The sequence below is a fragment of the Lissotriton vulgaris genome, chromosome 1_1, assembly GCF_964263255.1.
Source record: "Lissotriton vulgaris chromosome 1_1, aLisVul1.2, whole genome shotgun sequence".
Lineage (NCBI taxonomy): Eukaryota > Metazoa > Chordata > Amphibia > Caudata > Salamandridae > Lissotriton > Lissotriton vulgaris.
Window position 1 is genome coordinate 247,629,562 of NC_141685.1, and position 71,111 is coordinate 247,700,672.

Genomic DNA, 71,111 nt, shown 5'->3' on the forward strand with positions numbered 1-71,111 from the left:
ATGAGACACGCATTAACAAGGCTACTAACATTCAGAGAGAGACCTTTCAAATACTGAAAGAGCTGAGTAAGAAGGAGGAAAAGGCAGATATCCAGATCGACTGTGATACCTTTCAAGGTTACTTCCTCGAAAAAGTAGCGACCATCTTGTCCGATATCAAGAAGGACAACCCAGTCTCTTATATCGATCAACCACCTCCTCCATGTTCTTTAATCCCTGTCTTCACCAGCTTTCCTGAAATTGACTCCACCATTCTGAGACAACTTGTATCATCCACTAAATCAGGCTCCCCCGCTGATCCCTGCCCGCCCGACATCCTTCGGCTAGCAATGCCGATCCTAGAAGACCAAATCTTAGATCTTCTAAACACCTCATTAGCCACTGGAACACTACCATCTACCTTTAAAGAGGCACGCGTCAGACCCCTGATAAAAAAGCCTGGAGCAGATCCAACTAGCCTGAAGAACTATAGGCCAATCTCCCAGCTGCCATTTCTGTCAAAAGTACTAGAACAGCATGTATTAAAATCTCTGTCATCCCTCCTGGAATCTCACCACCTCCTCCAGGAGCGGCAAGCTGGTTTCCGTGCCCACCACAGCACGGAACTAGTAATGCTGTCAGTACTAGATGAGCTAAGATGCATGGCTGACGGTAAAAAGCCAAGCGCCCTGATTTTATTAGATCTTTCAGCGGCGTTTGATACCGTCAGCCATGCACTGCTCCTGGACAGACTGGCTAGGTTTGGGATAGGAGAGCAAGCCCTCAAATGGTTAACAGCTTTCCTGACAGGCAGGACGCAGAAGATCCAGTTGGCAGACCAGGTCTCAGACGCGGGCATTTTAGCCTGTGGAGTCCCGCAGGGATCAGCACTCTCTCCGCTCTTATTCAACCTGTACTTACAACCATTGATAGAGTCCCTGGCAAACATGAATTTTAAAGTCTTTAACTATGCCGACGATACGCAGCTGCTGCTGAGTATCGATAATACATCATCGGCTCAGTCTTTGGCCCAAGACATACTACGATTTACAGTGAATTGGATGTCGTCCAATTTGCTGAAAATCAATCCAGATAAAACGGAAGTGCTCGTAGTCTCAACCTCTACTTCCCCCTGGAATGATTTATTTTGGCCACAAGAACTAGGACCCACCCCAAAACCGTGCCGTAGTGTCAAGAGTCTTGGGATGAAAATTGACCAGGAACTCTTGATGGTCAACCAAGTATCCGCTGTAGTTGGTTCCTGTACTAACCTGATCAGGCAACTACGCAAACTCGCCCCTCTGCTCTCGAGAAACATGCTGCGAACTATTGTCTCCGCCACCATAGTGTCTCGAATAGACTATGGCAACGCGCTGTACCTCGGCCTTCCAAAAAACTCCATCAACCGTCTTCAGGTTATCCTGAACGACGCAGCACGTTTGATCTTTGGACTGCCGAGGAGGACTCATGCCTCCCCCCTGCTCTATAGGCTACATTGGTTGCCTATGACGCAGAGAGTAGAATTTAAGAGCATGTGTATCTGCCACAAAGCAATTCACGGACAGGCGCCAGCCTACATAAAAGAAAGGCTTGAGATATACGAACCTAAGCGCGCCTTGCGATCATACAGATCTTTTCTGCTATCCTGTCCACGCTTCAAGTTAACAACAAAAGGAGGCAGATCTTTTTCAGTTCAGGCTCCGACTATCTGGAATAAGCTACCGGAGGCGCTTCGCAGAGAACCTAATCTCCTCCTTTTCAGGAAGTCCCTGAAAACCTTACTCTTCAAAGACGCATTCCCATCTCAATAGTCGGCTACCAGATCAGACACCTCTATATTCTCTTCTTCTTTGTTGCTGTACTTGTTCAGTAGCGCTTTGAGACCTGTAGGTGAGTTGGCGCGATACAAAACACAGTTACAAATTACAAATTATCCAAGGAAACCGAATGTCTTCAGCAAATGTTGAAAGGGTCGTCTGTTGTAAATAAAGCAGCGATAATGTTAAGCATTCGCCGAAGACATGCTATTGTGTCTTTAGTATAGTTTACCGCTCATATTTGAATGCACGGCCGGACTCCATTTTGTTTTCTGGCCTTCATCTTGTAGGCTACATTGTGCCATGTGCTCGCCACGAGGCCAGTCCGACCTCACTGACCATCACCCCTGGAGTTTGCCCATCAACAGGCTATAAATAGTTCCAGCTTATCTAGTGCATGCCCAGTACGTGTAACATCTGTTTCTGCTTAGAGGGGATTGGAATGTGCATTCGAGGGGCTTCATGAACCGTTAACTCCACCCATGTGTCGATCATGTTTGAGAAATGTCCATATAAGGCTATAAATCATGCTCTTTGAGCTGTAACCGCCCACTTATGAGCCCCTTCTTTGTGTATAAAAGGGGACCGCATGTCCAAGGTCTTCGTGCTACCTTGTACAATACTGTAGAGTGTTGTGTGAGCTGTAGTACCACCTTTAAAGGTTTATTAAACTATGTCTTTGTATTTCCAGTTTCTGTGCCAATTTCTTATGTAGTCTGTGGACTTATCGTACAGAAGGGCGAACCCTTTTCGCACTCGCAGGCCTTGCTGAGGCCTGAACTCATCACTCCTACCACGATTGAAGGAAGCATCCATTAATCTCAATGACATATCAGACCTCAACCCCCTACTGGAGATAGATACGGGTACTCATAACGTATGAATCTGTCTAGTTACCAAATACCTGCAGTCAAAAGTACATTCCACTCACATTGAAAAAAATATTCAGACAAGAAAGAGAGATCAGGGGATTCAGAACAAACATTATGGGCAGCGGCTAAAGCCTACCTTAGAGGAGAGACAATGAAAGAAATAGAGATTGCGAGAAAAAAAGATGAGGGAAGCCATTAAAAAGACATAAGCAAAAATTGGCAGAGAAACAATTGGTGTGGGCAAAATGTGTGTCATTTCCATTGCAAAAATTATTCAAAATTGTTTGAAATGCCAATCCAGCATCTTGCACTTTTATTTTAGCATAAAATGCATCATCACACGAATTTTAGATGTGAGGACGCATTTTGCTTTGAAAAAAGTAATACAGCATTGCCTGCCATGCAAACATCATGCACTTGCGTTATGTTAGATTGCGTTGTTCCGAAGCTGCCGCAACAGGATTTTTATCCAAACACAATCTCAATTATGTGATGCAGTTTAATTTTTTTATCTCATGCATTTCACTGTGCACAGCCGAAGCCTGTGTGAGGCGTGAGGTAGGCCTACTAAGGTATGGTAATAAAATATTATTTTAAACTACAAAACATTCTAGAAATTCCCTGAGAAAAACAAAGGTTAAAGTGATGTTATAGTTACGTGAAAATATCAGTTAAAAGCGCCCTGGCAACGCACTGTTAATGACCTCACATATTACATCACTCATGACAGGTTCTTTCACATCAGTGATGACATCACTGATGACATCTGAAATGACATCATAGACGTCAACACTGTGCAGGGCGGGTGTACGAGTTATAGGTCCTTGAGTGAACAATAACTGGTGAATTTCAGTGTCACTTTAACCTTTGTTTTTTCTGTGAATATATAAATCAATATATTACATGGGATTCTGTAATCCCTGTAGTAACGGCTGTCACTACTTTCTTTACAATCCACGACTTGTGATGCACAAATTCACAGAACATAAAGAGAAGATGACAGAACTCGACTATGCTATTAAAAGGTTATTAAGGTTGAGTTCTGACATCACAATGCCTGCTGCCAGAGCCAGCAGCCGAGGTGAAAGGCAGGTCAGGTCACGGTGCAATATTAAAGCAGCTGTTTAAAGCAACAAAAGGAATGTTATTGTTCTTTCTTCTGCTCTATTTGATAGCTTATGATGACAAACAGAGACAATATGTTTATTTTGTGCCCTCCTATGATAGGCAGAAGATATCTTTCTGCATGTTTCTTCTGAGCTACTGCACTTATTTTTTTTTAATAAACTGACTTGTATTGAACCACATCTAACATCTGTTTGCAACAAATATCTAACAGGTTTTTGGTGTGTTTCACTTTTCACTAGAGGTTTTCTTTTTATATTCTTCATGTTTGGAAACATGCACACTTTTTCATATGAAAGAGCTATGCACCAAGATTTTAAGTGGTATGTGGGAAAGGTGATGGTGTGACAATGTATTATATGGGATAAAGGACCCCCTGGCTGACATGATAAAGATATTGCACGGCACCTTGGAGTTCCATAACGTTATAAAGGAACTCAGCCTTCAGCCTCTTTCCTCTTTATCCTTATGAAACTTTTCGATGTACGGCATTTCTTTATCTCTTATAATTTACCCAGTGGCAGTTGCCCCTAGGTAGTTTTAGTTAGCTCTGCTTTTCCATAGGGTAAGACTTTTTGGTGTGCTTATTACTTTGAGGAATCTTCATGAAACTTAAATAAAAATTGCATTGAGCGTGGTTGGCTCCTGGTGTGCCCTCGTGGGATGTGCTTGAGGGTGTGTGGCTGTCACTCACTGGATGTGATTGTGTCTTCAGTCTGCGAGTCACGAGAGAGGGAGAAAGAGAGAGAGAGAGAGAGAAAAAAGCATTGTGCTGGAGGAGGTACACTGGTGAGAAAAGTCAATAATTAATATCCGGGATGAATGAAGGACAGGAAGGAGGGAGTGAAGTTATTGATGAAAGAGCAGAAAGAAGGACAGAAAAAGGACGAATTAATGAGGGATGGTGGAAAGACGGAAGCACAAGCAATGAAAAGCTGTAACACGAAGAAAAAATGGTCTATGTTCTTACAACAACTTTTTCTTTCCCATGTTTCTAAACGTGTAATGTGTGGCTTTTCAGTCAACAAAAGTATCTGCCAAAACCCGGGATCGAACCAGGGACCTTTAGATCTTCAGTCTAACGCTCTCCCAACTGAGCTATTTCGGCCACTTATGTACACTAACTGTGACTGTTGTGATTTTAGTGAATACAACAAGGAGGTCCAGTGCCTTATGGAAGAGTTTAAATGACTCATCGCCAGGTTCACAGGTATCATGGACAGGTTCAAGAGTCTCATCCCAGGTTCAGGGGTCTCATCCCAAGTTCACTGGTCTCATCCCAGGTTCACAGGTCTCGTCGCCAGATTCACAGGTCTCATCAAAAGGTTCAGAGGTCTCATCCCAGGCTCACGGGTCTCATCCCAGGTTCACGGGTCTCATCCCAGGTTCACTGGTCTCATCCCAGGTTCCTGGTCTCATACCAGGTCCAGGAGTCTCATCAACAGGTTCACAGGTCTCATCCCAGGTTCACGGGTCTCATCCCAGGTTCACTACTCTCATCTCAGGTTCACTGGTCTCATCTCCGGTTCACTGGTCTCATCTCAGGTTCACTGGTCTCATCGCTAGGTTCACAGGTCTCATCAACAGGTTCACAGGTCTCATCAACAGGTTCACAGGTCTCATCAACAGGTTCACGTGTCTCATCCCAGGTTCAGGGGTTTCATCGCTAGGTTCAGGGGTTTCTTTGCCAGGTTCACAGATCTCATCCCTAGGTTCACAAGTCTCATCGCCAGGTTCACAGGTCTCATCGCCAGGTTCACAGGTCTCATCGCCAGGTTCACAGGTCTCATCCCAGGTTCACAGGTCTCATCCCAGGTTCACAGGTCTCATCCCAGGTTCACAGGTCTCATCCCAGGTTCACAGGTCTCATCGCCAGGTTCAGGGGTCTCATCCCAGATTCACAGGTCTCATCGCCAGGTTCAAATGTCTCATCCCAGGTTCACGGGTCTCATCCCAGGTTCACAGGTCTCATCCCAGGTTCACAGGTCTCATCGCCAGGTTCACAGGTCTCATCGCCAGGTTCGCAGGTCTCATCCCAGGTTCACAGGTCTCTTCCCAGGTTCCCAGGTCTCATCGCCAGGTTCACAGGTCTCTTCCCAGGTTCACAGGTCCCATCGCCAGGTTCACAGGTCTTATTGCCAGGTTCACAGGTCTCAATGCCAGATTCACAGGCCTCATCGCCAGGTTCACAGGTCTCATCCCAGGTTCACAGGTCTCATAGCCAGGTTCACAGGTCTCATCCCAGGTTCACAGGTCTCTTCACAGGTTCAAAGGTCTCATCCCAGGTTCACAGGTCTCATCCCAGGTTCACAGGTCTCATCGCCAGGTTCAGAGGTCTCATCACCAGGTTCACAGGTCTCATCGCCAGGTTCACAGGTCTCACGCCAGGTTCACAGGTCTCATCGCCAGGTTCCCAGGTCTCATCACCAGGTTCACAGGCTCATCGCCAGGTTCACAGGTCTCATCGCCAGGTTCACAGGTCTCATCCCAGGTTCAGTGGTCTCATCCCAGGTTCACGGGTCCCACCCCAGGAGCACGGGTCTTATCCCCAGGTTCAGAGGTCTCATCCCAGGTTTGCAGGTCTCATCCCAGGTTCACAAGTCTCATCCCAGGTTCACGGGTCTCTACACTCTGGGCAGAATCTCCATAATGAAAATTCTCATTGCTGGGATTCCGCCCCTGGCGCAGAGACTCCCTCGTGACTGCGGGAACTCCACCACGAGTGCGGAGACTCCCCCACGACTGCAAGCCTCCGCCATGAGAGTGGGGCCTCGACCACAAGCGCAGAGACTCCCCCACGACTGCGGGCCTCTGCCACGAGTGCGAAGACTCTCCCACGACTGCGGGCCCTCCGCCACAAGTGCAGGGGTCCTTTGTGAATCAGGTCCTCCGTTTCTGAGATGTGTAGTTTGAGGCAATGATTGGATGTTGAAAGGTTGGGTTAGTAAATCAGTGATGCCAGATGGATAATAGAAGGCGAATGCAAAGAAAAGCATTGAGAGAGGAAATGTTAGCTGGAGTGGGATTGTTTCTTCTGATTGAAAAAAACATGGACAAATAATGAGAAAATTGAGACAAAAAAAGAGAAAGATGAATTAAATATGCTATAATTTAGGATAATTATAGTCCTAAACAGCACTTCATATCATGGGCAGTAAGTCTATAGCCCTTAATCAATTACAAACTTTATGGTTCTGTATTAAACGTACTCAATCGCCATACATATCCATAGTTCTGTACATCTTTGCTTTTCATTGTTGCATCACAACAATTTCTTCTGAATGTAATAATTCATAAGTCCCAATGTATTTCGGACAATCTGTTATTCATCAGGGGAAATTTTGTGTCAAGTCTATAATGTAAAACATGACTCCTCCTAAATTCAGTAAGCAGAAACCGCTAAGAGGTGAGAGTGAAGTTCAATCTCCCGAAAGTTATTAAAAATCTTCATGCATTAATCAAAATTGTGACCAGTGGCTTGTGGACCGTGATCTGGACCTGGCCAAAACATTGTGCTATTTCTATGTCTATGCTGTCCCAGGTTTTTCTTTCCTAAAATCTGGCCACTCTATTTTAATTGCTAAGAGACCTGAGGACAGAGGGCCAACCAAGTCAGAACATTTCAACGTTGCAACCGTATAAAAAGTATGTGCTTCAGGAACCTTCTATCTTCTTCATTTCTTTTTTTGAGCCTATATTCGAAAAATGTTTTTGGATGAGATTTCCCACCTTACAGAGCACTGCTGATGATGTCCCATATTACATCAATAATGACATGGTCAGTGACAGCACTGATGACATCTCAAATGACATCACTGATGACAGAATCCAGTAACTGAGTGTTTTTAAAATGTTTAAGAATTTTATATAGTATACGCCAAGGTATTTTGAAGAATGAGTGGGTGTATGAGTGTCTAAATGGATAATTTAGTGGGTGCATGACTGACTGTATAAGTGAGTTCTTAAACGTGTCTTAGTTAATGCATTGGTGAATTACTAAACTGTGTGAATGTCTGTATCAGCCTGTCAATTGGTGTGTAATTGGCTGTATGAGTTGGTGAGTAGCTACATGAGTGTCTATATGGGTTAAAGATAGGTTGTCTGAGTACCTGTATGGGTCCATGTATGTGTGGGTGGGTGGGGGGTGTGACACTCCATGCATGAATGTGTGAGTGGCTGATTCAATGGGTGTATGGGTTCATGAGTGCATCTGCAAGGGGCTGTATGGGTGAGTGAGTGTGAGTATGGCTTTGTTGGTGAGTGAATGGATGTCTTAGTGGTATATGTGTAAGTAACTACATATGTGAAAGGCAGTATATTTGTGTTTGGAGTATCTAAGTGACTAAATGTGAGTGATTGTGCAACTGTCTGTATAGATGAGTGTGTGCTTGTGTCAGTGATTGTAGAAGAAAGTGTAAAAGTATGTGTTACTATCTGTATAATTAAGTGAGGTGGTGTGTGTCTAACTGTGTAGGTGAGTAAATGGCAGTGTGATTTATTCTTTGGGTGACTGACTAGGTGTTTGAGTAACTCTGTGGGTGAGTGATGGTGTGTGAGTATCTGTATGGGTGTATGCATGCATATATCAGTGACTGCATTGATGAGTGAATGAGTGTATGAGAGTGACTCTATGGGTTAGTGAGTGGATGTGTGTGTAGACCTGTGAATCAGGAGCAGGTATGTACTAACTGGTATTGGTGCGTCTATGGTTTCGAGGATGGTAGTCTGTATTTAAGAGTGGATGTATCAAAGATTATATTATTTTGTGAGGAGGTGCATCAGATATTATGTGGAAGATGTCATCAGTGATGTAATTTGAGATGTCATCAGTTATGTCATCAGTGATGTCACTGGCCATCTCATGAGCGATGCAATATGTTACTTCATCAACAGTGCATTGCGGGGGCGCAAATTATAGTTGGCTCAGCTAACTATAACAGCCGAATTTCTCTGTTTTTATACGAGTGAAATGTCAGCCTAACTATAAAGCCCCAGAACCCTTTGTTTTTTTCTATGAATTTCTAAGGTTTTTTACATGCTAATCCCTAACTATCACGTACCTGAAACCTGTGGGTTTTTTAGTGAATTTTTAAGGTTTATTAAATGCTTACTTCTAACTATGCCTACATAGGTAGTACATGTACAGAAAGAGGAAGAAAGGTGCAGAAAGAAGCAAGAGAAGTACAGAAATAGGGATGAGAGGTACAGAAAGAGGAAGAAAAGTGTAGAAAGAAGCAAGACAAATGTAGAAAGAGGCAACAGAAGCCCAGAAAGAGGAAGAAAGATGCAAAAAGAAGCAATAGAAGTGCAGAAAGAAGCAACAGAGGTGCAGAAAGAGTCACTAATCCTTCTCTCAAGATGTCTTAAACCTCACTTTTCTCTTTAAGGTTCACTATTCATCGACTGTTCAGAATGTGAAGCCTACCACATGTAAAACAGCAATCCTAACCATATCACTGTTAAGTCTGAACAAGTTTGTGAAGGTATGCATGCGTGTGTCTCTGATTTGACCTGGTGACATGTTACAAAAAATTGAACATATAAATACTGGAATATCCGTGTTTCAAACAGCATACTCTGTAAATTTGTGTACAAGAAGGTGTATGTATTTTTTTCTGCTCATAATACAGGGCACATGCTTATTCAATAGTACATTTGAGGGCCTCTTTAACACCTATATACGTAAGACATGCCTGGCTCTGCAACCAAATGACAGAGCAGTACACAAAAGTTTCGACCACCTATACAAGAAGCTATCTGCTTTTTAAGCTACCATCATCTTCAGATCCTCAACACATGTGAAAATACATGTACAAGTAGACATATACCTCAGTCATGAGAGCACACAGACCTTTATGCTTGACAGCTTGCACTTCCCATTTCAATATAGAAAAGGTGAGAGAAGTACAGAAACAAGCAAGAGAATTGCAGAAAAAACTAAGAGAGGTGCAGAAGGAGTAAGAAATGAGCAGAAAGAGGCAAGAGAAGTGAAGAAAGAGGCAACAGAAGTACATATAGAGGGAAGAGAAGTATAGAAAGAGACATGAGAAGTGTTGAAAGAGGCAAGAGTGGAGCAGAAAGAGCCAAGAGAGGTACAGAAACAGGAAAGATAACTGCAGAAAGAGGCAATAGAGTTGCATAAACAGGCAAGGGAGGTGCAGGAAGAGGAAGCAGGGGTACAGGAAGAGGCGAGAGGTGCAGAAACAGACACCAGAGGTATAGAAAGAGGAAACAGGGGTACAGAAAGAGACAGAAGAGGTGCACAATGAGGCAAGAGAGGTGCAGAAAGAGGGAAGACGAGTCCAGAAAGAGAAACAGGGGTGCAAAAAGAAGCAAGAGAACTGCAGAAAAACCCAACATTGGTACAGACAGAGGCAAGAGGGTTGCTGAAAGAGGCAAGAGAAGTGCAGAAACAGGCAACTGAAATGCATAAATATGCAAGAGAACTATAGAAAGAGGCAAGAGAGGTGCAGGAGGAGGAAAGAGAGGTACAGATAGAGGGAAGAGGGGTGCAGAAAAAGACAAGAGGGGTACAGAAAGAAGCAAGAGAGGGGTAGAAAGAAGCCATAGAAGTGCAGAAAGAAGTAACAGAGGTGCAGAAATGCAAGTAGGGTGAAGAAAGAGGCAGGAGAAGTGCAGAAAGAGGGAAAAGAAAGATGCAAGAGAAGTACAGAAAGAGGCAAGAGGGGTGAAGAAACAGGCAAGAGAGGTGCAGAAAGTGGGAACAGGGATGCAGAAAGAGGGAAGAGAGGTAAAGAAAGAGGGAAAAGAGGTGCAGAAAGAGGCAAGGTGGGTGCAAAAGAAGCCAGAGAGTTGTAGAAAGAGGCAGGAGATGCGCAGAATAAATCAAGAGTGTGCAGAAAGAGGCAAGAGAACTGCAGAAAGAAACAACATTGATGCAGACAGAGGCAAGAGGGGTGCGGAAAGAGGCAAGAGAAGTACAGAATGAAGCAACAGAGGTTCAGAAAGAGGCAACAGAAATATAGAAAGAGGCAAAAAGGGAGCAGAAAGATGCAAGCGGGGTGAAAAAAGAGGCAACAGAGGTGCAGAAAGAGGCACGAGGGATGCAGAAGGAACCAACAGACATGCAGAAAGAGGATAGAGAACTGCAGAAAGAAGCAAGAGAAGCGCAGAAAGAAGCAAGAGAAGTGCAGAAAGAACCAAGAGAAGCGCAGAAAGAACCAAGAGAAGTGCAGAAAGGGGCAAGAGTGGCATAGAAAAAGGCAAGAGAGGTGCAGAAAGAGACGAGAACTGCATAAAGAACCAACATTGGTGCAGACAGAGGCAAGAGGGGTGCTGAGAGAGGCAAGAGACGTGCAGTAAGAAGCAACAGAGGTGCAGAAAGAGGCAAGACAACTATAGAAAAAGTCATGAAAGGGCAGCAGGAGGCATGAGATGTGCAGAAAGAAGCAAGAGAGGTACCTAAAGAAGCAAGAGAAGGGCAGAAAGAAGCAGCTGAGGTGCAGAAAGAGGCAAGAAGGGTACAGAAAGAGGCAAGGAAAGTGCTAAAGAAAGCAACAGAAGTGCAGAAAGAGGCAAGAGAAGTGCAGAAAGAACCCGCAAAGGTGCAGAAAGAGACAATAGAAGTACAGAAAAAGGCAAGAGATGTGCACAAAGAAACAAGAGAGGTGCACAAAGAGACGAGAGATGTGCAGAAAGAGGGAAGACAAGCGCAGAAAGAGGCAACAGGTGTGTAGAAAGAAGCAAAAGATGTGCAGAAAGAAGTAAGAGAAGTACAGAAAAACAACAGTGTTGCAGAAAAAGGCAAGAGAAGTGCCGAAAGAGAGAAGAGGAGTGCATAAAGAGGCAAGGGGGTGCAGACAGAACTAAGTGAGGTACAGAAAGAAACAGGATAGATGCAGAAAGTAGCAAAATGGGTGCAGAAAGAGGCAACATGGATGCAGAATGAGGCAACATGGATGCAGAATGAGCCAAGATAAGTGAACAAAGAATCAAGAGAGGTGCATAAAGATGCAAGAGAGGTGCAGAAAGAAGGGGGAAGCAGAAAGCGAAAAAGATGTGCAGAAAGAGGCAAGTGGAGTGCAGAAAAAGGAAGAAAGGTACCGAAAGAAGCAAGAGAAATGCATAAAGAGGCAAAGAGGTGCAGAAAGAATCAAGAGAGTGGTTTTCACACCATTAGTACCAATTTAATACCCACATTTAGCAATAAGTAACAGGTGACCATTCTATGTTTGCAAAGGGCCTTCCTCTACGCTGTAACATTTGTCGTTGCATTTTGGGAACATTTGAGGCGATTGAGCTAGAAACACATTTTATTTTGTTCAAATCTGCATATTATGCAGCAGATGATGGATTATGTGGTAATGCAGAAAATGTATGATTGTTCGAAAGATGGTGCAGCCAAACAGTCACATAATTCCAGTGCCCTTGCTCATACCTCTGACTAAGTCCAGAAGTGCTCCTCAGTTGTTCCTTCTTTTTTGTCTCATTGAGCTTATAGTTTAGCTTCTTTGGAAATGAGTAACACTAAACCTGAGGTTACCACTCCACAACACAGACTACCATACCACACATTTACTCTCCATAACACATAATCCCACTCAACATAATTCCTATATATTAAATATCACATACTTTTCTATCCACGTGATATCACTGCACAGCATGCCACATGATTCCACTACACACAACATACATCCACTCCACTCCAAAAAACCCTAGTAAAAAACTTTTACATTTACAACAACAATAGTTCTAACTCTAGCAAATGCGAGACCTATTATGTTGCAAATGCTTCTTTAACTAGTGGTCCCATTTGCAGAGTGGTGGAGAAAGGGGGCTGGGCCTCCGACCAGCGTTCAGGAATTAAGCTGCCTAGGACTTACAGGAGGTACTTGGAGGGCTTCTTGGCCTCTGAAGTCCCTCAGTAGTAAAGTGGACTTCGTGCTCCAAACAGTAGTTTGCCAGGAGGTGCATTTGCAAAGTGGAAGGGAAAGGGGGGCATGGCCTGCAAAGACCTCTTAGTAATACCACTGTGTGGGACTTACTGGAGGTAACAGGAGGGGTAGTTGGCCCCCAAGAATATCCTTGGGGCCAACTACTCCTCCTATTACCTCCGGTGAGTCCCACCCAGCAGGATTGGAAATTTCTCTTGCAGGTCACGCCCCCTTTGCCTACCACTCTGCAAACGCACTCCCTGGCACACTCTTGGATGGGATTAAAGTCCCCTTCACTTGTGGGGGTCATAAGGGGCCAACTAGCCTACCTGTTACCTCAAGTAGGCCCCACACAGGCCATGCCCCCTTTGTTCACCACTCTGCAAACGCTCCACCTGATGCGGTCTTGGTTGGTGGAATGAAGTCCGCTTGCCTCCTGACGGGTCCCTGGGGGCCAACTAGCCCTCTTGTTACCTCTAGTAAGCCCCACACAGCTGGATTGCTGAGAGTGGTCAGAGGCCACCCCCCCTTTTTAACACCACTCTGCAAATGCCCCTCCTGGTGCACTGCTGCTTGGGGGATGAAGTCCACATTAGTCTGGAGGTCCTCAGGACACAAGGGGACCTTATCACCAACCAGCAGTGAGTCAAGAGGTGTGTTTGCAGAGGTGTGTAAAAAGGGGCATGGCCTCGTACCACCTCTAAGCAATCCCACTGTGTGGGGCTTTGTGGAGGTCCCAGGTGGCTTGTTGACCCCCCTGAGACCCTCAGTAATGATGGGGACTTAATCCCCCCAATGCAGAGCGTACCAGAAGGTATGTTTGCAGAGTCATGCAGGGAGGGGGCGGGGCCTCCAGCGAGTTGCCGTTTTTATTTTTTATTTTAAGAAGGGGGCTGTGTGGTCCTCCTTCTCTTGAGCCTTTTGTGCCCCGGGTACCCAAACCCTCTTGACCTGAGCTATTTATTTTATTGAAAAGGAGGGGGGCAGAGGCCACCCTCCTGAGGCCGAGTAAGGCCCTGGGGACCTAATCCCCCGAGGCGCAGCAAACATTTATTTTTGGAAGGGGGGGCCACGTGGCCCCCCTTTCCTGTGCCTCTATTTGCCCTGGGAATCCCATACCCCGGGACCTGGCCAGCCTTTCTTTTTTTTAAACATTTTGGAGGAGGGCCACGAGGACCCCATTCCCTAGGCCACTTTTGGCCCTGGGGACCCATTTCCCAGGGCCTGGCCTCACATTGAGGACCATGGGGGGTGCCCCAATGCCCCTGTGGTCCGAGCCGGCTCCCCACGTACTGTGGGAGCCAGTATTTCTCTTGGACAAGGGGAGCAGCAAACATGCAACTCCCCTTGTCCAAAAGCAATTTTGCTTTGCTTCATGGAAGTGAAAGCAGTTTTCCTACTCTCACTTCCATGAAGTGTAGCAGAAGTTTGCTATGGCAGGGCAGGAGCACTGCTCCCGCCCTGCCTTAACAAAATGCAATGTCCAGGGCGTGGGCCCCCAAGGACATTGCTTGAGCCAGCCTGGGAGTGATAGTCCCCAGGGTCAAGGAGGGCTCCTGAAGGGGGTTTCGCGGTCCCCCTTCCTTAGTGTTCAAAGCCCCAGGAGGTGGTGGTCCCTGGGGCAGGGGTACTGCAACAAAACCCTGTATTTACATACTCAGTGCGCAGGAGAGGTGGCAGTCCCGCGGCAGTGTCCCGACACTTTTTAATTAAATTAAAGCCCCAAGGAGGTGGCGGTCCCTGAGGTTTGGGGAAACCCGTGAGGCCTCCCCACCTATAATAAAGGATCGCCCAAGGGATGTGGAGGTCCCTGTGGCTTGGGGGGGCCCGCAAGACCAACCTGCCCATAGTAAAGGATCGCTCTGCGGAGGTGGTGGTCCCCGGGGCTTTGGGGTCTGCAAGGCCCCCCACTATAAAGGATTGCCCCGGGGAGGTGGCAGTTCCCAGGGCTGGAGCTCCTCCCATGTAGTTTTAATCAAAATCCCAGGGGTGGTGGTGGTCCCCGGGCCACAGGGGGCCTGGAAGTCCTCCGCATATAATAAATCATGCCGCGGCCGGTGGCAGTCACCGGGGCTGTGGAGGCCCCCGCAGGCCTCCGCATGATAATTTTGCATTGCCCCCGGGACCTAGCCAACCTGGGGGCTTCTGGAAAACAAAGCGCGGGAGCTCTTGCTTCGATTTAAAAAAAAAAAATCTGTGGGATTCACGCTGGGTTTGCGAATCCAGCTGAAATGTTTTTAAAATTGCTTTTTTGCCCATAGGGGTCCCTGCAGGATCCCCTGAGCAGGCCTTGGGGGTCAGTGTGTTTCTAACCTACCCCCTTTTATTCATTTTTAACCTTTTTTCTTGTGACTCAGTTCTACCGAGTCACAGGACAGCTGTCAACACTTTCTGGTTTGAATTGTTGGCAACCAATCAGTATCAAGCTCGTGCTCTGGAGTATTCGCGGATCCACCACGGTCACTACAAATATATATATTTTAAATATGAATATTTCAGGAACTACTGAATGGATTTACACCATTAAAAAAAGGTCACTTTCTGAACCAAGAGGTACCTTTTTACCAAACTTTGTGTAATTCCAGTCAGTTGTTCGGGCTGTAGCTTTGGCTAAAGTTTCCAATGGAAATTAAGATGGAGATTACGGTTTTTGGAACCCCCCCTTTTTTCTCCGCTCCGGCTTGACAGATCAACCTGAAACTTGAAGACAGGAGCTGACCAGAGCAGGGCATTCATTTTGAAGATTCGACAAATGGCGCCAAAGATATTGGCAAATCAAAAAATGATTTTCCTATGGAAACTAGGTCATATCTATAACTATATATGTTACCTACTGGTGGTTGCCAGAAGGAAGTTATAGTTAGGATCATGTTTCCATAGGAAAATAATTTTTTTGACTTGCCGCCGGTTGACGAATCGTCATGAAATTTTCCCCAAAAGTGTTCCGGTTATTCTTGTTGTGCCTGGGGGTCAAAAAAGTGAATTTCCAATGTTAATTCCCATACAGATTTTAGTCACAACTACAGCTGCACCGCTGGGTGGAAACACACCAAATTTGGCAGAAAGGCAGTTCTTGGTCCAGCCTTTTTGTTATTTGGTGTAAATCTGTTCAGTAGTTTTAAGATATATAAAAAACAGATTTGTATATATCGGGACTCAGATCCTCTGAGAATCCGACTGTCCCCATACTGAAATCTAATTGGATGTCAACACTCCCACTAGGAAGTGTTGGCAGCCATTTTGAATGCAGAATGCAGCACACATAGAAAGAGGAAGTAACAAGGAGAAAGAAAGGGGCATTCCATGGGTGTTGCAGTGTGACTGTTCCCAATCAACACCCATGGTTTTTTACACTTCCGTAGATTTACAAAAGTGGAAAGCGTATTCGCAGACGCGGGTCCCGTGCTCGCTACATCACCAGATTCTAGCTAGCCTCACAGATGAGGGGTGTTACCCCGAAACTGATCCCGGGATGCTTGTTTTGGTCAAGGGACGACCTGGCCTGGCAGTTCGGTCTGGACTGTTTACATGGTGAACAGGGTCAAGACTGATTTGCATATGGCTGGGTCTAAACTGGAATGGTGTGGTGTGCCCAAAAACCATGGTTGTAACCAATATCTGTGACTGGGAGTGAATGTTTGATTTATTCAGCAGTCAGTGCACCATGTGTTCTTTTTGCATTTGCCACCCTAAGTGGGAAGGGTATGCCCAGATGTGGACCCCGTGCCTGCTACACCTACAGATTCAAGCTTGATTGACTGCTGAGGGGTGATGCCCTGAAATTGGTCCCAGTATTCTTATTTTTGGTCCAGGGAAGACCTGGCCTGGCAATTCAGGCTGGACTGTTCCCATGGGGAGAAGGGTCAAGAATGATTTGCATATGGCTGGGTCTAAACTAGAATGGTGTGGCACTCAAACAAATGATGGATTTAACCCAGATCTGTGACTGTGGGATGAATGGTTGATTGGTTCGGCATTCCGTTCATCATCTGTTCTTTTTACTTTTAGTGCCCTAAGTGGGAAGGTGTGGGAGGGCAGGTCGGATATACAGACGCGGAGGCTGAATATATTGGCGAACAGCACTTTTATTATCAGGAAACAAGGTTTTAGGTTTCACAACGGGTTCCGCACTTCCTCTCGCGGCACCAAGTTCTCCAGTGTTGAAAGGATTAGCCGTGGTACGCGGTGTTCCTCCCTCTTCTTCCAGTGGTTGTTGTTCCTGGGACGATAGGGTCTCCGTGGTGTTGTTTTACCGGAGGTACCGAGAGGGAAAAAGAGAAAGGGGCCGTCAGTGGTACTGTTGATTCAAAACCCTTGCTCCTACACCGGAAGGTAGTGCACGAAAAATGGGAACGGTGAAAGGCTGTGCATAAAGGTATTGGAAGTGGCAGATAAAGGGGTAGGTAGTGAATTGGTACGAGATTAGGATAAGAATTTAGCGGAGGTAAAGTCATAGACCAGTCACAACAACTCCCAAGATACGCAACCAAAAAGTGATACTGTTGGGTACGGTTTTCTCACAGGTGAACGTTTCGGTTTCCCGTTTACTAAATTCCACCCACCACCCACAGTTTACGCTCTACCTCCCACCTCCCACAACACACAACAATTCCCCAAAATGGGCTTCGGTTCAATGTCACTCACCGGCCCCGCCGTAACTCTCCTGAGTCACTGCACGCTCTCCAGCCTCCTCCGGGGGACACCACCACTCCTCCGTCCAGTGGTCTTCGGTTTCCCCCGCCTCTTCTCCACGCTCAGAAACGCTGTCTTGACTCTCGGCGTTCAGCTCCGGCTCCCGGCTCCGAGATTCGGCGTCCTCCTCGTGGTCCGTCTCTGGTCCCGCCTCCTCGACGTTCTGTGACCCCGCTTCCTGTGTGGCGTCTGTTTTTATTCGTCCATTTTCTGTAGCGCCTCCTCTAGCCGTTACCTCACACTGTGGAAAGAGAGGAGAGATACAGGTCTTCGTCCGTGTTTCTGGTGAAACGTGATGTAGCCTTGTACGTGCAGGGGCATCTGGGCTTTGTAGTCCAACCCTATTAGATGTTCCGCCAAGATCTTTCTCACATCCCCTTTCCCTTGGTGTCCTGTTACTAGGGTTTCTGTCCTGTGGATATCGGGACAGGAAATCTACATTCCCTTGCTCTGACCCCTTCCGATGCTGAGTGCGAAACCTATAGGGTTGTAGCGCCAAGAACCATCGTAACACACGATCGTTGTTTCCTTTGTTGCGGGATAACCATTCCAAAGGGGCATGGTCAGTAAATAAGGTAAATTCTCTTCCTTCTAAATAGTATCTCAAAGTTTCTATGGCCCACTTCACTGCCAATGCCTCTTTTTCAATGACTGCATAGTTTTGTTCTCTAGGAAATAATTTCCTACTGATGTATAAGATTGGCTGTTCTTGTCCCTGTCGTGATACTTGTGAGAGCACCGCCCCCAACCCCTGATCCGATGCATCCGTCTGTAGAACAAACGGTAAAGAATAGTCAGGACTGGCTAGCACTGTTTCGGATGTCAGTGAACCCTTCAGGCTATGGAAGGCTCTTAGGATGTCGGGAGTGGGATGTCTCAAGCGTTCTTCTGTATTGGATGCTTTTTGCAAAAGGTTAGTGAGCGGAGAGGCGATTTGTGAAAAATTGGGAATAAATCTTCTGTAGTATCCCAAAAGGCCCAAAAAGGCCCGTAGATCTTTTTTAGTCTTGGGAAGAGGAATTTGGGATATGGCTGCCAACTTGGAATCTTGTGGTCTAATCATTCCCTCGCCTAAAAGGTATCCCAGATACTTTACTGTTTGAGCCGCTAAATGACTTTTCGAGGGATTGATTTTTAAACCATTTTCTCCTAGGGTTACAATGACTTCTTTCAGGTGCTGTACGTGTTGGTCCCATGTATCAGTAAAGATGACAATGTCATCGATGTATGCTCCGGCATACCGCTCGTGTGGACGTAGGATACAATTCATTGCCCTTTGAAAAGTGGCTGGTGCCCCATGTAAACCAAATGGCATAACCTTAAAATGGTACAATCCATCAGGGGTAGAAAAAGCTGTTTTCTCTTTGTCTTGTGGACGTAAAGGAATTTGCCAATACCCTTTACGCAGGTCCAACGTACTGATATATTTGGCTCTCCCTATTTTCTCTACCATTTCACTCACTTTTGGTAGTGGATATGTGTCGAATTCAGACAATTTATTAACTTCTCTGAAGTCGATGCAAAATCTGACCGAACCATCCGGTTTTGGAACCAAGACAATCGGTGAGTTCCACTCACTAGAGGAGGGTTCGATAATGTCCATTTCCAGCATCTTTTGGACTTCCTCTCGTATGGTTTGACGACGTGCCTCGGGTATCCGATAAGGCCGAAGTCGCACCCTTTTACCTATGGGTGTTCTGATGGCATGTTGTACCAAGGTTGTCCTTCCAGGAGTTAGTGAAAACACTCCTCCAAGGGGAGTGAGGTTTTGGGTTAACTTCTCTTTTAAAGGGTTTGGAAGACTAGTGTCAATGCATTGAGCAAATAAAGGGGCCTCGTTCTCTGTTTGGGTACTTAGAATAGGCAGAGGTCCTTCCCATTTTTTTTAACAAATTGATATGATAGATTTGTGAAGTACCAGTGGTTGCATCTAGCTCTATTCTATAAGTTACAGGGGTGACTTTCTCAGTGATCTTATAAGGTCCTTGCTATTGTCCCAGCAATTTGTGGTCAGAGGAGGCCATCATTAATAGAACGAGTTCTCCCACCTCGAACTTTCTTTCCTTTGTTTTTTTGTCGTACTGCATTTTCTGAGCAGCCTGGGCTTCTTCCAAATTATTACGGACAATAGTTCGAATCTGACTCAGATGTGTTTTAAGGGTGGACACATAATAAACTAAAGGCTTAGTGTTGTCAGGTTCATTCTCCCACTTTTCTTGAGCCATGTCTAAAAATGTACGGGGTTGATGGCCATATAACAGTTCAAAAGGAGAATACCCAGTACTTTTTTGTATTTTGCACCGTATAGCAAACAACGCCAATGGTAACATATCCTCCCACTTTCTTGTTTCTAGTTCCAACAGTTTTTTAAGGGTTGTCTTAAGTGTAGCATTGTATCTTTCGACCAACCCGTCGGTCTGGGGGTGATAAGCTGCCGTTCGGATTTGGTGTATGCCTAATTGGGTACACACTTGCTTCATGACTTTGGATATGAAGGGGGTTCCTTGATCAGTCAGGATTTCTTTTGGAAACCCAACCCTGGAGAACACTGTTATCATCGCTTTGGCGATATTGACAGCATCAGGCCGCCGTAAGGCTATGGCCTCAGGAAAACGCGTGGCGTAATCCACCGACACCAGCACAAATCTACAGCCACTCCTCGACGGTACCAAGGGTCCTATAATGTCCATGCCTACTCTGTTAAAGGGTTCTTCTATCACAGGGAGTGGACGTAATGGTGCACGAGGGGGTATGTACCTACTGTGTCTCTGACAGATGGGACATTCTCTGCAATACCTTTTAACCTGTTGGTAAATCCCAGGCCAATAAAATCTCTCTAGTATCTGTTTTTCTGTTTTCTCCGGACCAAAATGTCCTCCTAGCAAAGGCTATGGGCTAGGAACATAACTTTCTCTCGAAATGGTGTAGGTACTATCAGCTGGGGGGGTTTGTGTAGGATTTCCTTTCCTATAAAGTAACCCATTTTTCTTAAAGAAATAGGGACCTACATGAAGGGGATCTTCCTGGTCTAGCGCATTCTTCCAGGCCTCCAGTAGAACCGGATCCTCTCTCTGTGTAGCCCGAAAACTTCTGTCTGTTTCCCAGGGGTTCTCTTCAGGTATAACTGGCAATACATTAGGTGGCTTCCCTTTTTCTATCCTCCTCTGTTTCCTACTCTTCCGTGGTTTTGACAAAGGCCACTCATGTTCGTCTGCTTTAGAAAAAGGAGCTTCAGCCCACCAGTCCTCTCCTTTTTGACTATCATATGCTAGCATCTGTGAAAGTTGGGCATAATCGTTACCCAGAATGACTTTCTCAGGTAGATTCGGTATAAGACCCACTTTTAGGGAGGTCCCCGGATCGTTGATATGTTGAATTGTAACCTGTGAAGTTGGGTATTGTTTAACATCCCCGTGCACGCATCGGATGGCCACCATCTCTTCGCTTGGTACTACCCTAGTTTGAAAATCTTGAGGACGGACTACACTCTGTCGACACCCCGTATCTGCCAAACCCAGAGTGGACTGTCCATTGACCTTTACTGCACAGTGATATGGGGGTAAAGGTTCTCGTGAGTTAGAACAGTAGTAGTTCCTGGCTATCCCTATCTCCATCGGTTCCTCTTTTTAGGGACAAAATTTAGCAATATGCCCCATCCCTCCGCAATGAAAACACTGGGGTCCAGGATTCGGTGGTCTGAACACTGGGGTGGGTATCATAGGTCCAGGTAGGAGAGCCACAGGATCTGGTTTTTTAGGGACAGAAACACGAGATGGCCTGTGATGTCCTGGTCCGGGAGTTCTCCATTGGGTGTCTTCTCTGTCCTTTTGGAGTTCTTGGGCCCTGTTATAAGCACTTGCGATCTCCACTGCGGTTTCTAGAGTCACACGTGGTTGTTGTCTAACCCACCTTTGTATAGGTGGGTGGAGGGAGGCCAGGTATTGCTCTAAGTAAATTTTCGACATGATACCGTCCTTATCCGTGGTGACAGGCTTCAACCAGCGGTCGGTCATGTCTTTTACCCTGAAGTACAAGGCTCGGGGTGTTTCTTGTGGTCCCTCTTTTATCTGGCGTAACTTTATCCTGTAAGACTCGTCATCCACCCCCAACCTTTCCATTATACAGCGTTTGATGTCTGCATATGGCACTGTTCCTTGTATGGTGGCTGCTTGGTATGCTGCCTGCAAATCCCCTGAAAGAAGTGGTCCCAAATACTGACCCCATTTGTCGGCTGGCCATGCGGCAGCAGTGGCTATACGCTCAAAGTTAGTAAAAAAGAAATCAGGGTCCTCTCCACTGACGGATTTCTGCATGACCATTGATGGGAGCGTAGTAGGTCCTTTTTGGTTCCCGGGTATTTCAGCCAACTTGTCCATGGCAGCTCCATGTGTTTGACTCTGTCCTGTAAGGACCTTTTGTGTTTTCTCCCGATCCTCTTCTACAACATGTAGGAATTTTTCCATTACTTTGCCCAAATGTTCTTGATGTTCAGCCATTTTTGTAAGTGCCGCCTCCATGTCTCCGTCAGATCCCACTTCTGACACCACTTGTGGGAGGGCAGGTCGGATATACAGACGCGGAGGCTGAATATATTGGCGAACAGCACTTTTATTATCAGGAAACAAGGTTTTAGGTTTCACAACGGGTTCCGCACTTCCTCTCGCGGCACCAAGTTCTCCAGTGTTGAAAGGATTAGCCGTGGTACGCGGTGTTCCTCCCTCTTCTTCCAGTGGTTGTTGTTCCTGGGACGATAGGGTCTCCGTGGTGTTGTTTTACCGGAGGTACCGAGAGGGAAAAAGAGAAAGGGGCCGTCAGTGGTACTGTTGATTCAAAACCCTTGCTCTTACACCAGAAGGTAGTGCACGAAAAATGGGAACGGTGAAAGGCTGTGCATAAAGGTATTGGAAGTGGCAGATAAAGGGGTAGGTAGTGAATTGGTACGAGATTAGGATAAGAATTTAGCGGAGGTAAAGTCATAGACCAGTCACAACAACTCCCAAGATACGCAACCAAAAAGTGATACTGTCGGGTACGGTTTTCTCACAGGTGAACGTTTCGGTTTCCCGTTTACTAAATTCCACCCACCACCCACAGTTTTATCTCTACCTCCCACCTCCCACAACACACAACAATTCCCCAAAATGGGCTTCGGTTCAATGTCACTCACCGGCCCCGCCGTAACTCTCCTGAGTCACGGCACGCTCTCCAGCCTCCTCCGGGGGACACCACCACTCCTCCGTCCAGCGGTCTTCGGTTTCCCCCGCCTCTTCTCCACGCTCAGAAACGCTGTCTTGACTCTCGGCGTTCAGCTCCGGCTCCCGGCTCCAAGATTCGGCGTCCTCCTCGTGGTCCGTCTCTGGTCCCGCCTCCTCGACGTTCTGTGACCCCGCTTCCTGTGTGGCATCTGTTTTTATTCGTCCATTTTCTGTAGCGCCTCCTCTAGAAAGAGAGGAGAGATACAGGTCTTCGTCCGTGTTTCTGGTGAAAAGTGATGTAGCCTTGTACGTGCAGGGGCATCTGGGCTTTGTAGTCCAACCCTATTAGGTGTTCCGCCAAGATCTTTCTCACAGAAGGGTATGCCCAGACATGGGTCCCGTGCTCGCTACGCCACCAGATTCAAGCTAGCTTGGCTGATTAGGGCTGTTACCCTGAAGCTGGTCCCAGGATTCTTGTTTTTGGTCCAGGGAGGACCTGACCTTGAAGTACGGGCTGGACTGTTACCATGGGGAGCATGGAGAAGACTAACATACTTATGGCTGAGTCTAAACTGGAATGGCGTGGCATGCAAAAAAATGATGGAATGAATCCAGATCTGTGACTGGGATGAATGGTTGATTGGTTTAACATTCCATTCATCATCTGTTCTTTTTGCATTTGTCGCCCTGAAATGGAAGTGGGTCCTGTGCTCGCTACGCCACCAGATTCAAGCTAGCCTGGCTGATGACCAGGAACACCATGAAACGGGTCCCAGGATGCTTGTTTCTGTTGCAGGGAGGACCTGGCCTGGCTGTTCGGGTGGACTGCGTCCATGGGGAGCAGGGTCAAGACTGATTTGCATATGGCTGGGTCTAAACTGGAATGGCGTGGCATGCAAAAAAATGATGGAATGAATCCAGATCTGTGACTGGGATGAATGGTCGATTGGTTTAACATTCCATTCTGTTCTTTTGGCATTTGTCGCCCTGAAATGGAAGTGGGTCCTGTGCTCGCTACGCCACCAGATTCAAGCTAGCCTGGCTGATAAGAGGGAACACCATGAAACGGGTCCCAGGATGCTTGTTTCTGTTGCAGGGAGGACCTGGCCTGGCTGTTCAGGTGGACTGCGTCCATGGGGAGCAGGGTCAAGACTGATTTGCATATGGCTGGATCTAAACTGGAACGGCATAGGGAGCAAAAGAATGATGGATTTAACCCAGATCTGTGACTGGCGTGAATGTTTGATTGGTTCAGCATTTCATCCATCATCTCCTCTTCTTCCAGATTTACAACATAGCATAAATCTGTGGCAGCGCCTAAACTAACGCCTTCCCAAAGCAGGCGTAACATGGGGAAAAGTACAAAAACAGGAGAAATATTCCTCGTTGATTTCTTTTTCCACATGTGTTGCATTCTGAAGCACAAATAGAATGAGGAATACGCCCCCTTTGATTGTTTATGTGCAGAAAGGTGTGTCTTCCTGCAAATAAACAATCATGCCAGCGACACAGACACACTTGCACCATGGTGCAAGGGTGCTTGCGTTGGCGCTCGGTTGCAGTTAGGGAGCCTGAGCACCGGCGCAGGCAGACAGGACAGGAATGTGCCGTATCTTGTAGAATACGAATCTAGAATATATTTTGTAGATACCGCGTATTCCTCTTTTCTTTTGACGCAACCAGCTAGAAGGGTTGCAGCGCTGCCCTACTCCTCAATATTGTGAATATGCCTCTGTTTTTGTACCTGCTTCACTCTCGTATCACAGCGCAGCAACTATGCTCTTAAACATGGCCCTTTATTCCTAGAAGTGAGGATATGTTCCACACTGTGGACGTCACAATACGTGGGGTCCAAGGTCATTGAGCGTGATTGGCCCAGGGCGTGAAGCTCACACGCAATCAGTGGGATTCTGCTCTGAGGCACTGAGGGATCAACTCATCGTGTGTGATTATGCCTGTAGTGTGAGTCAAAAATTAGCCAGCATTCGCGCCAAGAATTTTCAGTTCTATTAAGGACACGGAGGCGAGGATTATGCTTCTCTTTCTTTACTGTAATTTTCGCAGCAGCCAATAAACATACAGTTTAGTAACTGTAAAATAAACTACAATGGCCATGATGCTCAGCCTTAGCCACGCCCCCATTAGCCCTATAATAGTCCTGGTAACATTCCCAGCGTCCTCTTTCTTTGCACGAACTTGCAGAATAAGTCCACCAACCAAAAGTCTATAAAATTCTCCAACAGGGAATAACAGGGAACACCGTTCCAGCTTCATTCTTCAACGGAAGAAACTTCATTCGGACTTCATGTCTTTGCCTAGAGGAAAGGAAAAAATATAACAAACCCGTAACTCTTGTATAAAACTGCCTTAAGCATATCATAACGGGTGGGTAAGCATGATCATACATTTGAACATAGCCGGGTGGGATAATCCTCGCCTCCGTGTCCTTAATAGAATTGAAAATTCTTGGCGCGAATGCTAGCAAATTTTTTATTTTATTACAGGACCGGAGGCTTCAGATTATGCTAGTTTAACGTTCTATCAAAAACCACAGATGTAATGTCTCCCACCGGCTTATAATAAAACTGTTTGAATGTCGATTCAGTCGACCAATCAGCACAATGCATGATATCCTGAATGTTAGCTCCCAATAAATACGACTTCGAGGCCATGGCACCACGTACAGAGTGGGCCCCAAACCTTTGAACATCAACACCAGCCTCTTTCATGATAAACTTAAGCCATCTTGCTATAGTAGAGGAGGACACAGGTTTAATTGGCCTTTGGACAGCAATCAAGAGTTGCGTGACACCAGTCGGTCTCAAAGAACGAGTACATTCCTCGTAAGCTTTCAAGCATTGGACCACACATAATTTGGAATTGGTAGGAAAAGCATTATGATCAACCTGTCTAGACATGGTCTTTGTACGACCTGTAAAAAGGTAAAAGGAACTCCCTCCGGAGTAAATACTCTACCTGTAACGTCCAAGGCGCGTACATCCGACGATCTTCTGGAAGCTGACAAACATAATAGCATAGCTAGTTTCGCAGATAACTGTTTTCTGGAAAGCGAGTCATTAGCAGGCCAACTATCTAGGAGCTTGATGACCAATGAAACGTCCCATAGCCCAGAGTACTTGGGCTTGGGAGGGTTCGCTACCCGTATGCCCTTAAGGAGTTTGCATACCAAAGGGTGCATACCCACCGGTTTACCGTCAATGTGGGTGTGTCCCGCAGAAATGGCCGACCGGAAGTTGTTCACCGATCTATAGGCCAAACCACTATCCGCCTTGTCCGATAAAAAAATTACGATATGTACGTAATGAACGGGATTTGGATCCCCACGGGATCCAAATCCCGTTCCATGCACCAACATAGCCAACCCTTCCAGGCTGAAGAATACCTCTTTCTCGTGGAAGGGGCCCAGGCTTGCTTGATAAAGTTGCTAGCCGTTCCTGAAACTCCAGGCAAACTCCATTGTTGCCTGAAAGCCTCCATGCCATCAGTGATATTCGATGAGACAGGATCAACGGATGCTGTTCCCGAAGAGGTCCTAGTAGGAGATTCTCCGACCAAGGGAGCATCCTGGGTAGGTCGCAGCACATCCCCAATAACATCGGGAACCAGGGCTGCGATCTCCACAGAGGCGTCACCAAGACCACCTCTGCCTTCTGTTTGACAATGTGCGAGGCTACTCGTGGAATCAGAAGGAAGGGGGGGGAACGCATAGTTCACCGCTCCCGTCCATTCCTGTAGGAAAGCATCCGTCGCTTCCGCTGCTGGATCCGGTCTCCAGCTGAAAAACCTGGGAAGCTGGCGGTTCAGCCTGGATGCGAATGCATCGATCTGGTATGGACCCCAAATATCCTGAAGCCAGTTGAACAGTCTGGGAAGCAGCTGCCAATCGCTGTAATCCCGAAGATGTCTCGAGTTCCAGTCCGCTATCACGTTGGACTGACCCGGAATATACTCTGCTATAATCGTGATCTGATGAGCTAGACAATAGTGCCAAAAATCTTCGGCTATCTCCACCAACATGGACAATCTCGTCCCTCCTAGCTTGTTTATGTAATGTACTGCCGAGAATTTGTCCAACCGGAGAAGGATGCAACAAGATGTTCGTTGTGGTGAGAGGGTTTTGATGGCGAAGGAGCCCGCGAGGAGCTCCAGGCAGTTTATATTGAGTTCTAGCTCTTGCGGAGACCATCTTCCGCCTGTGGAAATATCTCCACAGCGTGCCCCCCAGCCCCAACGGCTGGCGTCGGAATCTATGACTACCTCTGGTAGTGAGCCAAAGATGGCTCTGCCGTTCCACGCTTCCACGTGACTCAACCACCAGCGCATCTCGTCCCTCACTTCCTGAGATAGGGGAACCAGGTCTGAATAGGCCAGACCTCACTGTAGTTGTTGAATTTTGAGTCTCTGAAGGGCCCTGTAGTGCAGTGGGCCCGGGAAAATCGCCTGAACGGACGATGCCAGAAGACCTACTACTCTGGCAATCTTCCTGAGTGAGATCACTTGCTTGCTGAGAAGGGATACAATCTCCTTCTTCAGATCTTTCAATTTGGACTGCGGCAGACTGAGCTGTGCTGTCTGCGAGTTGATTACGAAACCCAGAAAGTCGATTGGCTGCGCTGGGATCAGGGCTGATTTGGTTTGATTGATTACAAACCCCAGATTTTGGATCAGTGAAACAGTCATCTGTAGATGTTGTGAGACTAAGTCCGGGCTCTGAGCCATAATCAGGATGTCGTCGAGGTAAATTATCATGCGCACTCCCTGTTCCCGCAGGTGCGCCACCACCGGCTTCATTACCTTGGTGAAGCACCAAGGAGCCGAGGAAAGCCCGAAAGGAAGGGCCGAGTACTCGAACCACCGTCCGTTCCACTGAAATTGGAGGAAATGTCGATGAGGAGGGAAGATGGGAATTGAAAGATAGGCATCTTTCAGATCCAAGCGCACCATCCAATCGTTTGGTCGCAACAGATCCGTCAAAAGATGGATCCCCTCCATCTTGAAATGATTGTAGACTAGAAAGTAATTGAAGTCTCTTAAATTCAACACTAGCCTGTGACCACCCCCTCTTTTCTGTACTAGGAAGATATTGCTGCAAAACCCAAGCGGGCTGTACTCACATGCTGTAATGGCGTTTTTGCGAAGCAATTCTTCTATCTCTTTGTCTATACAAGTCTTCTCTGGTTGGGAAAAATGGAGAATCCTTGGGGGGTGAGTCTGTGTTGGAGTCTGATAAAACTCCAAGTGGAAACCCTGAATAGTCTGTAAGACCCATGAGTCCTGAGTCGGAAGACTCCAGTTGTGAAGGAAGTGAACAGTGCGACCCCCCCAATGGAATGCAAAAACAATCTATTGCGCTCACCTGCTGAGTTTTGAGCTTGGAACCCTGCTCTGTTGCCGCCTCCTTGGTATCTGCCTCTGGAGTAAGTACGTCGTGTTGGGTAGAATGTGCCGCCTCTGGTGGAGTCCCAGTCTCCTCGACCTCTTCCGAAGTCACCTCTGGGGGGACCTTGATTCGCGAAACGGCCTGGCGAGCGTCCCCGACCTTGCCCGGCCCTGTTGAAAAGGTGTTGCTGAAGGACACGTTTGATGCCAGATTGGGCCTTATCTAGAGAAGTGAAAGTGCTCACATATTTGGAAACGTCTTTCACAAAACGGTCGCCAAAGAGATTGCTCTCCACAAGGGGACCCGGTTCCACCGTTGCCAGTTCCGTGAGGTTAGAGTCCATTCTCATCAAGAGGAACTTGCGGCGCTCTGTAGACACCGCGCAATTGGCATTGTCTAATAAGCAGATGGCATGCAGGGTCCAGCCAGCCAAGATATCGGGGTTTATCGGGACATTGGATTCCTTAGCCTGTAGGGCCATCTCCAGGATTTTTGCCAGCGGACCTACTACATCCAGCAACTTGTCCTGGCAGCCACGCCAGGCTCGGTCTAACCCCTTTTTGGGGTCATTAGCAAACTTCTTCAAGAAGGTAAACATGCTAGGATCTATTTCTGGAGTTTCCGCAATCTTGTGTGGGAGATCGGGACGAGGCATTCTGACCTGAGTCGGTTACGCACCTCTTTATCAAAGCCCTTCCTGATATTTTGTTGAAGGTACTCTGCCACCGCTGGGGCTGGAACCCAGTCTTGCGATCTGGGATGAACAATTTCAGAGGGATCGAATGTAAATGGGGTGGAAGGAGGAGGGGTAGACACCGAAGCGACGTCCTTCTTAGCTTTCTTCTTAGGAGGCTGCTCCTCATCCGTATCTGTGGTGTCTGTGCCCGTGGTAGTAGTGGTGTCTGTGTTAGCGTAGTGCTGCTTACTTTTAGACTTGGCACCTGTCTGGTAAGCATGATCCTGCCCAGACGCAGAAGGGAGGGAATCTAGCGCCCCCGAGTGAGGCCATTGATCCGAAGTCGCTGTCGTGGGAGCTGGTAGAGACTTCTTAGCGGGCTTGGACTTTGTAAACCCATGGCGTTTTGCAAAGTTTTCCAGCTGCTTTGTAATTGGTTTGAGCGCAGCCGCCAATGCCTGTTGCACAGTCGCAGGAACTGCGCTTTCCACTGCCTTGCTGAGTGAGGCTTGGACCGATGCGTCCAAGGCCTCCACAATCTTGTCCTCCACAGCAGCAGCAGGCTGCTCTTCATAAGTTTCCTCCCCTACCTCCTCATCAAAGTACACCCACTCCTCCATATCCAATTTAGTGGGGTAAATATAAATGTAAAGTTATTTTCTAGAGGCAAGCCCTAGGGGAGTCAGGGGGGGGGGGGGGGGGGTCAGCCCCAATGCACACTGTATACACTTTCACTTTCCACCAGTACCAGACCCCCTCAGCAGGTGCTGTAATCCAATTCTTGCAGCCCAGCAGTAGGAGCCAAGAAACAAAGTCTAGGGAGCGTGTGCTCACTCCAAAAATAGGCAAAACTGCTATTTCAGCCAGTTAGGCGTCACAATCCACCAGCTCCGTTCAAACACGGTGAAATTTGGTGGAAAAACGGCAAAACGACGTGTGAAACCCAACGAGCGCCCAAATCCTACCAAAACATAGCCCAATGGGCGCGCGTTGTGCTGCACGCGTCTGCCGAGAGGGTCGCTGCTCCACTGCGCGTTCGGGCGATGAGGGTGAGCCCCTGCGCTGCCTGCCGGTGAAGGAATCAACCGGAGGTAAGGAAGTTGACCGCAACGCTGTCCGGTACTGGCGCGCGAGAGGCGCTTTGCCTAAAACGAAAGTAATTCAATTGGAACGGGACTCCTGCCCTGCGCGCTGCCGCGCTGCCAGCCAGCCGGTAATCGGCCCCTCAGACGCGGGAAGCACCCGCGAAGTGAATAAAACAGCGAAATAAAGCTAGCAATAATCATACAAGCTAGGCATTCACAGCGAGCACGCTGAAGGAACCAATAAAGGCGCTGCCTAATTAATAAACAAACAAGTATACTTAACCAGGTATAGTGGTAGTATAAGGAGCATAGCACTTATCTCTTGCTGTGTGAGCAGCAAAGAAAGAGGACGCTGGGAATGTTACCAGGACTATTATAGTGCTCATGGGGGCGTGGCTAAGGCAGAGCATCATGGCCTTTCTAGTTTATTTTTACTAAACTGTATGTTTATTGGCTGCTGTGAAAATTACAGTAAAGAAAGAGAAGCATAATCTGAAGCCTCCGGTCCCATCACACACTGTGGGAAAGTGCTCCTGCGGGCGAGACTCACAGAGTGATTGTACCGGAAGGATGTATCATTGTAAGAAAGGTATAAAGAATGAAAATGAGGAGGAAGGAAGGACAGAAGAATAAAGAGTTTTCGTTGTTTTATTTTTCTCGTTTCTTAAACGTGCTATGGATTATTTTTTTGTCAATAAAAATCCTCTGCCGAAACCCGGGATCGAACCAGGGACCTTTAGATCTTCAGTCTAACGCTCTCCCAACTGAGCTATTTCGGCGGCTTGTCTTTATGGTTACGATATGGGACTTAAGAGTATTCGGGTTCACGGGACTCATTTACCCCTGCCTCCCCCTCAGACTGCTGAGTGCCTGCGCCTCTTTCTTTCCAGTACCCGGAGCCTGGCACAGAATATACAGAGCAGAGTCCTTGTGCCCAGAATATGCCCATCACAACCACAGCTACAGGATATCACTACGAAGGGTGCCTGGGGTCGTTATTGTACCCCTAAAATACACATCACAAAGACTGACCAGAGAATAAGCCTTTGAAATACACCTCTGACACTAACGACCCCACCCGCCAGGGGACTGTGCCACAGAAAGCGCCAATCAGAACCAAGGCGCTTTAAACGCGCCCATCCGAATTATTGAGCTAAAGAAAATGCACGGGACATTTAAAGAGCCCCAGAATTCCCGCTTCTCAGGCTGCACCAATCAGAACGGACGATGGCAGTGACCGTCCTTCTAACTTCACTGTGTACAGAAACAACGGGATCATTACAAATACAACTAAGGCCCTTCTCAGAGCCCCGCCCCCTGTAGCTGGTTGGGGTCGCAGCCCCGCTGCTTGTGTCTCACACCCCCTCACACTTCCCAGTGTCTCACACTCGTGTGCACGGCCACGGCTCACCCTGCTGTTCCCCAGACAGTGGCGTCCATGAAAGTTTTGCATCCCCTGTAACATGCAAAATATCCCTCCTGGCTGCTGATGTGGCGGGGTCGCTGCCACCGCCCGCCCCCTCCTCCAGCTGTTTCCGCAGCTGGCTCGGTGGTCCAGGGCTCCCATTCGTGCTTTGAGTGTGGCAGGTTCTGGAATCAAATGCAAAACCAGCCACGGATGTTTCAAAAGCACTTGTTTTGTTATTCACCACTTTTCAAAGTATCCATTTATTGAAATGTGACTTTATAAAAGAAAAAGAGGGCTCGTCCGGGATTTGAACCCGGGACCTCTCGCACCCTAAGCGAGAATCATACCCCTAGACCAACGAGCCAGCTGCCATGAATGGTTTGCAATATTTATTTATTCATTTATTTATTTATGCATTTTTATATAGCGCGGACTTTACTCGAAGGCGTCAGAGCGCCTCACATTCGGAACAGAAATGAAACATAATGAGAGACATTACAAAAGAGCAGATTACTAAAACATACATTACTTACATAAGGTAATAGTGACAATTGTGAGCAAACAAAAAAACATGAGGTAGTAAAAATTGTGAGCAACCAAAAATACATGAGGTAGTAAAGGTAATAATGACAATTGTGAGCAAACAAAATACTTGAGGTAGTAAAAATTGTGAGTAACCATAAATACATGAGGTAGTAAGGGTAATAATGACAATTGTGAGCAAACAAAATACTTGAGGTAGTAAAAATTGTGAGCAACCAAAAATACATGAGGTAGTAAAGGTAATAGTGACAATTGTGAGCAAACAAAATACTTGAGGTAGTAAAAAATGATGAACAACCAAAAATACATGAGGTAGTCAAAAGTGCACAAGAGGAAAAGTGACAAGTGTGCAGTTAAAAGAGAAAACAGAGTATAATTTGAGGTATAATACTGCATAAGTGCTAGGCACAAGAACAGGCGTTACGTAGGTAAGGTGGCACCCGTGCAAGCACCAGAGGCAAAAACATGTGAGAGGTAGCAACCTTGTGTTACAAGGGCAAAGTGTTGTGAGCATGTTACAAAAGGGCACCGAACACAAGTACATGGAGAATACTGCAAAAAGGCAGACACTCCCATCACAGGAGAACACTGGGAAGGCACTCCCATGGTCATGGAAAGTAGTAAATATCAGTAGTGGGAAGCCTTCCTCCAAATAGCAAGAGGACGTGAATTACTATTGGAGGTGTCTCTGGAGGAGGAGAACTTTGAGGTCCCTTTTGAAGGCCTGGGAGGAGGTGGTGGTCCGGAGCTCAGGCGGAAACGAGTTCCAGATTCTCACTGCGTTGCCTGAAAAGGATTGGGCCATTGTTCTTTCCTTCTTGAAAGTGGGAGGTTCAAGCAGTAGATTCTCGGCATTGCGGGAAGGTCTAGAGCCTCCAGAGAGTTTCAGTTTATTCGCCAGGTAGCGGGAGAGGAGGAGTGCAAGGCTTTGTGAGTGATACAAGCGGTCTTGTAGATAGCTCTAGCCTCGAAGGGAAGCCAGCGGAGGGTGGATAACATCGGTGTGATGTGATCGCTTCTTTTGGCCCCATAGATGAAACGAGCTGCTAAATGGAAGACAGACTTAAGTGGGGACAGGTGAGATTTGGGGAGGCCAGTAAGAAGAGAATTGCAGTAGTCTAGTCTGGAGAGGACCAGCGCTTGCACCAGGGTTATAAGGTCCTGCTCCGGGAAGAAGCGACGGATTCCCCAAAGAAGGCGCAGTTGGTAGCGAGCAGATTTTGCAATAGAATTGATGTGGGGAGTTAGATTGAGTTTTTTGTCTAGAATGACACCAAGAGATTTTGCGCTGTCGACAATGATGGGTTTGTTGTTTAGTAGATTCATCTGATCCATCCATGATTGAACCGGGGGAGGAGAGAGTGAGGAGGAGAAGAGGAGGAATTCAGTTTTGGAGGGATTCAGAATCAATTGATGAGATGACATCCAGTTTTGAATGGAGTCAAGAGTAGATCTTAGGATGGAGAGATCATGAGTGGAGGCAACCTTGAGGTAGAGTTGAGTGTCATCTGCATAGAGATGATAGTGAATCCCGGATTTGCTTAGGAGGTTTCCCAGTGGTTCTAAGTAGAGATTGAACAGTGTGGGTGCAAGTATAGAGCCTTGGGGAACACCTTGACCCACCGCCACAGGAGAAGAAAGACTGTTCGCTATTTTGATCATTTGAGATCTGTCAGAGAGGAAGGATGCAAACCATTTAAGCACAGTGCCCTCCATGCCCATTCTCTGTTGAAGAATATTGAGGAGGGTGTTGTGATTAACAGTGTCGAAGGCTGCGGAGAGGTCAAGGAGAATTAGCAGACAGGACCCCCCTGAGTCGAGCATCCTCAGCGCATCATCAACCACTTGCAGTAGGGCTGTTTCATTGCTGCAGTTTTGGATGAAGCCGGACTGAAAATTGTCAAGAAGATCATTGTCCTTGATATGACGAGAGAGTTGTTTGGCTACACATCTTTCCGTGATCTTTGCAAGAAAGGGAAGGTTAGTAATGGGGCGGAAGTTGTTGAGGTCATTCGCATCAGCAGTGGGCTTTTTCAGCAGAGGGGTGACCTGCCCAGTTTTGAAGGGGACAGGAAGAATATGACATATGTGTTGTTCATATTCAGTGCAATGCTATCTGTTTTATAGGTATTGTAGCCTGTACCCACCTTAAACCAGCCCGGGACTCCCTGAGGACAGAAGGACCTCCATGTCAGAGTCTCCTGGTTCAGATAATCTGCTGTTAGCAAATACCTGCTTCCTTTTATTCAAAACTACAAAGAGAAAGGAAACACCCATCACACACAACTCTTCACAGATTATTGTAGGAGAGGATCACACATTGCGTCAGTCAGGGCTTTAAGTGGGATAAAAAAACGGGGCGTCTCTCAATGGGGCGACGCCAATGTAACTAAGGTCATGGATTAAAAACGCTTAACCCCTTCGATGCTGTACTCCAGTACTGTACTTCTCTTTCGGTTGAACCTTTTGTCTGGTGTTTTGATTACTGAAGCATAGTCGTCTATAATTAAGGAATCACCATTATCACCCCCACTTACATGAGTGCTCATTAGCTATGGGGGCAAAGTCTTCAAAATACTTCTCCCTTCAGTACCCAACTTGTACCCAAGTAAGGCTTTCTTCTTCTTAGAAAGGAACGTGTCCCCATCTATCGCCTCAAGATAAGCAACAAATGTCTCCTTCCACTGCTGACAATTAAAAGGAGCAGTACCGGGTGATAGCAAAAAGGAAGGTGGCGCGAGAACTCGATCCATTGGGTGGCCGTGCGTGGTAGAGTTGCTGCCCCAGAAATCACAACCCAATAAAATACCTGTCTGCACGTAGGAATTGCCTTATGAGAAAATTTACTACCAGCTGTGTTGGAAAAGACACAGCTCAATACACTTAAAGGAGTACAAGGTGATGTGCAAACTCCATACACATGTGAGTCAGACTCACAATAAACAGAGAATTCTGGTAAGAAATATAGATGCACTTGTAAAAATAAAAAAAGAACCTCCAAGGTGATTTGTTTTGGAGTTCACCAGCTGTTGTTAGACCCGGAATCCCTGGTTGGCTGAGGTAGGTCCCTTAGGCTAAAGAGGGACCGGCGGTTTCACATCAGGAAAAGGAAGGTCACCTTCTGAGATTGCCCCGCTCACCCCCTTGGTAGCCAGGCTTATCTTCAAGGCAAATGTGTAAAGTATTTGCAACCACGCTCACAGCAACCCAATGATGACACCACAAATAGACTCCACACGAGTTTTATAAAAACAAGGATACATTTTAAATAAAAAGATATACAATAAGACCACACAATATAAATCCAACATATGAATATGTGTACTATCTCTTCTGGCCGGTTGTTAGGCCAGCCAGCCCTTTTAAGATCTGGCGGTATTAATGAGCATTTCTAAACATTCTCCTGTAATCCTAATATCATGTTATACAGTTCGTAATACTAGAATCGGGCACTTTTGCAATGTATAAATAATGTAATGCGTAAAGCAACAATCAGACACTCTGCAATGTAAAAAGAATGCAATGCGTAATGCAACAATCTGGCAGTTTGTTATGCATAAATAATGCCATGCATCATACACTAATCAGGTACTCCGTTATGCACAAATGATGCAATGTGTATTATGACAGTCAGGTACTCGGTTATGCAATAAATGGAATAAGGCGTAATACACTCAGGCACTGATCACTGTGCCTTAGGTGGTCTCACCGCCACTCCTTCTGACTTACAGTCAGCCTCTCAACAGTCGCCCCAACACAGGTACAGTGTAATTAAAAAGTGCAGCTCCTCACTCCGAGTCCTGTACTGCCACTCCCTTGTATTGAAAGTGAGAGGTACCCCTTAAATGAATCAAGGGGACTGAGGTTGGAACCCCTAAGAGAATTACTATCCCCTTGATCTGAATCCACAATTTAGTACATCAATAAACAGTATATAGCCAAATGTTAGGAAAACTGCTGTATTTTTTATTCAATACATTTTTTATTTTTTTTACAATTCATATTAAAAGCACAATAAAATACACATCCGATAAAGGATCAATTAAAAGAATTAAACACAAAATGAAATAAAATTAAACTAACACAAAATCAATCATGACCCGCATAATCAATAAAACACACACAGAAGCATGTAAGACATGAAAAATTGTTCAATACAGTTAGTACATCCAAATGATGACACTTTGTATTATACAATGATTAAATCTGTGTTCCAACAGAAGTGTCAGGATCATGGATTGTACAGGAAAAGTGCATCGACGCGTTTCGATGGATACGTTAAATTACACCATCTTTTTCAAGACTTAATCTTATATTCTATCATGTAAACGGGGTCAAGATTAAAGTTTCACCCTGTATGAATGTAGGAAGGTGGATACCTGACTATGGTTACCCCAGATGTTTTGCCTAGTGTTTAGCTGGTTTTCGACTTAGTTGGCCTGGGATCCTGCTAATCAGGGCCCCATGCTATCTGCTCTCTCTTTATAATGGACTCCATGTACCCTAGGTACATCACCAATTGGGTATTGGGTCACCTTATCAGCCCCTGTACAGTGTACTATAGGTACCCAGGGCATATGTGCATCCAAGGCCTACCAGGGGCTGCAGCATATCTTTTGCCATCCCTGGCTGCCCATCCAAACTGACACAACTGGCTGATCACTCAGCAGGGGCAAGGTGGTGTAATCACTCCTTGCTTAGATATAGTATACCTATGTCTAAACCTATATCTGGACACATAGGCACCTATAAGTCACTCTTATGGCAGGCCTTAACAATCCTGGAGGCAGAGTGCTTGGTTTTATGTGAGATGGTGCTCTAGCATGAGCTGAGCCTGTCTGCAGCTTTCGGAACCATGTCCTGATAGCTGTTCTGGGATATAGCCATACCATATACTCTTAAGTGCATTATAAACCTCACGGTTAAATGCTATCTATGGTTTGGCTTTATCAAAACATGTTGTGTAAGGTGTCATAAGCTTTGGAATACTACCCCCCGCCAGTCCTGGTGATGGGGGTAGCATTCCACCCTTCGAGAGGGAGAAGACATATTACTTTCCTTAAACGCGGTTAAATCTAACCAGAGCCTCAGCATCACAAAATGGATGCTGCTGCCACAGACACAAGTTTGGCCTCCTGCTGCTGACCAAAACTCCGGCAGGGGAGGCCTGGACAAAAGGTTTCCTGTCACAGGGATGTGCTAGCACCACCCAGACAGGCGATAGTGGATTGGGGCAGGGAGGGCTGAATGAAACTAGACACTGCCTGGGGCACACAAGGTGTCCCATGCAAAGTCCAGTTCAAACCGGTGCTGGGGCACTCAGCCCCAGCTCTGGCGCAAAACTGGACAAAGGGAAAGTGGTGTAACCACCCCCTTCCTGGGTCCCACCAATAGGAGGGACCTAGCAGGAGATCCAGCCCCTTAATTTGGAATAAAGGTAGGAGCTGTGCCCATAGACATTAGATCATCCTGAATGAAACTTTGATACAAAACTCTGGACCCTTCGACATCCTACTCGACGTAGAAGACTGAAGAATCTCCCTTGTGGTCAAGGAGTGGCCACCCTGCAAAAGCAGGCACCATCAGCGCTCAAAGGTTTTCTTTGCTGTTGCTCCTGCCGGAGTTCGAATGACAGAGACCAACAAGACCTGGACTTCCAGACTTCCAACAGCCCGATCCACAGTCCCAGCAAAGCTTAGACCCGTGGAGGCGACGTGAGATGTGGGACCGGCCATCTTGAAAAGCCAGCAAAGTGCTTCCTGTGCAGCTCCTGAGGCACTCTCGAAGCTGTGCATTGGGGTTTGAGAAGCCCCAGCCCGAGCAGCTTTTGCACTAAAGATCCCCTCTCCACACTCATCGAGTGCTGCGTGAGGCCCTTTTGCATTTTTCCTGCTTGACGCGTTGTCCGGTCACTTGCCCATTGCCTAGTGGCCTCTGTGATGACGATCCTTCAAATTTACACTGTTGGTCTGGTTGCTCCAGACTGGCCCTCGCTCCCCTGAAAAGGAGCAGCTGATCTGACATTGCTGGTCCGATCCAGAACCATCTCCGAATCCTATGTGGGATGCATTTGCCAAGGCCTGTTGACTCTGATTCAAGAACCGACATCGCCGACAGCGAGAGCCTTTGTAAGACAGTCCGTGTCCACCTCCTGGTTGTTGTCGGTCCTTCCTGGTCTACTTGGCAGTGGAGACAAACTTCACCACATCATCTGATCGCAACCCGACATCGCCTGGTTCCTTCCTGGCTTCATCCTGGTCACTGGCTAGTGACCCAGACTCTGTCCCCTCTGCTTTCAGGTACTCTACATCTTTGAGCCACCCTTGGATCCAACCGGACTCTTCTCTCCTGGTCGCCTGCAGCATCTTTTCCTCCAGGCTCCATAGAACTCCACGACGAAACCCGACGCACTTTGACACCTATGCACCCGCTTCCTGTGGGTGAGGTAACGAGAGTACTCCGGTGCTCCTGTAGTGGTTTACACCTCTAGTGTCCTAGTTTTAAGTGGTTAAGTTCTAGTCCAGTCAGAAGACTTCTAAATCAGTAACTTTCTAACTTTTATGCAATATTGACTTCGGTTGGTGCACACGGTTGCCTACAGACACTGCACCCGTATTCTGTGGGTCTCCCCCGACCTAACCCTCATTAGTCCAGTGTAGCCCCAGCGATTCTCAAGGCCCTAGGCCTTACCATTGTTCATGACGTGGTTCTTATACCACTATTTTAGTATATGGTTTGAGGGGCCACCCGACCTATCCATATTTGTGCAACTTTTGTATGTTATATGAAGTTCTTTGTTTAACGCTTGTGCTTCTGTCCTCATAAAGAGTACAGGGAATTATTCTAGTAATAAATACATATATTTTATAATATATAACTTGTGTGGTGTCCTTTCATTTGATGTTAAAAGGATAGCATATGGTAAAACAGCTGGCTTCACATGCCCTCTTGAGTTTAGCCTAAGACTGCTTTTGTCCATGCTACCCCTAGGATAGCTGGTCTATTAGGTTGACTTACAACCAATCACCATAAGGGTTGTTTGGACTGGTGCAAGGTGCTCACTAGAATAGTGATCATCATATACCAGGCCAACTTCTCACAATGAATGAAAAACGATGTACTTAATATGCGGACTTCTTTGGCATAATTCGTGGGAGAGCATACTCTTCTATTATGAGATTTCAGATAGCGGATCTGTTTTGTTGCAGATCTGTGACAGCAATCTTGTCGCAAAGAAGTCTTTATAAATTGGGCTTCTGTTTAGGGGATCAAGATAGATCACTCCATTCAGATAAGTTTGCTGCTAATAGCTAGCGTCCCGTCCCCTCTGGGGTCCCGCATTGCAATCCCTTGGCAATACAGGCTGCGATACGAGTCGAAACAGAGGCTTGCGCTGCCGGAATGAGAGAGAGTCGGAGAGAGTCTCCCTCCGAACCCGCACCCCGCCCCCAGAGTCGACACACGTTACCTGGGGGGCGCAAATTCACTCTACTCTTCTCGTCCAGCGGCTGGGCATCCAATGCAATCCTTGTGAATTGGGAACTGCGGAATCGGGCCGGCGGCTCAGCTCCTCCGGGGCTTCCGGACCAGGCTGCTACGATTACGAAGATCTTAGGCTGCCACAGGGCACATGCACACAGCGTCGCTGGGACTTCCTTGAGCTTCAGGTTCGCGATCACCGGGCACTCCACACGAAGGTCTTAGGCTCCCCTTAAAAATCATCAAAGCTTTGAAGTCTGGATTCCCTAAGGACCCTTGTGCAGCCAGATTCCTTGCTGCAGCCGTTGACATTATTAATCCGGAAGTTCACCGAATTATTAATATGTCCCTCAGTGAGGCAACAGTCCCTATGTCATGGAAGCAGGCCCTGATTCTCCCTCTTCTCAAGAAGCCGGTGCTGGATCCTGCAATACCCGGGAATTATATCTCTATCTCGCTGTCGCCCAGTTTAGCCAAGGTATGCGAGAAAGTAGTCACCAACCAGCTTACCAACTATGTTGAGGCATTTGGCCTGCTGCACCCAGCACAATCTGGCTTCAGGAGAGCCTTCAGTACGGAATCTGCTTTGGTAGAAGGGGCAGAGGCTATAAGAGAGTGTTTGGATGCCGGCGGGAGGGCTGCATTAGGAATGCTTGACCTCTCGGCGGCATTTGACACAGTGCTGCATGCTCTGCTTATAAATCGCCTCTCGGAGATCGGCGTCTCTGGTTCTGTCTGGGGTTGGATTAGGTCCTTCCTTGAAGCCCGCACGAGCAGGTCTGGCTCCCTCCCTGTGCCTCTGAGCGTCAGCAGCTGGTTACTGGTGTCCGGCAGGATTCATCCCTTAGTCCCCTGTTATTCAACATCTATGTTACCCCACTGGTTTTTCTGACGGAATCATTGGGGGCTAAGGTGATGGCTTACGCCGATGATACCCAGATGTTATTCTTTTGGGGAAAGCAGGATGATTTGGTCCAGGCGGCACAACATTGCCTTGCCTCTGTCTTCCATTGGCTGGCCCAGGCCCAGCTGAAGTGCAATTAAGGGAAGTCTGAGCTTCTGTTGTATGGAACTTTTTGCGGCCAACTTCAGAGCTAAGCTGTGGCTTTCCTCTGCCGAGTGCAGAGAACAATAGTGCTAAAAATGTAGCGATCTGGTTCTTGGAAAATCTAAATTTTGTGACACAATTTAACAAGCTCGTCAGGACCTGCTTTGGCACTGTGAAATCCCTGAGAAAATTCCTTCCCTTTCTCCCAGGTCCAGCTAAGGAAACAGTGGTGCGTGCTTTAATTTTATCGTGGCTGGATAACGCGAATGCACAGTATGCGGGCATCCCGGGGTACTTGCTACGTAAACTGCAGGTTGTTCAAAATGCTGACGCCAGACTCCTGCTTGGCCTATCAAAAAGGTACAGTGGGCGTACGCATTTGCACTCCCTGAACTGGCTTCCTGTGGAGGCTCGAATTCAATTCAAGGTGCTTTCCATTGCCCATAGGGCCCTGCATGTTAATGGGCCTAGGTATCTTCAGGATAGATTTGCTTTCTATTCCCCGGCTAGACAGCTGAGATCTTCCTCGCAACTCCTGATGCAGACCCCCAGATTTAAGTGCCGTAGGCTGGGAGGTTTCTCGCTTGTTAGGAAAGCTAGTGCTGCCTGGAATGCCCTTCCCTGGGCGCCTCAGAGCATTCAGGATCTTGTGATGTTTAAAAAACATCTTAAAGCATTCTTGTTCTAGTCATTTTTGGTCCTGTTGGCCTTTACCTTTGCAAGCGCCGGGACACTCTACGAAGTAGCTTAGCGCGATTTAAGTGTATTTAACATAAAATAACACAAAGAGCAAGTGCACAGCATCGCTGAGACTCACTTAAACTCCGGGTGCACGTTAACAAGGCAAATCCTCACAAAGGTCTCACGGTACACCAAGCACCTACACACAGGGTCGATGAGATTCACTTGGATTTCAATACACATGATAACAAGGCAAATTCTCACGAAGGTCTCACAGTGCACAAAGCACATAGACACAACGTCGATGAGACTCACTTGGATTCCGGTGCATACGATAACAAGGCAAATCCTCACAAAGGTCTCACGGTACACCAAGCACCTGCTTGCAGGGTCAATGAGATTCACTTGGATTTCAATACACATGATAACAGGGCAAATTCTCACGAAGGTCTCACAGTGCACAAAGCACATAGACACAACGTCGATGAGACTCACTTGGATTCCGGTGCACACAATAACAAGGCAAATCCTCACGAAGGACTCACAGTACACAACGCACATGCACACAGTGTCGATGCGACTCACTTGGATTCCGGTGAACACGATAACGGGACAATCCTCACAAAGGGGTTCAGGCTGTAAAAAAGCACATGCACACCGCATCACTGATTCTTGTTTGGACTCCAGGTGCCCCAATCACAGGGCACACTTTACGAGGGTCTCAGGTTGCAACAAACATGCACACACATCGCCGCTGAGACTCTCCTGGAAACTTTAGTGTTCTTGAGTTTCTGCAACAGGGAGCCAGCTCAACTCGGGCCCTTGGGGATAAGGTACTGCAGGACACCGCACAGCAAAGTCCTTTTAAGCAGGGGGACACAGCAAAGTCCCTTTAGCCCTTCCTTGGTTAAAACAGCAAACTTCAAGCCAGCCCCAGAATACCCAGCAATCGTCAGTCCTTTCCTTCAGTCTCTTCAGTTGTTTCTTCCTTGGCAAAGTAAGTAGCTCCAGTCTTGCTCAATCTTGATCAAGCCATTCTCTAAAGTTCAGGGGCTTCAGCTCTCATAGTTATTCCCCTCAATGGCTTTGAAGTCTTTGTGTTTCAGGGGACACTGACCCCTGTTCAAACCAGTTCTGGGTGCCTCCCTGCCAGTGACACCTTCTTCCTTTGATTAGTGGGGGGCTGGATTCTCAATCACTCAGCAGGAGATTAGCCAATTGTTTTATAGCAGCAACCCAGGCATCTTCATCTCTAGGGGCTTCACCTCCCCCTACACTCCAGATGCAGGTCAGCCTGTTGCTGTCACCTCCTGCCCTGGATCAAGACATTCCCCAGGTCCTATTGCTTTCAAATCCAAATAGTCAATCCAAAGCCAGGCAGACACACACATGAATGTTTTGAGCACTTCTAAAAGAGTGGCTTATAAACACACAACACAAAAACCACCTTCATAGAAAGATGTGTTATTACATTGTGAGTTCATGCATACTAAACTTCACCTTTCCATCTTAAGCCTTTGAGAAGATAGGCTGGAAAACATATTACACAGCCTTCTCATTCTATCCTATGGGCAAGATGGCCTTTCAACAGTGAAAAACGAAATGGAGATTATTTCACTATCAGGACATGGTATACACCTTAGTACATGTCCTACCCTGGCCCTACCATAGGGGTGTCTGATGTGCATAGAAAGGGGAGGGTAAGGTCTGGCACGTGGGTGCACTTGTGAGAAAAACATGGCAGTTCAAGAAACTGCGCCCAGGCCCTGGTGAACATTTAATAAAAGAAATAGTTAAGTATGTAGCTGCATTTTCTTCCCTGGATACAGTTCAGGGTAAATTCTCCCAGATATGTTCATAAAAATGAACTCTGGTTAGAGCCATTAACTTTAAAACCTGTCTGGCCGGTCACCTCCACTTCGGCAACAATTTCATCACACCAACTGTACACCATTGTCAGTGACAATTAGTGCTAAATCCTCTCACAGGACCAACTCCTGTGAAGCATGAAATGTAGAATATACATCGGCAGAAAACCAGTATCCAGATGTAAAATCCCAGCATCGTCCACAAACCTCAAAAAAGGGGGAGAACAATGCTAAGCAGAAAGTTCACCCAACCTCCGAGCTGCGGTGATTGCCACCAGAAAAGCCACCTTAAAAGACAAGAATTTGAGATCAACAGACAGTAAAAGGCTCAAAAGGAGAGGACTGTGAAGCACGCAGGACCAGAGAAAGATCCCAGGGAGGCACGGAAGAACGAACAGGAGAGGAGAGAGAAAAGCTCCAGAACAACCAAGACACCAACATCCCGTCCAAAGGAAGTGGGAGAAGAAACAGGATAAATATGCTTGCGCTTCTGATGATGTCCCCCCATACTGAAGCAAACGTAAATGACAGAAGACACCAAAAACAGCTAGTCTTAAATAAAACATTTTTTTTATAACCAGTAAAAACTGTCTTAAACAAGCTTCAAGGTGCGCAGTGACGGGGAGAAAAATAAAATGCTGTCAGCCTCTGCAAAGTATGACTGAAACGCAGAAGGCGTGGCTACAGGACACCACGCTGCAGTTGTAGGAATCAAGGAAAGCCAGCCGCACCATCATAGAGGCGGGCCCAGGTGAACCACCAGAATAAGCTCCACTCTCACAGGGAGGCCGCAACTCAACCGCCCAGGGGCCAGCAATCCAAAGCTCAATGGCCCCGCGAGCTCATGAGCAATATGCCGGCCCCCTATGGAGCCAATTAATGACTGCGGAAGGTGTCGGGAGATACAGAAGAAGTCGACAGCACTCGGATCCGGAGGCGGGCTCCCCTCCACAAACTACCCCGGCTTTACCATGCTCAATGCCTGAGAGCAGACGAGACCAGGACCTTTCAGGGTGGTACGGCCGGCAAGATCCAGAGGGACGCCTCAGGTCACACGTCCCAACGTCAAGAAGGAGCACTGCCACATACAGCCCACCACCAGAGGAAATAAAAGGAGAAGGCGACTGAGGCCTGACCAAGCCCAGTAAGACAGGCACCGGGTAGCAACTCACTGAGTCCAGGAGGTCACCGGTCATGTCCCGAATCCAGGCGCTCCCACGACGGGCTCAAGCTACCCCCAAGAGCCCAGCTAAGGGAGAAGCCAGGATACATCAAGAAGGAGGCAAGAGCCTGGCAACTACCTCAGCGTCTCCGGTCACGTCCATCGACAGGAAACAAAACAAGAAGTGCTTTGTGCTGGCTATGGTATTATAGCCCCTGGCAGGAGGGTGGGTGGAGCCATGAAGCGTACACTGTTTTGTTTCCTTTGAAGGGGAATATACCTCATATGTAATGACAGGGTCGAGGACGAGGGACCTAGAGGTAATGAAACACTTCTAATTTAAATTATTAAAAAATGGGTTTCAATACAATAAAAAAGAACAAATTAAATCTTCCCCAGTCAGCTGTGAGAGCGCCAACCCCTAACTACTAGACCACCAGGAGCACGCCTCGATTGTTTAACACATGTAATAAGACACATTGTCTGTTCAGCAAGATGGCATTGCTGCCTTAGTGATTAAATTAAAGTAGGTAAAAAAATACAAATCATAGTGACAATCAGGCTAGTAAATAGGGTTTTACTTAAAATGCTGGGACCTACAGTCCCATTAAGTCCCAGAATGCAGTGTAAACACCCGACCTGGGTTTAGTGCTCATGCCTTGACCTGGGAAAATAAGGTTTCTGGTGGGCGTGGCCGTCAGGGTCAGTGGTTCTTTTGCTTTCACAGTTCTAAGTTCTAAACCATTTCACTGAAAACGATGAAAAGTTTCACCTTCTTATAAAACAACTCCTCATTCAGAGCCCGATCCCTCATTACATTAATTTAGCGTGAACATATGCTGGTTAAAATGCCTTTGCCATGTAATTCTTTGATTTGTATTTAATATATGTTTATATAACTAATAAGCCTCAATTACTTCTTCAAGAGAGCAGTCAGTGGCTTAAAACGATAAGGCTGAAGTGCTGTCCAAAAGGTAAAACACTTCTGAATGTTTTAACTTGTAGGAGGTGTGGCAATAGATAAAAAGTCTCAGTGCTCTATAGTCTCAGTATCATATTAGAAATTGAATTTAAAATATTCAATCCTCATATTATTAAAATGTAAGACAAGTTTTAAAAAAAATAAAAATTATTTGTACACTCCCCGTCGGGGAATTGAACCCCGGTCTCCCGCGTGACAGGCGGGGATACTGACCACTATACTAACGAGGAACCGATGCATCTCATCCTGCTGGGCCGCTCCTCTTGTGGCCTTCAAGCCGCCTCTCCCCGATATGCTACCGGTTCGTGCCATTTATCAACTCCTTGACACCAACACAGGGGGCCACGGGCTCAACAAACACACACACTCTCTCCCACCAGACACACACAAACACACTCCTCCCTCACACCTCACAGCAACCCCCTCGCCTCCTAGCAGACGCTCTCAGCAGCATCCCCTCATGCCAGAGTCACCACAACCAGCTCCCAGGGCTGCTTCAGACGGGGCCCGGACTGGCTCTTCAGCCCAGGGGCCCCTGGCTCTGTCTGATGAGGGGGCATTGCTGCGGGGGCTGCACACAGGGAGGGGGCGGGAGACACCACCCCCCTCGCCCCCGCCGGAGGAGAGAGCTGGGCTGTAAAGGTGAAAAGGGGAGGCAGGAAAAGCCCCGGCGTGTGAGGGTCCGAGAAAGAGGCGCTTTCCATTGGGAAGCAGAGGGAAAAAAAGTGGAGAGTTTGCAAAAGTCCTTCGAGCCGGATTTGAACCAGCGACCTAAGGATGACAGTCACTCCACTACAGTCCTCCGCGTTACCAACTGAGCTATCGAAGGCTAGGTTGGGAGGGGATGACAAGGCGGTATATAGCATTCTGTGTCTAAACACCTGATACAGCTGCAAACCCAACAGATTCTTAAGTGATAGGGGGAATGGGTGTCGTCGTCACTGTATCTGGTTATATATTCCCATCCAAAAGTTAATAATGGTTATGTAAGATTGTATATGAATAACGCTCAAACACCACAGGTTTGGGGGTATTTGATAAGAGTTATATTTCGTTTTTTTAAATGTATTTAGGGTGTTTCATGTTTGTTTTTCGATACATTATTACTGTGGATCATGGGTAACATTTGTTATGGGGTTTTAGGGGGTTCATCTTTTAGGTTCCGATGTTCTTTGTAACATTAAATACTTAAAAGTGTTTTTGTGGTTCGTGCTTTTTAATTATAAAAAATGTATTCACGTATTCTGGGGTTCAACGTTATCTTATTAAAGAGTATAATGCCAAACTTCATCAGGTGTTACATTTTATGTTTCTGGGCTGTGATGTTGGTAAAGGGAATTCAGTCACTGGGGGTCACCAACGTCAGCGAGTCCCTGTCTGTGAAACACCCCCAGACCCCAGGGGGGCCCAGGGGCTGGTTTTACTTAAAGTTCAGGGACTGGTCCTTGTAATAGGATCTGTTTAAACACCAGAAGGAGACTAGAGGGGTGACCCCTCTGACCTATCAGAGCTCTTATATGCTGTGGGTGTAACAAAGATGATAATAGGAGGAGACTGGGTTGAAATGCTGAGCCATTGTCAATCAGCCCTTTGCCCCTCGGCAGCCTCGTCTCCACGTCAGTCCCACCTCCTCCATAAAATTGTTCTGCCAGGAATCCAGTCTGAGGGGTCAGAGGGCAATCAGAGGTTACTGGGTCATAGTTGTATCAACGAGGGGTGTTTGCTTGCGGTGCCCTCTGTACACTGGGCCCCCAAACTAGGGACCAGGACCCCCTTTTAACACCTGACTCAGAATAACAAGGCAGAGCAGCCGAAAGCTTACTGGGGACCCACATTTATGAAAGAAACACATAGGGAAAAGAAACTGCACCCTGACCCTATCAGTGCACACTTTTACATCCGGTGTAAACATAGGTACATATTTTGATTTATAACTTGTTTACATCTGACATGAATACATTCGGAAATATTTGTACTTCTGAGTGTTTACTTGCCCTCCCATTACAATCGTTTCTTATCCTACCCGATTTTTAAAAAAGTTTTTCCATTTGGGTCTTTTAAATTGGCATGATGTCAGAAAGGGACAACACTGAAGAAAATGCCTACAAATGTGTGTTTATTGCTTTTGACCCCAGATGTTTACTTTTGTAAAAACACTGTTCCTATTGTGAAGCGCTCGGACACCTTTGGGTAAAGTCCGCGCTATATAAAAATGCATAAATAAACACCGCAGAGGCTCCTCCCCCGCTCTCCCAGAATGCTGTGCGAGATTATTCGGGGTCTGCCCCTGTCAAGGCTGCTGATGTCCCATTACCTCCTCGTCCTGTCTTCCTCGCCACAGTAATATACATATGAGCCTCCGGCTCCACACAGAACTCCAAGTAAAATAAAAGAGCAGCGCTCTAGTCTCCCCTCCCTCCTCCAATATGGCCCCCGAGGCTTCCACCAATCCCATAAAAGGACACATCTCAAGCAACTCAGCCTGTTCTTTTTTTCTGCACTTCTCCGAGTGCTGTGGTTTCCCTGCTGGTCAGGTGAGTGGGACGGGGTTCCTGCTTTAGCGGTTCCCCTTGTCCTGTGGTATATGGTTGGGGGAAGTTAGTTTGCTGTGTGTTGCCTTATGCTGGGTTTTGCATTATTTGTCCTTCGTTTTTCTTAATGTTTTGTTTCCCCCTTCTATTGCCTGGATGCCTCGTGCCCTGCTTCAGCGGACTTCCGTGGTTTGGTTGGTAGGCTGGTTTGCAAATTTGCTTTCCTTTCCCGGCCGCGCGTCCTGCTGAGCGGACGTTACACGGCCGGGTGCGGGATCTCTGGGAGCCGGGGGCTTCCGTGTGTGATTTTGCCGGTCTACGGCCTTACCTGCTGCCGGTTTTCGCGCCGGCGGCGTTTCATGCCTCTTCGTTTCCTGCAGAGCGGGAGGCGCGTTTGGGGCTGTTTGGGCTTGGCGCGCTGCGGTCTGGGCGTCTTCCTACTGCGGCGCGCGGCTCTTCTGGATGTTTTATTTCCTTCGGCTTCAGTCCGGGTGGAGTTTGTTGGGTTGCCTAGCAACCTGGGGTCCTATTTTACCAGGCTGTTCTTCGTTCTGCCTGTGTTTGTTTACTTTCACTTGGCTGTCGGTCATGGATTCTTCTAACGTGGATGATCCTGATACTTTGGCCGTGGCTTCCGGTTCAGGGGTGCAGATTCCCTCTATGGAAGTTTTGCAGCAGATGATAAATACTGCTGTTTCTGCTGCTTTGCGGGGTCATGTTCCTGTCCCTCCTCCTAAAAAGGCGAGGGTTGATGGCGATGCTGCTGATGCTGATTCCGCGAATGAGGAGGAGGTTGATGTCAGGGGTCGCTTTGTGCAAGGTACCGACCTGAAGGAGGTGCTGGGCCACATTCGCGAAAACTTGGTATTCCCTGCTTCTGTGGTGCCTCTGGAGGACGATCTGTTCTCGCAATATCGTCGTCCCGAGCCTGATTCTTTGCCTCTCCATTCCTCTGTCTTGAAGGTCCTGGAGAATGAATGGAAGGATGTGGACAAAGGTTCCTTTCCTCGTTTCTTGAGTAGGAGGTACCCTCTTCAGGATTTTGCGGTGAAATACCCTGCCTCCGTGAAGGTTGACTCTTTGTTGGCGAGCATGTCTTCACATGGGTCCGTTGTCTCGGAGGACTCTTCTCCTGCTGACCCGGTTGACCGTAAGGTGGATGGTGCTGTGAAACGCACTTTTGCGGCTGCAAATTTTTCTATCAGGGCGGCGGCCTATTCATCTTACACTATCCAGTCCTTGCTCAAGGATTTTCAGTCTCTGTCGGAGTTGTTGGACCAGGGGGAGGATGTTTCTTCTACCCTGGCGATGATGGAGCAGCAGGTCCGTCTGCTGTCGGATGTCTCCTTTGATTCGCTGGGGGCTGCTGCTTCTGCGGCCGGATCCTCTGTGGCTGCGAGGCGTCAGTTGTGGCTCCGTTCCTGGAAAGCTGATGCTGCACAGAAAAACTTGCTTATGAAAATCCCTTTCTCTGGGGTTAAACTTTTTGGTTCGTCTCTTGACGACATGGTGAAGAAGACGGCAGAGGACCGTAAACTGCTTGCTCCTGACCGTCCTGGCAGATTCCGTGCTTTTGGTTCCCAGCGGTCTTTTGGTACCTCGAAGAGGGGTCGGGCTGGTCAGCCCTTTCGTGGACGGGGGCGTGGCCGGGGTGCTCCCTCCTTTGATAAGTCCCGGTTCTCCGGCGCTTCTGCCTCCTCCGCTCCTGCTTCCAAATCCTGACTGGATCGCACCTGGTGTCGGTCCGGTTGGGGGTCGACTTTCTTGCTTCATGGACTCTTGGCGCGAGACTGTGTCAGACCAATGGGTGCTTCGCGTGATTTCGGAAGGGTTGCGCATTGGATTTGCCCAGACGCCCCCAGACTATTTCAAGGCCACTCTTTGTCCCGGAGATCCTGTGAAAAGGTTGGCGCTTTTGGACGGCATCGCTTCCATGGTGGTCAAAAAGGCGGTGATTCCTGTGCCCTGCGACCAGGTGGGGAAGGGGGTGTATTCCATACTTTTTCTGGTGTCCAAGCGCACGGGGGATCTTCGACCAGTGATGGACCTGAAGTGGGTGAATACTTTCGTCCCTCACCAACGGTTCAAGATGGTTTCCCTGCCTTTGATCCTTCCTCTGATCTCTCAGGGGGATTTCCTTGCTTCAATCGACCTGAGGGATGCTTACCTTCATGTTCCTCTTCATCCGGAATTTCAGAAGTTTTTCCGGTTTTGTGTGCAGGGTCGTCATTACCAATTCCAGGTATTGCCTTTTGGACTCTGCTCTGCTCCACGGATCTTTACTAAGATTCTGGCTCCTCTTATTGGACATTTACATGGAGAGGGTGTTAGTGTTTTTCCTTATCTGGACGACATTCTAATTTCTGCTTCTTCTCTTCCTAAGGCGGAGTTGCATGTCCAGAAGGTGTGCCATGTCCTGACGCATCATGGGTTCCTCGTGAATGTGCCGAAGTCCTCCCTGGTTCCTGCACAAGAATTGACTTTCATTGGGGCTCTGTTCAAGACTCAGTTGGGGATGGTGTTCCTGCCCCCTCCCCGTGTTTTGTCCCTGATGTCTGCTGTTCGCTCCCTGTTGGTGGGGGTTTCTCATCCTGTGAGCCTGTGGTTGCGAGTTCAGGGTCTGATGTCGGCTTCCTTGTTGACGGTGCCGTGGGCTCGCCTTCATATGTACCCGGTGGTGTCCCACATTTTATCGCATTGGGACCCCTGTTCCCTCGATATGGATGTTCTGGTTCCTATGTCGGAGGAGGTTCGGGTGGTCCTGGGTTGGTGGTTGGACGAGGGTCATCTGTCCAAAGGCCGCCCTTTTCTGATTGTTCCCACCCGCGTGGTCACTACCGATGCCAGCCTGCTGGGATGGGGTGCTACTCTGGGGGTTTCGGCGGCTCAAGGGATTTAGCCTCAGTCGGTTTTGTCATGTTCCTCCAACTTCAAGGAACTGAAGGCCGTCCTTCTGGGTCTATTGGAATTCTCAGCTCTTGTTCAGGGTCACCACGTGCAGATCCGGACGGACAATCAGGTTGTGATGTCGTATGTGAACCATCAAGGGGGGTGCAGGGTTCGCTCCCTCAGTTGCCTGGCTCGTCGGATTGGTTCTTGGGCGGAGGTGCATCTGATGTCCCTGTCTGCCATCTACCTACCTGGTGCGGAGAACACAGTGGCGGATTGTCTGAGCCGGGTGTTTCCTTCCATGGGTTCCTTGTCTCTCATGAGGTGGATGTTCAGGAGGTTGCGGATGATGTTTGGTTGTCCGATTGTGGACCTATTTGCCTCCCAGGCCAATGCCCAGACCCGTTGTTTTTGCACGATTATGCCTTGCCGGGACGCCTGGAGGGTGGACGCCCTTTCGTTCCCTTGGCCGGAGGGTCTGCTGTATGCCTTTCCCCCTGTTCCCCTGCTTCCGGCTGTGCTACAGAAGATCAAGAGGGAGGGGTCGTTGGTGCTTCTGATTGCGCCTTGTTGGAAGCGTCGCCCTTGGTTTCCCCTTCTGAGGGAATTGGCTGTGTCTCCAGGGTGGCCCTTGCCGTTCGTGCCGTATCCTCTGATGGGTCCTCTTCTTCCACTGCCTGTGTTCCGTTCCCTGGGTCTGCGGGCCTGGCTCTTGAGAGAGAGTCTCTGATACGTGGCGGTTGTTCGGTGGCTGTGGCTGGTGTCATTCAGCAGTCATGGAGGCCTTCTACGCTTAAGTCTTACGCCAAGCATTGGGATCATTTTGCTTCTTGGTGTGTTGATCGTGGGCTGACGTTGGATTCTTTGGATCCAGCTCGCATTCTGGACTTTCTGAACGATGGGTTTGTGTTGGGTTTGGCCGTCTCTACCCTTCGGGCTCCGTGGGCCGCCATTCGGGCATTTCATGTCCTGCCTTTGGTTTCCATTTCTCCGTTGGTTGCTCGACTTTTTAAGTCTCTTTCTTTCCAGCGGCCACGTCCTATCATGTGTCCTCCTCCTTGGGACCTTCCTTTAGTTTTGCGTTCCTTGCAGTTGGCTCCGTTCGAGCCTTTGGAGTCTGTGGGCCTGAAGTTTTTGACTCTCAAGGTGGTGTTTCTGGTGGCGATTGCCTCTGCCTAGCGTGTGGGAGAGTTGGGTGCTTTCCTTCGGTCTGCCCCGTTTTTGTTGGTTTTGGCAGACCGTGTGGTCTTGCGCCCTCATCCCACCTTTGTTCCTAAAGTGGATTCTTTTTTTCACCGGTCTGCCGAGGTGGTTCTTCCGGTTCTGTGTCCTGATCCCTCCTCGGCTGAGGAGTCCCTTTTGCACCTCTTAGATGTTCGGCGTGCCTTACTGATTTACATTTCTCGCACTTCTCCCTTTTGTAAGGTTGACTGCTTGTTTGTGAATTATGGTTTGTCGCGTCAGGGTATGAAGCCCTCCCTGTCCACGATCAGTCGGTGGATTAAGGAGGCCATTCTTTTGGCCTATGCTTCGGTGTCGGTGGTTCCGTCTCTTCCTGTTCAGGGTCGTTCCACCAGGTCTGTTGCTGTATCCTGGGCTTCTTTCAAAGGGGTGTCTATGGAGGATGTTTGCAGGGCTGCTAAGTGGTCTTCTCCGCATACCTTCATGTCCCATTACCGCCTCCAGATTGGGGGTGGGGGTTCTGTTTCGTTTGCCTCTTCTGTTTTGACTGCTGGGGTGCCTTAAGAGGTTGTCCATTTTTTGGGTTGTTGTGCCTCTGTATATTAAAATATGTTTCGCTGCACTGATGTGGTGGTCTGTTTTCCTTACATGAAGCTGATGGCTTTGGTATCGGCTCATATGTATATTACTGTGGCGAGGAAGACAGGACGAGGAGGTAATGCCCCGGTTACTTACCGGTAATCTTCATTACTGCGAGTCCATGTCTTCCTCGCCACAGTATAGTTTCCCTTCCCTCCCGGCCCTGGTGGTGGCTTCATGTCTGCGGCTTGGTTTTCAGGCTGAGTTGCTTGAGATGTGTCCTTTTATGGGATTGGTGGAAGCCTCGGGGCCATATTGGAGGAGGGAGGGGAGACTAGAGCGCTGCTCTTTTATTTTACTTGGAGTTCTGTGTGGAGCCGGAGGCTCATATGTATATTACTGTGGCGAGGAAGACATGGACTCGGAGTAATGAAGATTACCGGTAAGTAACCGGGGCATTGCTGCTCCAGGGCCCTGTGGGCTGTGAGTGCTGTGGCGGTGCTGCCCCCTGGCGGTCACTCTGAGCATTTGAAGATACCTGGGAAGAAGCCAGGTGCACCTGAGCTGGCCCTCCCTCCTCTGTGTGAACCAATCCAGTGTCAGGACTGGGGTCGGTGCTGATTGTAGAGGGTGAGGGGGTGTAACAGGAGCCCACTGGGGAGAGCCTGGGGCCTGTGAGAGGTGCAAGGGGCAGTGGGTGGATCAAGGAAGCAGCTGGTCACTGGAGATGGGTCTGTGGGGCCCTCAGCCCGGTGAAGAGACACAGGAGTGAAGGGGGGTCCTGGGGAGAGGGGCGTGGCTTTGTCTGGCTCCAGGGGGGGCAGTAGGAGGCAGTGTGGGGGCTGCTGCTGTCCTCTGATCCTGGGCTCTGCGTCTGGAGAAGGTCCAGCGTTGTAAATAATGAGACATGAGCAGGTTGTTGCACACATCATGACCCCTCATTCCTTCTGGTTTGTCAGGAGTGGGGTGTCTGTGACCCCATTAATGGTCAGACCCTAAGGGTGGCAGTGTGACTTGAAGAATACAGATGGGAGTCTGACAAGACAGACTCCTCTCACAGAAACTGAGCTGTGTACTGTGAAAGCAGCCTCCCATATGGTCTAGCGGTTAGGATTCCTGGTTTTCACCCAGGCGGCCCGGGTTCGACTCCCGGTATGGGAAGTACCGTTTTTGCTGTTGCAACATTATAAAAGTATTTTATTCCATCCAAACCCATATGTCTCTGGAAGTCTTAATAACTCTCACGTCCTTCTCTTCGCTGCCATCAGTCTAAATCTCTTTCTGTTTACCCCGACCCCTCGGCTCCTGTTCCCGCCCCGGCCCTTGCTGCACAGCTGCTGTATTATTAAAGAACTGGAGGGAAAAAGACACAGATCGATACTATGAAGGGTTATTCGATGTTTGCCTTTTATCACACAACAAAGAGTACAGGTTATATAAATTGCGCGTGGCATAAAACTAAGGCACCCGTTTCCGGTGCTCTCACCGTGTGAAATGCTCGTTTCTTTCCTGCTCCGCCCGTGCTATGGAAGAGGCGCTTTTAGAGTCTGTGTTGTGACATTAATAACCCGCTGTGTTGATTTATAGGAGATGAGGATTTAGGAAGTTCCTGTTTCCTCTCCTCTGTCGGGCAGCTCCTGTGTGCGCCGTTTCTCGGCACTACACCAACTTTAAGAGTAAGTTAAAGCACAGTCATGAAAGGACAGATTAAAGCATCAATGTGTCATTTTCCATCTGTTGGGTAAAAAAAAGGTTGTGTGTGTCCTGTTTACGGATTTAATTGTGAAATAGACTTTTTTAGTTGGATGTTTAACCATACACTATTGACCAATAAACAGTCAGCAACTGACCGACACGGCATCCTTGCATGATTTGAAAGTGACGTGAGGACTGAGCAGGCGGTTCCATGGTGTAATGGTTAGCACTCTGGACTCTGAATCCAGCGATCCGAGTTCAAATCTCGGTGGGACCTGCAGATTTTGTTATTTGCTTCCAATTATTCTAGGTTTTAAACAGTGCATCTGTATCTCTAATATACCCCGTCCCTTCCTGTTTTCACCCTCCTGATCTCTGCTGATATCCATACATTATCTTTAGGCGGTGCTGGGCGGCACGTGACGCTGCACACAGGGGCTTTATCATTCCTGTGCCTGTGTGGACACCTTTCTCCTGTGGCTGCACAACAGTAACACACACAGTGTGGACTGGACTCCAGCGCCCTTCACACCGGATAGCGCACAAGGAGACACACAGACGGGACAGCAGGGCGTAAAAGAAAGGCTTAAATAAAGTGTGAACGGATATAAATTAAAAATGCTTTTTGTTTTATTTCTGCACTTTATTGGTAACTACCCAACTTATGAAGGGTGATGACAATTCCACCAAAACTGTTGGGCAAAAAAGTGAAATATAATCTGTTCGTCGCGTAAAGTGCTTTAATAGCAGTGGGCCGAATTTACACTAACAGCAAAAAAAAAACCAAGCATCCGCATAGTCAATAGATCTCGCCATTGGGACCTTATAAGTCACCAAGGATATTGTGCTGCATAACTAAATACTTATGAGGTCCCAAAAGCGAGACCTATTGGCTATGCCAATGCTTGTATAAGACTTGTGCCCTTACAGTACCTGTAGATTGAAGTCGTGGTGAGGCACCGTGACTTGAGACCCATGCACCTGTTAAAGGCACCCAGCGCCTGCTCTCACCATGACAGGACACGGGCCACTCACCTCCATACACACAACAGGGGAGCAGGTGTCTCCACTCACCTCCATACACACAACAGGGGAGCAAGTGTTTCCACTCACCTCCATACACACACCAGGGGAGTAGGTGTCTCCACTAACCTCCATACACACAACAGGGGAGCACATGTCTCCACTCACCTCCATACACACAACAGGGACGCAGATGTCTCCACTCACATCCATACACACAACAGGGGAGCACCTGTCTCGACTCACCTCCATACACACACCAGGAGAGCAGGTGTCTCCACTCACCTCCATACACACAACACGGGCGCACTGGTCTACACTCACCTCCATACACACAACAGGGTAGCGCATGTCTCCACTCACCTCCGTAAACACAACAGGGGCACACTTGTCTACACTCACCTCCATACACACAACAGGGTAGCGCGTGTCTCCACTCACCTCCATAAACACAACATGGGAGCAGTGTCTCGACTCACATCCATACACACAACAGGGGAGCATGTGTCTCGACTCACCTCCATACAATCAATCAATCAATCAATCACATAATTTGTATAGCCCACTGCTCACCTGGATGGGTCTCAAGGCGCTGGGGGGGAGTGGTCTCAAGGCTCTGGGGGAGAGGTGTCCGTCACTGCTTGAAGAGCCAGGTCTTGAGTTGCTTCCTGAAGGAGAGATGGTCCCGGGTCAGCCATAGGTGGATGGGGAGGAAGTTCCATGTCTTGGCCGCCAGGTAGGAGAAGGATCTTCCTCCGGCAGTGGCTCTGCGAATGCGTGGTACGGCGGCAAGGGCGAGGCTGGTAGACCTTAGCTGGCGGGTGGGCGTGTAGAAAGTCAGGCGGTTGTTGAGGTACTTGGGGCCCAGGTCGTGGAGAGCCTTTTGTGCGTGGGTGAGGAGTCTGAACGTGATCCTCTTGCTGACGGGGAGCCAGTGCAGGTCTCTCAGGTGGACGGAGATGTGGTTGTGTCCGGGGATGTCCAGGAGGAGTCGTGCGGAGGCGTTCTGTATGCGCAGGAGTCTTTTCTGTAGTTTGGCTGTGGTTCCCGTGTAGAGGGTGTTCCCGTAGTCCAGACGGCTGGTTACGAGTACCTGGGTGACCGTCTTCCTGGTTTCGGTGGGGATCCATCGGAAGATCTTGCGGAGAATGCGCAGGGTGTTGAAGCATGATTATGAAATGGCATTGACTTGTCTGGTCATCGAGAGGGAGGAGTCCAGGATGAAGCCCAGGTTATGTGCGTGGTCCGTTGGCTTGGGAGTGGTGCCCAGGGCAGGGGGCCACCAGGAGTCGTCCCAGGCGGTGGGCGATGATCCCAGGATGAGGACTTCCGTCTTGTCTGAGTTCAGTTTCAGGCGGCTGTTCTTCATCCACTCGGCGACGTCTTTCATCCCTTCGTGTAGGCTGGCTCTGGTGGTGGCGGGGTCGTTGGTGAGGGAGAAGATCAGCTGGGTGTTGTCGGCGGAGGAGATGATGTTGAGGTTGTGTTGGCGTGCGATGGCTGCGTGAGGGCTCATGTAGACATTGAAGAGGGTTGGGCTGAGTGATGATCCTTGTGGTACGTCACAGATGACTTCGGCGGCCTTGGATCTGAACGGGGGGAGACGGACTCTCTGGGTTCTTCCGGCGAGGAACGAGATGATCCACTCCAGTGCCTTCTCTTGGATTCCGATGTCGCTGAGGCGCTGTACTAGGGTCCGGTGGCAGACAGTGTCGAACGCTGCAGAGAGGTCCAGGAGAATGTGGGCCGCTGTTTCCCTGTTGTCGAGCAGGGATCTGATGTCATCAGTGGCTGCGATCAGGGCGGTCTCGGTGCTGTGGTTGGCTCGGAAACTGGACTGCGAGGGGTCGAGGGATCCGTTCATCTCGAGGAAGGCGGCGAGCTGTCTGTTGACGGTCTTCTCAATGACTTTGGTAGGAAATGGGGCAGAAGTTCTTGAGGTCGGTGGGGCCCGCTGTCGGTTTCTTCAGGAGGGCGCTGAGCTCGGCATGCTTCCAGCTTTCCGGGAAGATGGCGGTGTTGAAGAAGATATTGATGATGTCCCGGAGTTGGGGTGCGATGATGGAGCCGGCCTTGTTGAAGACGTGGTGGGGCAGGGGTCGGTTGGGGATCCGGAGTGGATGGTGTTCATCGTGCGGGTGGTGTCTTCGGTGCTGACCAGGGTCCAAGCGTAGAGGGTGGTGGTGGGGGGCGCTGTTTTGGTATTTGGGTGCGTGGTAGGTGCACCGAAGCTGTTGTGTATGTCGGCGATCTTGCGGTGGAAGAAGGAGGCGAGTGAGTCGCAGAGGTCTTGCGAGGGGGTGATGTTGTTGTCTCCGGCGCTGGGGTTGGAGAACTCTTAGACGATGCTGAAGAGTTCCTTGCTGTTGTGTGTGTTGTTGTCCAGTCGTTCTTTGAGTGTTGTTCTTTTGGTGGTGCGGATCAGCTGGTGGTGTTTGCGGGTGGCGTTCTTGAGGGCAGTCATGTTTTCTGTGGTCTGGTCGTGGCGACAGGCTTTCTTGAGGGTGCGGCAGTTCTTCTTGGAGTTTTTGAGTTCGTCGGTGAACCAGGAGGCTTTCTTGCTGCCGGGTCTTCAGTGGTGCGAGGTCATCTGCGCAGTTGGTGAGCCACTGTGTGAAGATGCTGGCTGCTTCGTTGGGGTCCGTTGTGCTGGTGGGAGGGTTCTGGCTGAGGGATGTGGTGAGCTGGTCGGCGGTGATCTTGCTCCAGCTCCTTCGGCGGGCCTGTTGTGGGTGGTGGTGGTGGGTCGTGGTTCTTCTGAAGCTGAAGTGGACGCAGCTGTGATCAGTCCAGTGTAGTCCGGTGGAGTGGCTGAAGGAGATGTGCTTACTGGAGGAGAAGACAGGGTCAAGCGTGTGGCCGGCGTAGTGGGTGGGGGTGGTCACCAGTTGCTTGAGTCCGAGGTTGGCGAGGTTGCCCAGGAGGGTGGTGGTGTTGCTGTCGTTGTTGTTCTCCAGGTGGAAGTTGAGGTCCCCTAGGAAGATGTAGTCAGCGGAGGGGAGGGCGTGCGGGCTGATGAAGTCTGCGATGTCTTTGCTGAATTTTGTACGTGGTTACGGGGGTCTGTAGATGAGAGTGTCTCTGAGGGTGGTCTTGGGGTCGGTGTGTATCTGGAAGTGGAGGTGTTCGGCGGCGGTGAAGGTGTCGTCGGAGTTGGTCGTGATGGGGATGGTGTTCCTGTGGACGATGGCAATGCCTTCTCCGGTCTGGTTGACGAGATCCCTCCGGGTGATCTTGCAGCCTTCCGGGATGGGTATGGTGATGTCGGGGGCTGAGGTGGCGTTTATCCATGTTTCTGTGAGGAAGGCGACGTCTGGTAATGTTGTGTCGAGCAGGTTCCAGAGTTCGAGGGCGTGTCTGTGGACGGAGCGGGTATTGAGCAGGATGCACTTGAGGTGGTTGTTGCTGGTGTCTGGCTTGGCGGGTGCGGTGCAGGTCCGGAGGCAGGTGAACTTGCAGGCTTGGCAGGTGAAGGGTCCGTGGGTGCGTTTCGGGGGGCTCGGTAGCAGGCGGGGTTACTGTTGGGTTTGAGTGCGTTGAGGGTGCCGGCGTCGTAAGTCCATCGTGTGGGCTGGCATCTTCAGGGGCCAGGGGTCCTGGCGCTGGGTGCGGTCCAGGCGTGGACGGGCGTAGATGGGCTAGCCTTTGGGGCGCTAGCGGCACGCCCGCTGCACGCGGCCGGGCAGCGGTTGCCTTAAGAGGGGAGGAGGGGTCAGCTGGGAGGCGGGAGGGTATGAGCCAATGGGAGCAGGGGGGTGGGGCCGCACGGGAGGCAGCGGCGGGAAAGACGGGAGAGAGAAGAAGCAGTCACTTAGTCAAGTTCAAGTTAAAAATTTGTATAGCGCACTACTCACCCAGAGGGTCTCAAGGCGCTTGAGGGAGGGGAGGTACTTTACTTATCGAATATCCAAGTTTTTAGTTGTTTTCTGAAGGAGAGGTGGTTCTGTGTAAGGCGGAGGTGGATGGGGAGAGAATTCCAGGTCTTGGCCGCTAAGTATGAGAAGGATCTTCCCCCCATGGTGGATCTTTGGATGCGGGGTATTGCGGCAAGAGCTTGATTGGACGATCGTAGTTGGCGGGTAGAGGTGTAAAAGGACACGCGCGTGTTGAGGTATTCGGGTACTAGGTCATAGAGGGCTTTGTGTGCGTGGGTGAGGAGACGGAACGTTATTCTCTTGTTGACGGGGAGCCAGTGGAATTCTTTCAGGTGACCGGAAATGTGAGCTTGACGGGGGATGTCTAGGATGAGTCTGGCTGATGCGTTTTGGATGTGTTGGATTTTTTTCTGTGTTTTGGCTGTGGTTCCGGCGTAAAGGGTGTTTCCGTAGTCCAGTCCGCTTGTGACCAGTGCATGGGTGACCATCTTTCTTGTTTCGGTGGGGATCCAACTGAAGATTTTTTTGAGTATACGTAGGATGTTGAAGCATGATGATGAGACGGCGTTGACTTGTCTGGTCATAGAGAGGGAGGAGTCCAGGATGAAGCCCAGGTTACGTGTGTGATCCGTTGGTATGGGTGCGTTTCCCAGGGCCGGTGGCCACCATGAGTCGTCCCATGCGGAGGGGGATGATCCTAAGATGAGGACTTCTGTTTTGTCTGAGTTCAGTTTTAGGAGGCTGTTTTTCATCCATTCGGCTACTTCTTTCATCCCTTTGTGTAGGTTGGTTTTGGCGGTGTTTGGGTCTTTGGTGAGGGAGAGGATCAGCTGGGTGTCGTCTGCGTAGGAGATGATGTTGAGGTTGTGTTGGCGCGAAATGGAAGCGAGGGGACTCATGTATACGTTGAAGAGGGTGGGACTGAGTGATGATCCTTGTGGTACCCGCAGATGACTTCAGTGGCCTCTGATTTGAAAGGGGGGAGGCGGACTCTCTGGGTTCTTCCGTCGAGGAACGAGATGATCCAGTCCAATGCTTTTCCTTGTATTCGGACGTTGCTAAGGCGTTGTATAAGGGTGCTATGACAGACTGTGTCGAAGGCTGCGGAGAGGTCAAGTAGGATGAGAGCAGCTGTTTCTCCGTTGTCCAGTAGAGTTTGAATGTCATCAGTTGCTGTGATGAGGGCGGTCTCGGTGCTGTGTTTGGCTCGGAAGCCGGACTGTGAGGGGTCGAGGGATTTGTTGGATTTGAGGAAGGCGGCGAGCTGACTGTTGACGGCTTTCTCATTGACTTTGGCAGGGAATGGGAGGAGCGAAATGGGGCGGTAGTTCTTAAGTTCAGAGGGGTCTGCAGTGGGTTTCTTCAGGAGGGCGTTGAGTTTGGCATTTGTTCCAGCTTTCCGGGAAGGTAGCGGAGTTGAGGGAGCGGTTGATGATGTCTCAGAGGTGGGGTGCGATAATGGAGTCTGCTTTGTTGAAAATGTGGTGGGGGCATGAGTCGGTCGGCGGTCCGGAGTGGATGGAGTTCATCAAGCAGATGGTGTCTTCAGTGGTGATTGGGTTCCAGGCGCAAAGGTTGTTAGAGGGGGGTTTTGGTTCGGAGGAGGATGGGGTGGATAGGTCACCAAAGCTGTTATGTATGTTGGCGATTTTGTTGTGGAAGAACGAAGCTAGAGAGTCGCAGAGGTCTTGGGAGGGAGTGATGTCGTTGGTGCCGGCGGTGGGGTTGGTGAACTCTTTGACGATGTTGAATAGTTCCTTGTTGTTGTGGGCGTTGTTGTCGAGTCGATCCTTAATTGCTAATTTCTTGGTGGATCGGATCAGTTGGTGGTGTTTGCGGGTGGCGTTCTTGAAGGTAGCTAGGTTGTCAGTGTTTGGGTATTTTCGCCAGGTTTTCCCGAGGGTGCAACACATCTTCTTGGATTTCTTAAGGTCATCATTGAACCAGGGGGCTTTTTTGCTGCTTTGCTTGATTTGACGGTTTTTCAAGGGTGCTAATTCGTCAGCGCTGTGGGTGATCCATTGTGTGAGGTCGGTGGCTGCTAGGTTTGGGTCCGATGATTTGGCAGGAGGGTTTTGGTGAAGTGATGTGAGGAGCTGGTCGGTGGTGATTTTGTTCCAGTTTCTGCGGGGAATTGGTTGTGGGTGGTTGTGGGTGGTCGTCTTTTTGTAGTTGAAGTGAACGCAGCTGTGGTCCGTCCAATGGAGAGCTGTGGTGTGGTTGAAGGAGATGTGCTTGCTGGAGGTGAAGATTGGGTCGAGCGTGTGCCGGGCATAGATGGTGGGGGTGTCAACAAGTTGTTTGAATCCGAGATTGGCGAGGTTGTCCAGAAGGGTGGTGGTGTTGCTGTCGTTGTTCTTTTCCAGGTGGAAGTTGAGGTCTCCCAGTAGAATGTAGTCCTCGGAGGGGAGGGCGTGTGGGCTGATGAAGTCAGTGATGTCTTCGCTGAATTGTGTGCGGGGTCCAGGTGGTCTGTAGATGAGGGTGCCTCTGAGTGTGGTCTTTGGGTCGGTGTGGATCTGGAAGTGAAGGTGTTTGGTGGTTGCGAGGTTATCGTCAGAACTGGTCGTGATGCCAAAGTCACTCGTTCATACAGGGTACAAAAAGAAAGGGGGGCCGGGCAGGCACACTCACGCTGTCAGATTGGGGTTAGAGAACGAGAAGGGGGGCGGCGGGCGCACACGGGGCACAGAGCCCGGTCGGCGAAGCGCACAGTCGGGAGACGCCCTGAACTGGCGGGACAAAGCAATCAGGCAGACGGGATACAGCAATCAGCCAGGCGGAGCTGGGGCGGTGGAGAAGTGACCTACCCAAGGGTCAAGGGTCACTCACCAGGAGAGCAGGTGTCTTCACTCACCTCCATACACACAACAGAGGAGCAGGTGTCTCCACTCTCCTCCATAAACACAACAGGGGTGCACGTGTCTCCACTCACCTCCATAAACACAACAGGGGAGCAGGTGTCTTCACTCACCTCATACACACAACAGGGGAGCAGGTGTCTCGGGGGTTCGGAAGGAGACGTCTTGTCCCCTCATCATTTAACGTGGGTGGGCAGCAGCTGCAGTCCCTGGGGGCCAGGGGGCTGCAGGAACTGCCCTTACTGTGGGTTCCTGCAATCCATCAGCTTGCAGGGCCCATAGTGGTCCAGCTCTATCCTCAGGCAGTGTCCAGTGTCCTCGCTGCGGCACCTTCTGATTATTTGGAAGATAACTCAGTTGGTGACAGCACAGGCCCCGCAACCTCCGGGTTTGACTCCATGAGAAGCCCATACCAGTCCCCATAAACTTTTTTCCTCTTTACACAGTATGTTTTACACGACCAAATGAACCATTTTCCAAACACCAACGCTTGGTTTAGGAAATTTAACTTATAAAATGACACGAAGCTTTATATTTTAATAATAGCAACTAAGTGAGCACTTAATCACACAACACTCTCATAAATGCAATTAATTGAGTAAAAGCGCACTTAATCACATAACACTCTCTGAAAAATCAATAAATGCAATTAAATGAGTAAAAGGCGTTAAATGCTGGAGAATGCGGGCATCGATCCCGCTACCTCTCGCATGCTAAGCGAGCGCTCTACCATTTGAGATAATTCCCCTTCCTGATAGTGTACGATGGGTAGCGGCATTGATATGCGCTTCTCCAGGCCTGTTCATTTTCATCTTCAACCACATTTTCTTTCCTAAAATTAGCCTCTAGGCAGAGGTTTGTTCTGTGATTCCCAGTTGCTCAATCTGTTGCCAATGACGCGTCTGACACAGCTCGTGCGCATGTTGTGTGCTCGTGCATGGCGTGTGCTCATGCATGTCGTGTGCTCGTGCATGGTTTCAATGTAGACACCAGCCCCATGCACCAGTTACGTCATAGGAGTTTGGCATTAATCAAACAGACTCTGTTGTGCCCACGAGTGGCAGAACGGGTGGTCCTCGCCACACATCACTTTTACTTCCAGTTTACCTCACTTGTCTGCAGTGCACTTTAAACCAGCATCCTGATAGGCTGCCCCAGCCCCACGCAGGGGACCCTTCAAATAGTGCCAATATCGGCCCGTACCCGCTTACACACAACCCCCCCCATCGCACAATAATGGACACCACACAAGTTGATGGAGAAAGTTGTTGCAGTTTTATTAGCATATACATATGCCAACATGTTGGGTTAACTGACGGGCGATCCAGAACAGGCCGCCCCTCACAACCCGCCCACCTGACCGAGCTATAACCCCCGCGGTGTTAAACCTTAGGGGCGTTATCAGTTTGGGGGGGAAGGTCTAACCCCTACCCCCGGCGAACCTCTCGTTCGCCCATTTACTCAAACCCCCCCCCTCGGGGGGCAGAGCGTTGGCAACCCCCGGTTGCTCAGGTACACAACCGCCCGAAGGACTAACGGGGCGCCGTCAGTCCCCCAGGATCCTTTTACTGTGGATCTCCCTGGGGGATATATCGCTCACGCACCCTTCCGGTGCTCCTGTAGAGGGTACCCTTCTGTACCTTCCTGTATTGGATCGCCCTGTAACTCCGCCTGCAACACAAAAACAATTCATTAGTAGTAGACCCCCCCCCAACCCCGATCTGCCCAAGAGCAGGGTAAGCGGATGGAAGGGAAAAGAGCGCCGGGCAGTCCGGGTCCGCGCTGCGGGATTCTCCAGAGGTGGGGGGCGAGGGTCTACACGCCGCTGCACAGGAACAAAAGAGGACGCCAGACCCTCGCCCCCGGGGTATATAGCCCTCCCCCCATCTCCCCCAGGACAGGAAACGATCGCACGCGTGGGGGGAATCCCAGGTTGACCACTGGCTGACCACCTAGTCAGCCAACCACTAGACCGCTCAGGGTCCGTGCCATCCTATGGCACTAAGGATGGCCGCCCTCGCAGGTAGCCACCTTTGGTGTCCCGGGGCAGCCTGTCATAGTTCCAATTTTGGCCCGTACCCGCTTACACACAACCCCCCCCTATCGCACAATAATGGACACCACACAAGTTGATGGAGAAAGTTGTTGCAGTTTTATTAGCATATACATATGCCAACATGTTGGGTTAACTGACGGGCGATCCAGAACAGGCCGCCCCTCGCGACCCGCCCACCTGACCGAGCTATAACCCCCGCGGTGTTAAACCTTAGGGGCGTTATCAGTTTGGGGGGAAGGTCTAACCCCTCACCCCGGGGAACCTCTCGTTCGCCCATTTACTCAAACCCCCCCCCCTCGGGGGGCAGAGCGTTGGCAACCCCCGGTTGCTCAGGTACACAACCGCCCGAAGGACTAACGGGGCCCCGTCAGTCCCCCAGGATCCTTTTACTGTGGATCTCCCTGGGGGATATATCGCTCACGCACCCTTCCGGTGCTCCTGTAGAGGGTACCCTTCTGTACCTTCCTGTATTGGATCGCCCTGTAACTCCGCCAAGGCTCCCGGTGCGGCAGCCACCATCCGAGAGTCCCCCCATCCCTTATCTGTCCTTTATTTACAACCCGCTGCTCCCATCGCTTCAGATAGGTCCAGCAGGAAAATGGCTATCCCAACTTCTGATAGATGGACGCCATCCTCATCAAAACAACCCGTACATTTGGTGTGCAACAAACTGTGTCTTATGAAGCCGAATCCCCTCTGCTCTGTGAATTTGCGCATGGCACTGTTCACTCGTCTGCGGGAAGTTTCGATGGCCACCCCTGATCTAGCACCCTTCCAATGCAGTCTTGGAGTGATCTCGGACCACCATACTTCGCACCGCCCCAACAGATTGCTCAAATTGCTCAGCGTGCCCCTCATTAACTGCAGCAGGGCCCTGCGCTCCAAGGGGACCAATTCCTCGCCTCCCAAATGCACAATTAGTAAGTCTGGTGGAGATTCGCCCCGTCCAATAGTTTCTGAAATACGCGCTGCACGCTACTCCAATGCAAATCGTGCGACACTATCCAGCTGATTTTTGTTGTTGCAAAACCATGCTTCCATTTTCCGCTATCGGACCACCGGGCTACCCTTTGGATTCTCACATTTCCAGCCACCCAGACCGATTTACCTAACAAATAAAAGATGCAGATGTGTAAAACACGTTTATTACATATCCGATTATACCCTGCAAACAATACATTCCATCAATGTCACAAACATATTACCCAAAATTGCCCGCCAACCAGTCCTGTTTAACCCTCTCATGAGCGTATGTACCGTTTGTAACAGCTGGACTCCCAGCGCCCCACCTGCTTTATATTTGCCTCTGGCAGCCCTGCCTGAAAAGCTGTAGTCGCAGCACCTATCCTAAATGAATGAGTACAAAACCTTTTCCCCTGTCTGTTGCAGCCCGCTAATTCTAAGCAAGTGTCCATGACGCGCCGCAGTTGGTACTTGGTCAGGGGGGTTTCATCTGCATGAATCAGAAGGTAACCTTCCCCCGGCGGGCGCCGCGCAAGATAAATTTCTACTAGTCGTACGGGGCAATACCTGGCGATTCCCAATTTGTTCAGCACTATCACCTTGCCTGCACCTCCTTGGTCTGTTTTAGATGGCCTCAACCTTATAGACAAGCATTCCCCAACCAATGTGGCGTCCTGCCTACCCAAAGCGATACCTGATTTGTCATTCTTTGATGCAGCCACAATCTCCCCTATTCTGAAGGCCCCAAAGAATGCTAGTGCAAAGGTAGCGGAAAAAGTGCTGCCTCAAACGCGGAGCTGGTGGCCCTCTCTGTGTTGTCCAGCATCCCTTTCAAAGTTGCAAAGTCAATCGCTGCCCTGTTATCAGGAGCTCGGGGCTCACTTCTCGACCAACCTTTCAGCGCTGACCGTATTAAAAAGAAGTTGGTTGGGTCAGGCTGTCCCCTCAGCCTAGCGTGGTGATTAATGGCCGACAAATAGCCCACCACCCAAGATTGTGACTTGCCCTCATCCTTTGCCCACATGATAAAGTCCTGAGTCCTGGACTCCAAAGTTGGCAGCACCTGCTCCCAATCCCCGGTGACTGCACAGAACTTCTCCACGCCTGCCCGGTAACGCTTGACTGTTCGCGGTGCCAAAGCCAGCTCGCCTAGACCTCTCAATCGCCTCTCAGATTTAGAATGAACCACAGGTGCTCCGGGAATCTTGTCATCTCTTCCTTTGCCCTCGGCCACTGCTCCCGAAACCTGTGCCACTGAAAGCGAGAAAGAGCGTCAGCAGCTGTGTTCTGGACCCCTTGGATGTGCCGCGCTCTAAATTCTACATTACAGACCAGACAAACCCTCATCAGCTCCCTGAGTAAGCATAAAACTAGAGGGCAAGACGCAGACTGAGAATTGATGGCCTGTACCACAGCCAGATTATCCAACCACATCAAGACCCTACGCGCGGCTAACTTCGCTGGCCAAAGGTGAAAAGCTACAACAATGGGGATCAGTTCCAGCACCGTGATGTTGGAGGTCACTCTCTTTTTACGCCAGACGTTCGGCCACTTTTGCGCGCACCAGTCAGTGTCAAGAATAACCCCAAATCCTTCCCTACCAGAAGCATCTGTGAACATGGCCAGTTCAGGCGACCCTGCCCACGGCGCCCTCCAGACCACAGAGCCGTTGAAATCAGCGAGAAACATTGCCCACATCCTGAGATCCTCCTTCATGCCCTTACTAAGTCTCACCAAATGATAACTCTTCCTGCCTTTCGCGCATGCCCTAGCCAGCCTGCGCGCGAAGACCCTTCCCGCCGGAATGATTCTGGCGGCAAAGTAAAGTTTCCCCAGCAGCCCTTGCAAGGAACTTAGCGTCACTTTGTCCTGACCTAGAGCCAAAACAATGGACTGCTCCAGGTCCCGAACCTTGTCCGCTGGTAACCTACACTCCCCCTTCACCGTGTCAATCTCAATCCCTAGAAAAGTCAACACCTGCGCAGGCCCCACTGTTTTACCAGGAGCTAATGGAACCCCCAAAGTGGTGGTGAGTTCCTCAAATTTCTGCAATGCCTCGCTGCACTCCACAGACCCTTGAGTCCCTACAAAAAGGAAGTCGTCCAGGTAGTGTGACACCCCTTTTATTCCGTAGCGAGATTGTAACGCCCACTGCAGGAAGCTGCTGAATGCTTCGAAGTATGCGCACGACACTGAGCACCCCATCGGCATGCATCGATCATAGTAGTACATTCCATCCAACTTGAAATCTAGCAGGTGTTGACTGCTGGGGTGCACCGGCAACAACCTACAGGCTGACTCTATGTCTGCTTTCGCCAGCCACGCCCCCACACCTGCTCTCCTGACTAAATCCAATGCCACATCCAGTGAGCAGTAAGAGACGGAGCAAGACCCTTCCTCCAACCCATGGTTAACTGATGCTCCTTCAGGATGAGAAAGATTGTGAATCAGCCTGAACGCCCCTGTCTCCTTCTTAGGGACCACCCCCAGTGGTGACACTACAAAGTCTTTTAACGGTGGACTTGCAAAAGGGCCCGCTACTCTCCCCAGCAATCTCTCCTTCTCCACTTTGGATCTCACCACTAGAGGCAAATCCCTCGCGGATCTCAAATTCTCAGCCTCTCTGGGGGCCTCACAACCCGCATATGGTATCCTGAAACCCTCGCTAAATCCCGCCAGCAACAGGAGCCTGTCACGCGCGAGCGGATATTCCTGTAAGAGGGGCAACAAATTGTTCAAAATCACAGGCGAGGGTCCCTTGCACGCCCCTGCTGAACTGCGTGCACATTCATCCAGAATCAAATCGGGGGAGGGGGGAGGGTTGGAGTGAAGAGGCGGCGCGCTGGAGTTATTGCTTGCTACCTGCCTCCTTTGTAGGCTTGGGAGCGCCCCCTTGCTGAGTGGTGCACGATCCTGCTGCATGAGAGCCTCCACACTTGTTGCATGAATGCCCAAACTTACAAGACTTCCCCCAGGCGCAATAACCGGCGTTGAAAGATCGACAAATACCCGGGGATGCGATCTTAAAGAAGCTTTTGTTACCCCCTCTATTCCTGTAACCACCCCGAAAGGACTGTCTGTCCTGCTGCTGCTCGCTCCGCTGCGAGGCGTTGTTCGAGTACTTGCCTCCCTGCTTCTTGTCTAAGGCCCCCCCATTACGAAGCAGGTTGGAGCCCATATGGTCTAGCCACAACTGAACCTCTTTCTGGTCCCATCTCATCTCTGGACACAAGGACATCCTTCGCCTAAATTCCAAGTCATAAGACACCCAACCTTGACCACCCCAACGCGCAGCCTCCTTTCGTATCAAGGTACTGTACTGGACTAGCGCCTGCGCCTGTTCTGGATATTTCTCCAATATCACCGCCTGGAAAATTGCAAATGCATCTAGCCAATTTTCTATGGTTTTTTCAGGCCACTGTTGGTATTTGGTCTTTTTATCCTCCTCCTTAACTCCAGCCTTCCTGACATCAGTTCCTTCCTGACCTAACAGCAGTAGCGAGAAGATATCTATCAACTCCCGCTTCCATATCAATTCCTTGGCCGCTAACGGTACTTGCCATGCCAGGTGACAATGACCCGACAACAAGGGTGCGGCCGCCACTCGAGGCTCAGTGTTAGGGGTAGAAGGAGATGCTGCCAAGGTAACCATGCCAACTGCGCTTCCTGTAGAAGAAATGGTATTAGATGACACAGATGATACCCCAGCACCACTGCCCAATGTAGGGGCCACAGACGTACCAGTGTTTTGAGCGGGAGTGACCAACCCCGCAGCCACAGGGACTGCCGTGTCGCTGACGATGGCTGGCGCAGGCAAAACAAGCAGGGTGGGCTGCAGCGGCGTGGGAGGCGCCACAATGCTACCGCCCGCCAACGCCGTCGAAGAGCTCGCCACCACGGCAGGGGTGTTAGTCACTTGCACGAGCGACGTCGTAGAAGGCAATGCCGCCGCCGGCTGAGTGCCCCACACAGAAGCCGCCGCCTTTGCCCCCCCACTGTTGTCCGCTGGTGTACCTGCAGTCTTGTCAATCTGTGTTGGTGGTACCATGGCTCCAATGAGCTCTCTCATTAATTCTTTAAGGGAATCAGACTGTCTTGCAAGGTCCTCCCGAGTGGCATACACGGGCTGGACAGGGACAGGTTTGTTAGAAGCGGCCTGTGCCACCCCCGGCAAAGAGTTTCTTGGCGGGGGCTCAATTTGTGCGGACACAGCTCTGCTTTTTCCTGATGAGACGCCCGGTAACGCACCAGGCAACGCGTGTCTGTGCGGAGGCTCTATATGTGCGATCACAGCTTTGCTCTTGGCTGCTGGAGGGTCGGGCGGGAACTCTTTGGATGTTTGTTTCTTAGCCCGTTTGGAAAATCTAGTTGGCCCCGCCTCTTGCGATTCAACCTCGGAAAACGGAGCCTCGCAGATGACCCCCGAATCATCCTCTTCCGCCTCCTTCAAGAGCCCCTCGACCCAGGCTAAACCCTTCCTCTTGGCCATCCGCATGAAGGCCGCCAACTGTGGTGCTTGGCTCGCATCAGGCAGCGAGTCTTCCACCTGCGACACCTGAGAGAATAGAGATGGGGATCCCTGGCTTTCCATGTTCGACGATCCTTTCAAAATCTGAGGATAGGAGGATAAAAGACAATGAGCAGCGTCCTCTGTGCTGGAGTGATATGGGCTCCCCTACACGGGTCCAGCACCGATCCCAACCCAGCCCTTCTTACTTACTTTGAGTGCTGCAACTGCGGCGACTGCGCCCGTGCGAGCGAACTCCAGACCAGACAACTCAACGCTTGCTCTGCTGCTCGCCAATCCCGTCCACAGGTCCACCCCGAGCTTATATTGCTCCACTACTCCTCTCTGCAAAAGAAAACCCAAATTAGGAACGTGCCTCCAAAATTCTTTTTATTTTATTTTCCATGTGACTTACTGACCACAGTAAGCCAACCGTTTACCTATGCCGTCCCTGTTGACAGTCCCAAGACCTTGTGCCTTTAATATGTCTGTAAAATCAAACACATGATGAGATGCCCCATGCCCCCCCGCCCCGCCCCGCCCCTTAACCCAGCAGACCCCCCCGACATTAATCCTACGCCTTGCCTAAACCGTCTGCAGTCATTACCCACGAGGGTGCGTACCAAACATGCCCCTTTACTAAACCCCCACCACCTGCGCAACTCCCTGCGTGAGCTGTGAATCCTCCATCCGTGAAGCCATCCTGCATAAAGACAAAACAACATGTGAGACGCCCCCCCCCAACACCCATACACGTTGCGCCTACCCTTGCCTGCCCCAACTACAGCACCCATAATACCCGCTCCCTTGCTAATCCCATCCCTAGGCAGAACAGAGGTGAATGCGTCATTCATAAGTATCTAAGAATGTCAAAACTTGCATCAAAAGCATATGCAAATATAATACATACATACTAATGTTTCACAGTAAAACATTACTTCATTATGTAACATTTCTTAGATCTTCTTATTTCTAAGCATAATTGAGCACATTTATTATACAGTATTGCAATTTAATTATCTAGCGCTTACTTCCCATGACGCGGAGTCAAAGCGCATTCAGCTAGCAGCACTGTCTCCCACCACAGGCCCGCTGCGCAGGCCGCATTCCAAAACCCGCCCCCGACCCGGCCCGAAGGTGCAAGGCGCGAGCAGCCACCCCCCGTGCCCCCGGCAAGCCCATTCCTGACCCGACCTCCCCCCCCCCTGAGGGCCCGAAACAACATCCCCGCCGGCCCTCCTGCCGCCCCCCCGCAGCAGGCTGCATTCCAGCAAGCCGCATTCCGAGACCCGCCCACCCCCGTCTCCGTCCTAATGGTGAGAGGAGCGGGCGGCCGCCCTAGCGCAAAAGACCCCAAAAGCCATAGCACGCGCACAAAGCGCTACACCCAGAACACCCACCCAACTCGGGAATGCACAAAAGCAACCCCCGCTGCCCAACCTAAGCTGGAAAATTGATGCACGAAGCGCCGTCCAGTCCGCTTCACCGGGATGTCCCGCCACTCCTGGCGCAGTGAAGGAGCGCCCCCCCCCCCTCCCTAACATGCGCCCCCCCAAGCACCACTCCAATCTGGGCAGCCCCCCCCTAGCAGAGCGGGCCGAAAGTCAGTTTTACCGCCCGAGAGGGCGAGGCCCCCCGCGGGGGCACCTACCGACCCCCTCACGAAGCGCTCACACCCCTTGTACTCCGGGACAAAAGCAGCGCCCAAACACGCAGCAAGTGGAACCAAAGCAATGATCTGGACCAACGCCCGCCACCCCACCGAATTTCACCTGAAGCGCTCCCACCCCTCCCCTTCTCTTTTTTTTTTTTTTTTTTAAACACAAGTAGCGCCAAAACACGCCACAGATGAAAACTAAAGCCTGAAGCTGCCCAAAACCTTTCCTCATCAAAGCGCGATCCTGGAAGCGCGCCCAGCTCACACCACCGTGCGAGCCCCGCGCCCCCCCCCCAGCCTTCCCCCTCTTATCCCATCACACAAGTCACTCACCTTAAAGAAAAGAACGCCGGGCAGTCCGGGTCCGCGCTGCGGGATTCTCC

At 49.3% G+C, this 71,111-nt stretch overlaps 7 non-coding genes across 7 annotated transcripts; 2 read left to right on the plus strand and 5 right to left on the minus strand.

The window, feature by feature from the left end:
- Positions 1-4,828: 4,828 nt before the first annotated feature.
- TRNAF-GAA (transfer RNA phenylalanine (anticodon GAA)) lies at positions 4,829-4,901 on the minus strand. Its single transcript has one exon. It is a non-coding gene; the product is annotated as a tRNA-Phe (tRNA).
- A 25,544-nt stretch (positions 4,902-30,445) lies between these two features.
- On the minus strand, positions 30,446-30,518 carry TRNAF-GAA (transfer RNA phenylalanine (anticodon GAA)). Its single transcript has one exon. It is a non-coding gene; the product is annotated as a tRNA-Phe (tRNA).
- Positions 30,519-31,439: 921 nt separating this feature from the next.
- On the minus strand, positions 31,440-31,511 carry TRNAP-AGG (transfer RNA proline (anticodon AGG)). The gene has a single exon. It is a non-coding gene; the product is annotated as a tRNA-Pro (tRNA).
- A 13,557-nt stretch (positions 31,512-45,068) lies between these two features.
- On the minus strand, positions 45,069-45,140 carry TRNAD-GUC (transfer RNA aspartic acid (anticodon GUC)). Its single transcript has one exon. It is a non-coding gene; the product is annotated as a tRNA-Asp (tRNA).
- Positions 45,141-45,653: 513 nt separating this feature from the next.
- TRNAY-GUA (transfer RNA tyrosine (anticodon GUA)) lies at positions 45,654-45,739 on the minus strand. The gene is given in 2 exon segments: positions 45,654-45,689; positions 45,703-45,739. It is a non-coding gene; the product is annotated as a tRNA-Tyr (tRNA).
- Positions 45,740-53,180: 7,441 nt separating this feature from the next.
- On the plus strand, positions 53,181-53,252 carry TRNAE-UUC (transfer RNA glutamic acid (anticodon UUC)). Its single transcript has one exon. It is a non-coding gene; the product is annotated as a tRNA-Glu (tRNA).
- Positions 53,253-53,991: 739 nt separating this feature from the next.
- Positions 53,992-54,063, plus strand: TRNAQ-CUG (transfer RNA glutamine (anticodon CUG)). The gene has a single exon. It is a non-coding gene; the product is annotated as a tRNA-Gln (tRNA).
- The last annotated feature ends 17,048 nt before the right edge of the window (positions 54,064-71,111 follow it).